The sequence below is a fragment of the Corvus kubaryi genome, unplaced genomic scaffold, assembly GCF_017639235.1.
Source record: "Corvus kubaryi isolate FWS band 111438036 unplaced genomic scaffold, C.kubaryi_AGA036_p1.0 37302, whole genome shotgun sequence".
NCBI classification, from domain to species: domain Eukaryota; kingdom Metazoa; phylum Chordata; class Aves; order Passeriformes; family Corvidae; genus Corvus; species Corvus kubaryi.
In genome coordinates, this window is record NW_024581095.1 from 3,244,306 (window position 1) to 3,316,394 (window position 72,089).

Below are 72,089 nucleotides of genomic sequence, written 5' to 3' on the forward strand. Positions count from 1 at the left end.
CCCTAAGTGTGTGCTGCCAACAGCATCGTAATTACTTTTCATAAGTTAATGGCACAGTTTTTAATTTAGGAACAAACACTGGTCAAAGAGTTATCACAACAGCAGTAAATAACTAGACTAAAAAAATTCTTTGCCACAGAAAGTAGGTGATATAAAAAATTGACCTTAAAGAAATGCATACAGATCAGAAGTTTAAAGGAGTCTTTTTTAGACTAGATTCAATATGTTTACTACAGCATTTCTTGGTTAGTCCTGCTTTACAACACAGAATACCACTCAGAAACGATGTTAGATTTAGTAGCATTCCTAAACTGTTGGTTCCTTTGCTCTTTTTTTTCTAGTAGATTTCTACCAGCAGAACACTGACTACCACAGAGATATCTGAATATGTCCCCTGAAAAAGAACTATTTAATTCCAAAAATTTTTATTACCTCACAATCAGTTAAAAGGACTCTAAATGTCTTTAATGAAAAGGTCAAAAGCTTGCCTGAAAATGTGGAGTGTCAGTGGTATCATGCTATGTTTGCTACATGACTCATGTCACCTTTTGTTTGGGATTCATATTACAATTTTTTTTAAAGAGTTGGAATGTTGGTAATTATTTTTTTTTTTATTGTCAGTTTGTATATTCTTCTTTACACTACATTTTAAATCATTTTGATTCAGAGATTGTTAGGCTTTCAGGAGCCCTCATTAGGAAAATTGTTGAACACTAAACCTTGAAATAAGGCTCACAGACTTCTGTGTGCTTACAGAATTATTTGTGTAATACAATCGACCTGTTAAAATACAATTAAACTAAAGTTGTTCGCAAGTGGCCTCTGACTTTAGGACAACTGGCACATAATATCTGATGTGCATAGTAGCAAAATCCTCCAAGCTTTCAGTGCAGGGGGACTGTGTGCAAATATCCAGGAATGGGTCCTGGATTATGCAAACTCTTGAAGAGTAGCCTCAAATTCCTGTAAGTATGCTGACTAGTAAAGTAAAACATCTGCCATCCTAGCAGTTTAAAAGTATAAGCACATTGGTTTTGGTACCTGCAGATGTTCTCTGCCATTGTTCTGTTTGAGAGGATTGATGTCAATGTAGCAAAGAGAATGGAATGTTGCTCTGCTCTCCAACGAGTTTCTCTCAAGTGCCAAAAAAAACCATAGAGAAAGAATGAGAATATCCATTGATGTTAAATTGAAACACAAGGATGAAGGAGCATTTATACTGGACAAACCAAGTTGGTTTAATTCTGATTATTATCCAACATGTTAAAAGCATATTTTATCCATATCAAAACTGGTGGGGATAGGGGTTGCTGTTGCTGCTGTTGTTATTTTTATTGTTATTGTTATTATTATTTTGAGATAGAAGAGACGTCAAAACTGGTGATAAGATTTTAAACATTTTCATTTCTACACATATGTATTTTGCAACAAAAAACCAAATATATAATTTAAAACAAATCTCATCCAACATAGTGGTATTCAGAGGGAAAGAGGAAAGTGAAATATAGTGTCATCCACTAAACAGTTTATGAACACTGAGAAAAGTGCCATAATTTAGTTATCACTATGCCAACAGGGTATAATGCATGCTGCTGTGTAATGTTTATGTGGAGAAATGTGTCAAGGGATTATGTCTGTAATATATAGCATTTGATCGAAGTTTCTCAAAATCTGTGTTAAATAAGAAAACAGCCACTCTAATTCTAAAATAGGAGCAAAAACATCCTATCCAGCGTGAGAGAGCATGCCAGTGGGCCCTAGAAACTCTCTTTAGTTAAAATAAGAAGCTGAGTGGCATTTCCCCATCCTCAGGCAAAAGAAATCCACCAACGTGTAATGGAGAAAAGAAGCTTTACAGACAGCAGCAAAACTCAGCATCAGTGTGTCACCGAACTGTCGGCCAGCACAAGAAATGAAGGGGCCAAGTCAAAGATTTGATTTACTGTCCCTGCTTCAGTGTTTCACTCTGACTGAAACCTGAGAAATGGTATGTTAAGCTCCCTCAAAAAAATGATAGTGTGAAAGAGAGAAGCATCTCAGCAATCAGTATAGGAAGTAGCAAAAATACCTTCAGCTTAGTGCTGTTTTGCAAACAAAAAAAAAAAGATATAAATGGTAGTTCTGAAATAACTGACAGCTCATATTCTCAATGTAACCTCCTTGTCAGCATGTTTACAAGGTTTTAGTGGAATTCTTTTACTCAATGCTGAATCTTTGTACTACCAGCTTTGTTACCAATCAGCTGTTTTCACAGCAGTAATTTCAATGTGATGAAAAGTAATTCAGGTGAGCTTCAGGGAATGACCTACACACCCTTAGCATAGGTTCCATAAAACTTAACTTTCAAGCCCTCTATCTTAAAGCAAAATCCATGATATTGTATTAAGTTTCTGCACCCTCTTTATAGTGCAAAAGACATCAACTGTCCCAAGATTAAATCCAAAATTGCAAACACTTTGTCTAGCATTTGCCAAACAAATGACGTCAATACATTGAAAAGTAACGAGTCTAAACAACTATCACATAAGAAAATGTGGACGCCAAAGTTTCCTAGATCTCAAATTTTCTAATTTCAGAATGTCTTCATCCACTATAAGCAAGCTGTTTTAAAAGAAGGTGCCTATCCCTGTTATTCAAAGAACTTTAAAAATCCTGTAGACACTGACATACTTTCGAATATTTTAGTGCTTGTGACACTCACAAGAACTTTAAGTATCAGAGTTTCTTATTAGAAGAAAGAAAGCTTCTTATATGATGACGAAATTACAGAGATTATACAAAAGGAGTCGCCAACACCATGATTTATTCTTTTGGTCATCTTTTAAAACACAGGCCTATTTATAAGCATAATGTCTGAGGAGTTGAATTTTGATAGAACGTACATACATTCTGTAGACCAAAATGTTTAATCCCACATTTGCCACCAAAAAGGAGAATTTCTCTTGGCTAGATGGGGGCATCCTCCAATGAAATTAAAAGCCAAAATCAGTAAGATTTTATTTTAAGGCATAGTTAAAGGTGTTTATAATTTTCTCCCATCTTCTCTTTGTTTCTGCAAAATTTGTACCTTTGTGGCACATTTGAATATGCAAATAGATAGTCAACTGCAACTGGAAATTATCTGCCTCAAGAGTATAAAGATTATTTTGTACCTACATGGATATATTTACCCACTAAAGCAGTCACTTTATGTCTTTATTTTTCTGTTAATTTAAATAAATATATGCACTAATTCATAACTTTGCATTCAGTGTTTTTCAGCGGTAAATCTCAAACTTCTGCACTTAGGTCCAATTACTTCTTTGTAAATGACACAATATTGCTACTGAAAAATTAGGAATCCTAGGGCAGAAGAAGCCACATATTCAGAGCCTGCATGGAGAACAAACCCCAGGCATCACTCTTGCTAACAGAAAACAATCTACAAAAGTTGAAAACCAACAATAAGTACACAGAAGGTGAAATAACATTAACTGGTTGCTGTTATTAACATCGGAGCTTTAAACAACTGTATGGAATATCTATTTAAAATGAATTGTTCAAGCTAAGCAACAAAGCAGAAATAGAAATTAAAACCAAGACATTATCTGTTATGATACTGCTGTGCATCATCAAGTAGCCCCCTCTCCCCTTGGAGTATATGCAATACAGATTGGAAATTATGTGGACTCACCTCTTGTTTTCACAAACTGCTTGTCTAGTGGAAAGTAACAGTAGGTAATTAGTTTGAATTCAGTCTCACTGGGCAAATCATTTCACTTTCCACAAACTTTCTTGTTAGATGCAACAAAGAGGATTATGTCTGCAATATCCCTGACATGTGGACTTGGACTAGTCAAGCTAAATTATGACAGTGAAATCCAGAGCCATTTTGAAGTGTAAAATTTGAAAGAATCCGTTAGGAAACACCCAGTATCACCTAAAAGGGCAAGCTGACAAAAACATACTTCATCTGTTGAAAGAACATTTTCATATGCGGCAAAATGCCAGTTGTACTGTCATCAAGGCATAGGTGCATACCACATGAGCAGGTGAAAGTATGTCTGTAAGGAGACTGGTGTTCACCCTGCAATCCTCATACATTCTTCTGGTGTAGAGTCTCTCATTGCAACTCTCTCACACACAGTAAAAACACTCTGAAATACATGTCTGGGTAAATTTAAAGTACTTTCCACTAAAACTGACAAATATTCACTATTTTTTCAACTTGTGTTAAGACAGTCACAAAAGCCACATGGATAATGCTACAGTAGTGGTTGGCAAATCACACACAGAAGCCTAATGGCAATATGGAATACAATGTACTTGCATGAAAGAGGTCTCTACTGAAACAGGCATTGTTATAAAATTTTCTTTCTTTCTCTTCCTTTCTTTTTTCTTTTTTCTTTTTTCTTTTTTCTTTTTTCTTTTTTCTTTTTTTCTTTCTTTCTTTTTTTCTTTCTTTCTTTTCTTTTTCTTTCTTTTCTTTCTATTTTCTTCTCTTTCTTCTCTTTCCACTTCTTTTCCTTTCCCTTTCCTCTTTTCCTTTTCCCCTTTTCCTATTCTTTTCCCCCTTTTCCTTTTCCCCTCTTCCTTTTCCTTTCTTTTCCTCTCTTTCTTTCTTCCCCACTTAAAGAAGCCTCAACTTTGAGACATCATGTGAAAATAAATCAATAGCTTAAATATTGATAAAGCCTACTTTTCCCAGAAAGATAATTATGGTAATTGCAGTGTGGTACACAGAACTTCAGTATACCCTATGTGAGAAATTTTTTTTAAAAGTTCTCTTTATCTTAGCATTTAGAATGCTTTTCTATTATATGGAAGATCCAGATTATTTCTCAGCTCCATTTGAAAGAGAATTCTGTTCTTGTATTTCCCAGCTTTCATCCCAATGTCTTCCTGGTATAAAGGGTGACAGTGCCACTGTCTTTGCTAATAGCTTAAAGTTTCTGTCTGCCTTAAAAATATCCAAAAAATTAGGCAATTATTTTCTTTCTGACACATTCAGAGATAATTTAAATCTGGATGAATTGGAAAACAGTAGGTGGCAGCTTCCAGTGCCATCACTCAATGAGGAAAACTACTATGTGTTGTTTGATCCAGCACCTATGTAATTAAGCGGACATCTACGTCCCTTTTCTGTGTTCATGTCTAAAACTAGAAGACACAAATGTGGCCAAAACAGTCTAGATGGAAGATCCTGGCCTGATTTAACTGCCACTCCCACAGTTCTTTAAATCAGACTAAAGTCCCCTGTGGTCAAAAGCCAGTGTACCAGGGTATGGCTCTGTGTCACATCAGCCAAAGATTGTTACGTTTTAATCTAAAACAAGTATTAAAATTCCCTAAAACTACAACAAAGAATTTCTTACACTTCCTTAACTTCCAAATATAGGTATGAATTTTTCAGGTTTACTTGATTAAACACAAGCTGAAGCATTCAACTAGATATGTTCTTCAGTTCTATTTACTCTAGGGAAACGCAGCCTCTGAAATGTAATGGCAGTGCACCAAAACATGATGAACTGAGGCAATTTCAGTTGTGTTGACCATTGCTCCAGGTCATTGTAATTTAATGAGTAGTAATCCTATTTAAAATATGTTACAGGCAGCAAGGTGCCTGCTGGGAGAAAGCTGCTACGCATGAACAGATCAATATGCACTGCGTGCATTCAACCATTCCATAATCGATTCACCCTTGTTATGAGAAAATAAATGCTAAAGTCCTAAAAGTTAATGTCTATAGAAATCATTTACAAGGCTATCAAATCATTAAAAGTTGTTATGGGATCTTATTTCTTCCTTTTTGTTTTTAAATCTTTGTGCAGTACAAGGTATATCTCACAGCAACACCCAGTTAGCACTAGTTATTTGACTCCCAGTTCCATCCTAGTCTTGAAGAATGAAGTTTTGATTCAAAGACTGCTATTACTTTGAGTGGGGAAACCTGGGGATGAAGTAAACTTTTTCCAGTTTAAAATATTTTAATGCAAACTGCTACAACTACCTTGCCAGAGTTTTTTGTTTGGTTTGGGTTTATTAATCAACATTTTTTGGTAAGACAGTTCTCTTTGGATCTGATTCTTAAAAACAAAAGAAATTGGTATTATATTTTTAAAGTTATCATCAGAGACTCAAAAAGTATCATTTTGATTTTGGGTCTTTTTTTTTTTCAATTATTATACAATTGTATGTTAGAAGAGTACCTGTTCAGTGCATTTGGATTCCTTGGCTCAACTCGACGGACACTGAGGCTGAATCTAAAGGCAAATTTGCTATCTACATTCAGTGATTCCTTGTTGCAGGGCTCTCCTGACTCTGTCTTCCTGTCAACCTTCCCAGTAATAAAAGTAAAAATTGTGAGGACATGCAATACAGAAATGGTCCCAAAACTTTTGTGCTCTGCATGTCTTACATAGGTTTCTGACAGTGCTTTGCAATGACCTTCATTAACACAAAAAATACGGACTGTGTCCATTTTTTTAACAGTGCAGGCATTGCTGCTACAAGAACAGAAAAATATTGTAGTCAGTATAGAGACAAACTTTAATGTTCACACCACACACTTCAATTTTAAAGGTGTTCACACTTTGAACACCTAATTTCAGGTTTTGTGCTACCACGGGTTTCAGGTTTCTGACAAAGACCAACATTTCACCTACAGCATCAGTCTATCTGAAATGCCCAGATCCAGCCTTTCACGTATTATTCATTTAAGTTTTAATAACCAAAATATTTTGTGATACTTATGCTAGCAAACACTTCCAAAAAGTGATGACTGAACTATCTCTTCGCATAGCATCATGGAAGTATTTGTAACAGATTTAATCTTTCACAGCCAAAATCACAAATATCAAACTGTCAATTTCACATGTCCCAGCTTATCCTTCCCACAACCAGTGGCTAACAGTGTTTTTATGGCTATATTGTAGTAGAATAATTCCCTTCCTAAATGGTTAATGTTACACTTTTAGTCTGAAGTGCTTTCTGAAGGCCCTCTCTGATAGCTTTACTCTCAGTCTGCTTCTCAGTGTGTATTTTCTCTCTCTCTTTCAGATGAAAGTGTTGTTGAAGTCTGTCAGGAAAACAACATAAACCTGCAAGTAGCAGAGATATTTCTGCTCTCTCATTTTGAATGTGGAAGAAGCCTTTCACATGCTTATAATTCTGTTCCCAGAGAAATGTGTGCCAGACATTCCCCAATTCTGACAGCCCATATACTGGGACAAACAAAGACTTACTTCAGTGACCTGTTACCAATCACTGCAAGACAGAACAGTGTTAAGACTTACTCTATTTTCTCTCCAGAGGATGAACCAAGTTCTCACTGTCTTTTCAATTGAAAGCAAATGTGGAATAAAGTCTATCACAAGTAAGATTTGGGCTTATATGGTGATGGCATATACTTTTAGAGTTTCCTGCTACCCTGTGACAAAACATTGATAGTATCCAAGAAAGTACTAATCACCATATAGCCCTTATTTTTTTTAGCCTTCTCTTCTGCTTAAAATTCCCTAATGTTCTACTCTAACATTATAAAAGTTGCATTCTGAATCCCAGCAGATAGGGAAAACAGCTGTTCTTTTCTAGCCTGTAATTCTACTGAAGTTAATTAAGTTCTTTCTCATAACTAAAACCTGTAGAGAGCTAAAATTAACAGCTACTTTAATTCTTCTGTGTATCATGTTTCATTGTAATTTGCCTTCTGGACAGACACTAGTCAGTGACTTCAGCCTAGAAGATCTCTTTTTTTTTTTGTGCTGACGTCAGTGTTACTTCTGTGCATGCAAAGGTCAAGACTCTCTTTTAAACCCTAAGGAGAGACTCCACTCGTTCTCACCAGACAGAGTGTCCAAATGCATTAATCAAATTGATCAACTGCTACAAACTTTTGGTCCTTAGCCATTCATAAGGCTCCACAAATCTGGGGAAACCTGAAGGCTTACAGATACATTTGGTAGATTGAAGCTTGAATCCTTAGTCTCCACTTAATGTGGTTAAAGGAGGCACTAGTTCCAGATATACATTCAAAACGCAGGAATTCACCCTAATGCACAAAACATTTGCAAGATTTAAGTCTAATTTCGAAGACTTGCGTAACATTTAAATGATAACTAGACCCCATGATGTCCCTGAACAGGAAGATAATTTCTAGTAAATGTTTGCTACATCCAAATGGTTACTCAATATGACAACAAGAGTGATCTTTTTTAAAATTTGCTTCCACACATGCAAATTAAGCAAACTAATGAAGCCATAGCAAAAAGAGATTATGCCAATGTTAACTGAAAAAAAAAGGTTTTAGTGCATCTATTTAACTGTATTTAATGCATTTTATTTAAGAAGGCACAGGATGAACTCCACCAGAAAATACAAGTTTCATTATTGTAAAATTAGAAAAGTCATAAATCTAAAAATCTTTTTCAGAATCATGTGGAATATTATGTTTTTATCCAGAAGCACATCTAGGAAGAATTTTAAAGTAATCTATACAAATCTGAGAAATGGTGAGTGAAAAAACCCCACTATTACCATAAAAAGTACTTTCCCATCTGTCCATGAATAAGGACCGTGTTTCATAGTGAGCCAGCAAATGCAGAAATACAGAACAGTAATCAGGAAGTTTAAAAAAAATTAAGAAATAACATGCATGAAGAAAGGGAAGATAATTTAAAAAATAGAAATTTTCTTCTCATAGACACAAATTTCACGCATCTTCTAGTCTTAAGGGCTTAAAAAAGCATCTGGTTTTTCAATAGAACAGGAGACAAAATAATAACAGCAAACTGGTGAATGTATGATCCTTTTTATACTTATCCCTCTGTAGCTTTTATTATGGATTTGGTCATTTGCTAATGACTATTTATGCTTAGGAACATTTTTTGTCGATTTCAGAAAGCAGAAATCTGAGGCACTACTCTTGGCAGACAAATTATAAGGTGTCATGTAGATATTTAGCATAACAGAAAATTAATTTAAACTAATAAATAATTAAATCCTCTACGTAGGTGATGCTGATGAGTAAGAGCCTGATGGAACAATATTATTTTCAAAGTTAAAGGCTTAGGCAGACTTGGGAGAATTTGGCACAATAATACACTACTGGAATTTTTGACTGAAGGAGTTTTCTCACACACCAGAGAACAGCACCATTTGACAAAACAAACCACCACCCCTCGTAAGTGATTGTGCTTCATCTAGAGAAGATCCACACATGAGAAAACCATTCAGCCTGTACAGCTTTAAGAAAGAAACACAGAAAGGTGAAGATATTTGTGGAGGTCTGTGGACATTGTTGTCTTCCTTTGTTAAAAAACACAACATGTAAATATCCTTATAATACAATTAACAAATTATCGATAACTAATATCAATATTTCTTCTGTGATTGTTTTTGCAAGACACTTGGGTCACATTTGAGGATGGGAAAAGCAGAAAAACTTCATGAGGACTTCGTCAAGAAGTTCATCCAGAAAGACAACTTCTGCAGATTAGGACTTCTGGAGTTCTGAATGAGATTGTCAGTAATGACAATGCATTTTAAATTAAATTATCACTGAATTTCTCGTGCAAATTAGAAATTTGCACTTCAAAGTCAAAGAAACTGAAGACTTCAGATAAAGATATTCTTACGGCTTACTAGATTGCAATTCTGATCATTGATATTTCTCTATATATTGATACAGTTTTCAGTATGACTGTAACTTCCATTGATTCAGCCATAAACTTTCTCAAGTTTTCTTCTCCAGTAGTTTATTTATAATTCATGGAAAGTACCTGGGCTTTAATAAGTATTTGTACAGAAAAGAACGGTTCCCTTTTTTTTTTTTGCTATTTTACTTCTACTTTTTTGCTTGAACAAGATGAAAATATCAGAGAAAATGTCTCATCTTCATTTCAGCACTGAATCCATCTCAGTAGCAGCAGCATTTAACTGCTTTTTGTACTATAAAACCAATTAGCAGTCAGGGTAGTTATTCTCCAGAGAATATAATGCTAGTGAACAAAATTTGTGTGTCCTCAGGTGTTTTTCTCTATCACATCTGGTACAAGCCACCAGTAAAAAAAAACCTGGTCTGTTCCCATACAAAAATTTCTGTGTGTTTAAGTTCCAGTTTGCTTTTTGAGATAACCAGTACAATTAGCTAATTCAGAGCTAAATTACGATTACTGTAGGCGGTGCAAAACTAGAAGAGAGACACAAGAGGTGTTGCCTCAAGGCTTTCAGTCTGCAGGAGGCTGCAGCAATAATAATGCCCTCAGGCACACTTGCAGGAAGGCAGGACTGCCTTGTGGTGCTCACTGCATTTTATTCCAAGCAGCATGCATTTGATCAGGCCTCCAAGGGCTGTTTGATAGACCATAGACAATTGAATGTGAGGTTTCTCAGATTCAGAGAGCATAATGGGCAGAAGAAATCCAAAATCTTCTTTTTAGATTCTGTGTAAACAAAGCAAGTAGAGAATAATACAAGTCTAGAAAGCTGTAGGAAAGTGGGAGAAGTGATAGTAGTTCCACCATTTCTAGTCATATACTGTCTCTGTGGATATTCATTAAGTAGCCTCATTTCACCTAGTCTAAAATCATAGCTTGAGATCAAATGCAATTATGGGTTCTATGATTTTTTGATGCTATAGGCTTCTTGCTACTTCACCAGAATTTATGAATATTTAATTTTCTTAGAATTTTGTTACCTGTTACTATGGATGAAAGGGATGTCTGATTTATCTGACAAGGATAAGAGATTCTTAAAACAGGATTCTTATCCTATCTCCTCAGCCTGCAGTGGCATTGGACTCTATTTAAACCACAGTAATTTTTAATTGACAAACATAAACACAGTGTTTAGTTTTGAAAATCTTCAATTTGACATTTCTTCCATTGTGGCTGCTGATCTATGCAAATGTATTTCAGTCTGAGGTTGATAACTTGATTTTACTTCTATAGTGTGATAGAAGAGATAAAGAAGGCCTTGAAATTGCCAGAATTTCACCAGATCTGAACACATGATTTCACAGAAAATGTCCTAGTTATTAGCTTCTTGTGTATAGAATTGATGAGTATATCTGAAGATACTGACATTCAAAAATATTTGTGTTTAATATAAATTTGTCTGGAATAGGTCTATCAACATCTAGTTGTAAGCATTTGATAAATTAAATTTGCATTGTTTTTATTGGACACGAGATGTGGTTTTCTGAGCATTCCAGTTATATCAACATTGCTCTGAAATTTAAGTTTCTGGAATCAATAATAGTATTTAAGATTTTGATTACTATGTGTTCTGACTATACCTTTCATATTAGAAGATGCAGAAAAATTAATGACATCTTAATTTTCTTTATATATACCTATTATTCACAGGTGCTAGCTGTATTTTCTATGCATAAATAGCTAAATTTGTAGGTAGTTTTTGAGCTGTTCACTCTTTGTAGTATTCATGCGGGTTAAGTATCTGTTCATTGGACCCCACAATTTTTTAGAAATAGAACTATCAACAATTAGCATGTCACAGAAATAAGTTTTCTGAAAATATCTAATAGTATTTGGCATTTGTAAATATTGTAGAGTCTTAACTAAAACATATGTGGGGACCAGTTGGGCATCGGTTAGTGCATGGTGAACAACTCTATTATGCATCACTTTTTTCTCTTGAGGTTTATTCCTCTCTCTTTTCCTTTATTAAGGAAAATAATAAATTTTTATTATTTAATAAAAACTATATAAATTATAAATATATATTGTTTCTGCTATTATTATAATATTTTACTTTATTTCAATTATTAGGTTGTTCTTATTTCAATCCCCAGGCTTTAGCTTTTTCTGATTCTTCTCCTCATCTGACCAGGGCTGGAGGAGAGAGGAGTTAAGAGCAGCTGCACAGAACTTAGTTGCTGTCTGGGATTAAACCATGCACTCTGTTAGAAAAGGCTACACATTTAAAATGCATAAATTGTGGGCTATGACAATATACCATGTAATTAATTTGTGGTGCTTGATACCTCCAGATATTACTGAAAATCGTATGATACAAAAATTACTTAACATTCATGAATAAAAATAGCATATACAGTTAGACTAAGTCAGCTAGAATAAAATTAAAACGGCAATCAATCTACATGCTTCAGTGTATAAAATAATTACTGGGTTTTTCTGGAGGAAATTTAATCCCCTATATAGATGCATCAAACAATAGGGGGTATAATGGATATATTACATTCTTCAGAAAAACCTTTATTGAACTTATAGAGGCAAAACACTAAGATAGGAAAGCTATTGCTTCTTTTCTATACAAAAAATGCATAAGAGTCTTAAAAAGTAGAAAAAAAAATTATGCAATTTCACTAAGTCTGGAATGCTTGAAAATTCTAGCCTGATATTTTTCCAGGATAAATCAATCTTTGCAGAAACAATACTCACTCAAATCTCCTCCTCCTCACCACTTCTCTTGGGGTGATTTTATGATAACACTGTATTTCCCTATCATCTGCTTTATGCCCAGAAATGGGTCCCATAGCTTTAAGCTGGGTCCAGGAGAGGGGGGAGAGAAGCCAGGCGAATTCTTCAGCACGGTTTGTATTCAAGGACTCACACACTCCCCCGCGCTCTCACCACTGCAGAGCCAAGGGAGCTCCTTCCTGCTTTTAGCCAGCCTGTTAGCTGAGGCAAGAAATTTTCCCAGGACTGCATACCTAAATCCTCCAGAACTCCCTCTTCTTCTGGAACTGTTTGGCCTAGCTGTGATCCAAGAACCAGATCATCAGACCCTGTGGACCAGCAGGGAGGCTGTGGGGATGCCGCATCCCAGCCTCAGACCTCGGGAGGGGCCAAGCCAGCTACAGAAAAGAACTCTGAATCCACCAGCTTTCTCTGCATCGAGGAGGTTTAATATTCTAACAGTTACTCATTTTTCCTGCGCCCTGCTGGTGCTTTGTTTTTTAAATAAATAGTTTTTTTCATTTTCATCCAAGAAATTCCTTTCGCATCATTGAAGGGAGGGAGTGCCGAAAACCTGTCTTTGGGGAAGGTGTTCATTCCAGATTGTTTTCCTCCCAAACTTGTCTCAAACCGAGACACCACTTTAACTTTTTGATGCATTTTGTTTAAATTTGTCCACAGACTAATGCTGTATCTTTTATGTAAAACTCTGAAGCAAAGCCACGATGGAGATCAAACAAGTCAGAACCAAAGCTTTCCCCATCCCAGCTGTGAAGCAGCTAGATCACCACTCTAGTACATTTGCAGAAAAAAGTGTGTAACATAGTCACTGCTCTTTGAAGTACCTAACTCCACCTTGTAAAGCACAAAGGTGTGTAGTTATTTTTAATTATAAGATATCTCTTTCTGTCACAGCAGCTTCACTCACCTAAAAATACAAGTATACAGATGGCAAGGGAGGAAGGAAGAGGAAGAATAGATCTAAAATGGAGAATCAAAATGTTGATAGTGTTCATCTACCAGAAACAAAAGACACATGATAAAGAGATTTTCACAACTTCTTAATGAGATCCCAAGGCAGTTTTCTTGAGCTGCAAACTGAAAATGTCAAATAGATTAATTCAAACTCATACAGCTCACTAAGAACTTTCTGGGCTGTTTTTTTCTATTATAAAGAAAATGCTAAACAAAATGTGGGGCAGCACTACAGCAATACTGGAGATCCATAGTAGCATAAATATTGTTACAGAGCAGCTTTGATTAGCAGCAACACAATAAATACCACAAGAGCATACAGTAATTCACCACTTACTTAAAAATTTATTTCTTTAGGAGTATTTCAGCATGTTCAACAAAATTAATCTTTTTTTTCTTGGAATACTAGTTATCAAATATTAATGAAGGAGGGGTTTTATGCATCAAACCATTCTGATTATAATCTTGCATACACAGTTTCTCACAGAAAATTAGTACAGTATGTGGCTTTTTTAAAGGTTAACCTAGTTGAGAAAATTGTTCCCATAAACTTCCTGGCAACCTTGCTTCTACTTGTAACTGGCAGCCCTTCTGCTTGTTCAGTTCTGCCAGGTCAAAGCCTGGCCTATGCTACAGAATGTGCTACTCCATCTTGGTCGATGATCAACAACATCACCCCACTCTGAAAATGTAAGGAAATAAAGATAGCATGCTTTCCTCTTTCTCCATCTCTTTCCCCGCAGGTCACAGAGATCAGACATATCAGTTTACTGAGAGATCAGGTTATTGCAAGCCTATAATGCAAGGCTGTATAATGCATCAGTTGTGAGCATTACAACAGGATGACACAGTCAAACGCAGTGTCAAAAAAAAAAAAAAAGTATAAATTTAGACTTCCCAACATGAAAAGTCAAGAGAATCAATATGATGTCCTATTTTGTCCTTTCACCCCTACTTTGGGGCAAAAGAAGTATGTCCATAAATTTCTACATACTATGATTCACAACTATCATCATCTACAGAAGGGATTTCTGGGGTTTAGGAGGTGATTTGATACACAATGATTTAGTTTAATAGTGACCTCTATTAAATGCAGTTTTGTGATTGCTCTGTATTCTGGTTTTTTAAGCTTTTAACATCCTTGTTTGCTCCCAACATGTTCTGTTTGACTTTACAGCTGTTTGATCTGCTTTATATCTCTTGGGTTTGGTTGGTTGTTTTTTTTTTCCCTGTGGTTCCTTCCAGTTCTTTTTTGATTTGTAGTTCTGAATGCCTTCCCATTACCCCCATATTCACAAGATTTTCAGGTTATTTCAAGGAAGGATGCTTTCAAATATATCCTGTTCTACTCTAAACACACCAAGAGGCAAATGTTCAGTAAAATACACAATCATTTAGATGCACAACACTTATTAACATTAATAGGACTCATGCAGCTAAATTCATTCACACCATGCTGAAAATAAAACCACAACTCTTCTCATCAGTGAAAATTTCACAAGGATGTTTTGCCCAGGAACTCAGTGGCCACACATAACTACTAAGAAAGCAACAGGGCTCAAGGCCCCTTATTGCTGGCTACACAACATGAAGAAGTCCATGACACTCTAAATGCTCTGTTCTACCATGTGCAGAATTAGAGCTTAGGAAAGATAATATATATCCTGTATTAAGATGCTTCGAAATACTACATGACTTCATAAAAATACAAATACCACAGAGAAACACCGTAACACAAGATTTTATATGTTTCAGGCCAATTTTCCTTACTTAAATCCTGAAGTACCAAAGTGATCTCATTGGTCAAACAATATCTGAACAATGCCCTTTATGCTGAGTGAACCCAGTATGAACACAGACTTCAGAATCAGTTTTGCCTGCCCTTAACCATGTCGCATTGGAATCTTCAAAATTTGGTTACTGAGCATTGAAAGAAAAGTGCCTTCCACCCACAACTTTTCCCTGATTATACTACATATCAGTTAACTTACATGACATTAAATAGCAGTTTTGAATTTAACTCCAGTTAATTAAGAAATTGCATTTTAGCCACGACTCTTTTTTTTTAAATTTTCAGGAAAGTATGTGTGTACCTAAAAGGCCACTTCTAATGAAGTTTTAAAAATATTTTAAGACATTTACTTTTCTTCAATGCCTTTATTTTTAAATCTATTTCAGTTAAACCAGTCAGGGTCTATAAGCATCTGTTACTCAGTCCTATTGCTACCCTCCTTCTAATTTCCATGCTAAAGCCCAAAAAAACTTCAGTTTCAGAAAGAAAATTTAATATTTAATATTAATTTTTTTTTATTTCCACACTAAATTTGATATAATTACTGCATCATATAGTGAGTTGCCTAGAATGCAATCTTTAGAGATACTGATCTTTATAAAAAGCCAAAAATAAAAAAGGAAACACAGATAAACACATTTAACAGAAGCATATCCATATGTAATTCATTACACACTACACATTTTCTGCAATAATGATTACTCCCACAGCTTCAGCTGATAGAAACAGGAATGCTTCTTTCCTGCTCAGAGTTCCATCGGACTTCTCTGTGCAGTGCAGAGGTAAACAAGAAACCGGACCCAATGTTTCCTGTTAGAAATAGCAGCACTTCAGAAGTACATAAAATATTAAAGCATAGGCATTATACATCCAGTTATGTTTTGCCAGCTGTTCCCCGTTCCTTATATGCTCAAAATTAAAGGACTAAGTAGCCACAGAAGTTGTCTCTGAAATTGTTAAGAATTTGCAACACTTCCCTGCCCATCCACATACCTATGTGTCTTAGAGTTATTTTGAAAAATCAATGAATAAACTGTTCCAACATCGTTGAGATGAATATACAGTAGTCCTGTTCATTGATATTAGTAAGGATTCATCTGTCCACTATAATTTGATTGGTTTGGTTTTTTTCTTAAATTTCTAATGTGATTTATGGACCCTTATAAGAGCCTTGATGAGAGCCGTTTTCATAAAGTATTTTCCACATTCAAACTTTGAAGTTTAAATAAATTATTAACCTCTTAGATTAATAATTTATATACTAGTCCCCTCGTCAAGTTCTAAAAACATGTGAGGCCCAGACTCATGTCTAGTATCATTTTTTCGAATGGACACAGCACAGTCCAGCTGCCTACATCTCTATAGTGAAAACCAGTAGTCCCAAATTTAACTTCTAACTAAATTATGCTTTGCAAGGTGATCAGACATTCCATATGATGCAACACTTTTACAATAAATGCAAATCTTTTTGTGTATGTGAAAAGTGGGCAGTCAGCACTTAATCTGAATTTTCGCTCATTCGAACTTGTTTTCAACTCTCTGCTTATATATTCCCAGTGCTGTGGCAGAAACACAGACAAGAGCAGTATATAACCCTATTTTCCGTTCTCTCACTACCCAGATTGAACTCAGGACAACTGAGTGTCCTGATAAAGTAAAAAAAAATGAATGTTTAAGTGCTTTACATAAGTCTCTGCAGGTATCTACCTGGAAATATTGTAGAAAGTTTGAAAAGCACAAGTCTAGCTGGCACTAGCACATATAATTTCAAATTCCAGAATCTGTAGGCAGAAAGGTGGCTAGGCAGAGGGCACCAGAGAGTGATTTGGAATTTCTGGTGCATATAAAAGTCTGGACCAAATCTGTGCCTCAAGTGATGCCATGATGATTTTTTGCCTTTTCTTTCATACCCCTTTTATATACCTTTTTATAGCTTCTGTATTCTTAGTGGTTTTTAGCCTACATTCTTGGACTTATTTTTCAAGCTAGGAGACTAAACATCTTAGAAGCCTCGTAATTAGGGATCAGAATGCCCCAGACACCAAGGTCCTCTCCGGAGCACATTTTGTAAACTAAGATAGAAGCATCCAGGGGGAAGGCTCCTCAGGGAGGGGGGCTCACTTGAGCCTCTCATTGGGGAATCTTTGACAGATATGTTAATTAGTAAGAGCTATAATGTTATACCTGATCTATTGTGTGTGTGCATTGCGGTGTGCATTTCAGCACGTTCCACCTGGACGTAGTGCACCTAAGGATCCTTAAAATAAATACAAAGGTAAAATCCCTTTTCCCCTTCTAACAGTGTTCAATTCTTGATTTTAAGACCAGGAAAAGGCATCACTGGAAATATGAGAAAAAAATGAGATCACAAATTGAGAAAGGAAGACCTTTATGGTACACTATGAGTAATGAAAAAATACAGATGACACACTATCCTTTTATTTCTACTTCCCATCCCCTTCCAACTCCCCCCACCAATATCCAGCTGAAAAACTCTACAGAACATTTAATGAACAAAGATGTGTGGAAAGACTGGAGTTTTCTATGTCTAAAAACACAAGAATAAAGACATTTGCCACTTTTTACACTTGTATGTGATGTGGGTCTCCTAAGAACCAGGAGTTTGCTATTCCATTATCTGGGCACAAGTTATAATCATATTAGCAGGTCTTAATAAGCTTAATTTTGCATTGTAATTTCAAGGATGACACTTTGCAAATAACTGTAATGTGGTTTGTGCCATAAGCTCAGTATCTGACCTTTTTTGACAACACGTGCCTTCGTGCCCTTAGAGTTCCAAAAGGAATATAGTCATTACCACTAAAACTGACAAATAGCTCAGTTGCTGTTCCTGCTACCTCTGAAATGATTCTAGAACCCTTTTTTTATAAAGACCGTCCTTGCTTTCTGCTGGAAGAAGCTCAGACAATATCAAGTATCATGCAATACCAAGGTAAAGAATACAGAGAGGGTGTTTTCATCTTAGCAGTTAGCTGCTGGTCTCCAGTCTTGCAAAAAGAATGATCAGGTTGTAATACCCATGAGAACGAGGTTTTATCAATAGTTGTTTTAAAAGAATGTTGCATACTCTGTTGCTACACATTTTCTCTGTCAAGTCACATGGACCTCATATCACTCATTGTGAGAATTTAGCTCAGTATATAAGACACATATTTCAACAATGAAACTGTAGATAAGTTACCATCCATGATTGTTTCTCCTAATGTTTTAAAATTGTTTATGTGACCCCTTCTGTGCCTGCCATTTCATCCTACCTCCTGAATGTCCTTGGTAGCCGCAAAATAAATGACAGAATGTCTAACATTTCAGAACTGAATATGGTACACATAACTTATTGATATTTAGCTGGTTCCTCTCTTACTACCCACTCTAAACTACTGAGGATTATTAGAAGAAAGATTTCAGGGGAAAGTGGGTGTTAAGGGGGAGCGTGTCATAGACTGGATTCAAGTTATTACCCCATTAGCAGTCACAAATATTTTCACATCTGAATCATTATTTCTTCTTTACTTTTATTTGCTTAGTCCTTCATCATAGGGGAAGGGAAATACTAGAATAAATGTGATTTGACAAATTCTGTCAAAATGCTTAATGCAAGGATCATGGATCTCAAGTTTCATGACTCAGGGCAATCATAAAAACAACTATGATGAAAGAAAGGTAGGATGTAGAAAATTAAAACCGAAACAGCAAGGATCTGGGCATAAAAGGTGATTGCTGTCAAAAAAGGAGGGTACAATTACCAGGAAGATATGAGTACTATATAAATGGTAATTGTAGGAATTATAAATAGTTTTTGAAAATGGACAAAAAGCAGTTAAAAGTTGCTGAGAAAGCTAGAAAATAGCTAATTCAGAGGTCTGTTGAACCTCAGCAAAATTTTGCAAGTACAGCACTTTGTGAGTCACACAGGCAAGGGCAGGGCTTCCTCTGCCGGTGAGGCCGAGGACAGCTTATAAGAGGCCTCTAGGAAACGCGGCGACCCGGAGCATGACAAACAGGAGCGGGCAAACAGGGACGTGGCACAGCAGTTTGCGCAGCAGTTCACGCAGGCAGGGCAAGCTGGCAGAGTTGCAGGTTTTTGGCCAGTAAGTTCAGATTGTTGTCTTTGTTAAAAATGGTTTCCATGAGATCAAAAACTGTGGTTTGTACAAGTGTGCGTAACCAAATCGAGCCCTCCAAAAAGGATGTGTCTGTACAGACCCCTTCCTGTGCAGAGTGTTTGAGCCTATCAGTAGTTCCTGGGGCCGTAGCAGAAGAAGCTTGCCTGAGATGTGAACAACTAAATAACCTCCTTTTGCTAGTGGCTGAGCTTAGGGGAGAAGTTGAAAGACTAAGGAGTATTAGGGATAGTGAAAGGGAAATAGATTGGTGGAGCTCCACCCTTACTTCCTTGAGGGAGGCCGACCAGGAGTCAGAAGACTCCCATGCCTCTTATTGCCAGGTAATAGGAAGGGACCTGGTAGATGAAGGGAAGTGGAAATGTGTCCCTGTTCAGGGAGGTAATAATGGAAATTCTTTACGACCCTCATCACCAACCCAAATACCACTTCAGAATAGGTATGAGACCCTGGATTTAGAGGGTGAGCCAGATGATTTAGAAGAAAATTATCTACCCAGTGAGCCTCCCAGTTATGTTTCATCTGCAGGATGAATCACCACCTCTAACATTAAAAAGAAAAGAAGGATAGTCATAGTAGGGGACTCACTTCTGAGGGGAACAGAGGGTCCCATATGCCGACCAGACCCAACCCACAGGGAGGTCTGCTGCTTCCCTGGGGGCTGGGTATGGGATATCACTGAGGGACTTCCTGGGCTGATTCAGCCCTCTGACTATTATCCATTGCTGATATTCCAGGCTGGCAGTGATGAGACTGAAAAGAGGAGTGTCAGAGCAATTAAAAGGGACTTTAGGGCACTGGGTCAGGTGATTGATAGTGTGGGAGCGCAAGTAGGTTTTTTCCTCAGTCCCTCTGGTAGCAGAAAAATACAGTGAAAGGAATAGGAGAGCCCACATTATCAACAAGTGGCTCAAGGGTTGGTGTCACGGGCAGAAATTCAGGTTCTTTGACCATGAGGCAACCTTTATGGCACCTGGCCTGCTGGAACTGGATGGGCTGCATCTCTCTGTTAAGGGCAGAAGAATTTTAGCTCATGAACTGGCAGAACTCGTTGAGAGGGCTTTAAATTAGGTTTGAAGGGGAAGGGGATGAAGCAGGGCTATCTGGAAGCAGCAAGGGTGGCAAGCCTGAGTTAGGGGTGAAATCAGTAGCCCAGCTGAGGTGCATGTATACTAATGCATGCAGCATGGGTAACAAACAAGAAGAGCTGGAGACGATGGTATTACAACAAAGCGATGATGTAATTGCCATCATGAAAACATGGTGGGATGAGTCAAATAGGTGGAGCTCTGCACTGGATGGCTACAAGGCCTTCAGAAGAGACAGAAAAGTGAGAATAGGTGGAGGGGTGGCCCTTTATGTTAGGGAGGTTTTGGATGTCGTAGATATTGACACTAATGATGATGAAGTTGAATGTTTATGGGTAAGAATTAAGGGGAAGGCCAACGAGGCTGACATCCTACTGGGGGTCTGTTATCGTCCACCCAACCAGGATGAAGAGGTGGACAACTTACTCTATAAGCAACTGGAGAATGTTTCAGGATCATCAGCCCTTGTTCTTTTAGGCAACTTCAACCTACCAGACATATGCTGGGAACTTCATACAGCAGAAAAAAGGCAGTCTAGAAAGTTTTTAGAGTGTGTGGAAGATATCTTTTTGTCACAACAGGTGGGCGAACCCACCAGGGGAGGGACTATGTTATAGACCTGTTGTTCACAAATAGAGATGGACTGGTGGGTGATGTGGAGGTTGGAGGCCGCTTGGGGCACAGTGATCATGAAATTACAGAATTCTCGATAACTGGTGAAATCAGGAGGAATATCAATAAGACCTTTACATTGGACTTCCGGAGGGCAGACTTTGGCCTGTTTAAGAGACTTGTTCAGAGCATTCCTTGGGAAACAGCCCTTGAAAACAAAGGAGTTCAGGAGAGATGGGCGTGCTTCAAAACAGAGATCTTGAGGGCACAGGAACAGACTGTCCCTGTGTGCTGAAAGATGAGTTGATGAGGCAAACGTCCAGCCTGGATGAGCAACGAGGATTTGAAGGAACTTAGAAATAAAAAGATGATGCATCATCTTTTGAAGGTGGGTCGGGTTTCTCAGGAAGTGTTTAAGGGGGCTGCTAGGGCATGTAGAAAAAAATTAGGGAGGCCAAAGCTCAGTTCGAATTTAAATTGGCAACTTCTGTCAAAAGTAATTTTAAAAGTTTTTACAAATATATTAATGGTAAAAGGAAGGGTAAGACCAACCTTTGTTCCTTATTGGATGAGGCAGGTAACTAAAGATGAGGAGAAGGTGGAAGTGCTTAATGTCTTCTTTGCCTCAGCCTTTAGTGAGAAGACAGCTTGTCCTCTAGACAGCTGCCCTCAGGGGTTGATAGATGGTGTCAGAGAGCAGAATGGTCCTCTTGTTACCCAAGAAGAGGCAGTCAGAGAACTGCTGAGACACTTGGATATTCATAAATCAATGGGACCAGATGGGATCCATTCCAGGGTGATGCGGGAGCTGGCAGATGAGCTGGCAAAACCACTCTCTATCACTTACCAAGAGTCGTGGCTCACTGGCAAGGTTCCAGATGACTGGAAGCTGGCTAATGTGACGCCTGTTTACAAAAAGGGTAGGAAGGAGGATCCTGGTAATTACAGACCAGTTAGCCTGACCTCAGTACCAGGTAAGGTAATGGAACAGTTTATACTGAGTGCTATCATGCAGCACTTACAGGATGGCCAGGGCATCAGACCCAGCCAGCATGGGTTTATGAAGGATAGGTCATGCCTGACCAACCTGATCTCCTTTTATGACCAGGTGACCCGCATGGTAGATGTGGGAAAGGCTGTGGACGTTGTCTGTTTGGACATCAGCAAGGCCTTTGACATTGTCTCCCATAGCACACTCCTGGAAAAGCTGGTAGCCCATGGCTTGGACAGGAGCACTCTTTGCTGGGTCAGGAACTGGCTGGATTGCCAGGGCCAGAGAGTGGTGGTGAATGGTGCTGCATCCAGCTGGCAGCCAGTCACCAGTGGTGTCCGTCAGGGATCTGTACTGGGACCAGTTCTGTTCAGTATTTTTACTGATGATATGGATGAGGGTATTGAGTCTTTCATTAGTAAATTTGCAGATGACACTAAGCTGGGAGCTTGTTTCAATCTATTGGAAGGAAGGAGGGCTCTGCAGAGAGACTTGGATTGATTGGATGGATGGGCAGAGTCCAACAGGATGAAGTTTAGTAAGTCTAAGTGCCAAGTTCTGCATTTTGGCCACAAAAATCCCCAACAGTGTTACAAGATGGGGACAGTGTGGCTGGACAGTGTCCGGGTGGAAAGGGACCTGGGGGTGCTGGTCAACAGCCAACTGAATATGGGCCAGCAGTGTGCCTTGGTGGCGAAGAAGGCCAATGGCATCCTGGCCTTCATTAGGAATTGTGTGGCCAGCAGGAGCAGGGAGGTCATTCTTCCCCTGTACTCAGCACTGGTAAGGCCACATCTTGAGTACTGTGTCCAGTTCTGGGCCCCTCAGTTTAGGAAGGACATTGAGATGCTTGACAGTGTCCAGAGGGGCTTGGAACAGTAGCCCTGTGAGGAACAATTGAGGGAACTGGGGTTGTTTAGCCTGGAGAAAAGGAGACTTAGAGGTGACCTTATCGCTCTCTACAACTTCCTGAAAGGAGGTTGTAGACAGGTGGGGGCTGATCTCTGCCACCAGGCAGCAACTGACAGAACAAGAGGACAACTGTCTCAAGCTGTGTCAAGAAAGGTATAGGTTGGATATTAGGAAAAAGTTTTTCACTGAAAGAATAATAAAGTACTGGAATGGTCTACCCAGGGAGGTGGTGGAGTCACCATCTCTGGATGTGTTTAAAAATAGACTGGACATGGCACTTGGTGCCATAGGCTAGTTGAGGTGTTAGGACACGGGTTGGACTGGAAGATCTTGGAGGTCTCTTCCAACCTCGTTATTCTGTGATTCTGTGATCATATTCAAGTCAGCCAGCAAAGGCAACCATGAGAGTACTAGAGAGTGGAATTCTGGTCTGGCGGGAGACAGAGCCAGAGAACCATGTAGGGTTTTTTCCATCTGAGTTTCTCCATGACTATACAGTACAACAGTTTAGATATTTAGAAAGCCAAGTAAAACTTAATTGAAGTTAAATCAGGCTTCATCCTAAGTTTCAGAAACACACAAATGAAATATATTTGCCAAAGTGATGTAATAAAAACTGTACTGTTTAACTTGGTTATTTAAGAGATTAATCTTTAATGCTAAACAGCTCTGATTACTCATTATTTTTCTTCTATGAGTCTATCATATTAATTAGTGTTTGTTGGTCTATTCACAGGCTTATAGTAAATAGATTTATGAGATTTAAACTTTTGAAACTTGAAGCAGATTTTTTGCTTCTCAGCAAAAGTCAATATTTCAGGCAAGTAAAACTAGGCATTTTAAATAGTATTTTCTTTTGTTCTCTGAAGGAGAGTGAGGATTGCCTATTAAGACTTTTATAGAACACACTTTTTGCATGGCATTTTCACTAATTCGTTTTCAAATCCATTCAATTTTTAAAACAGGAAAGAATAAATAATTAAACAACATATTTAACATTTACTACTAAACACTTGCCAGCAACTGAGTACTTTAAATAAAAATCACAGGAGAATGTACAGAAAGGCAACCTACCATGGATAGGAGAGAAAATTTTGTCATTGTATTTGTTTATATACATTCCTAACATTTAAAAACAGATGAGTAAACTAAAAATAATACAATACTCTCATTCTGTTTGAGTTCTGTCATTTTTAGTGTTTAAGAAAAAAAATTTATTATATTGAACACAAAATAAGCAAGGAGTGTTTCAGTGAAAAATGCAGCGTGTATCATATGAAATTTGGTATTACATAGAACATACTCAAAACTGACATTAATAATGAGGACAGACTAGAAGATGATCTATCACTTTGGTTTCATGTCTTGGGAGGTGGTTAAACAGCGGTAAAAAGGTTGTATGGATTAGACAGTGTACTAAATGAGGAAAGGAGTTCACTTGAGAGAACCGGGTTGGTCAATGAAAGAAAAAGGAAGAGAATACTGAAGAGGAAGGAAAGAATAATAAACAATAGGGATAGATGCAGAGAAGCTGAGGTTAAGTAAGATCTGTATCATATGAAACAAAAATAAATTACAACAGACATAGAGACATCTTATGAAAGGAAGAAAAGCCTTACAAATGGAAGCTATAAATTCAACTAGATCTCGAGTCCAAACACACAAGTGAAAAAAGAACTGAGGCAATCAATATTCTCTTCTTACTGGAAAGGGAAAAGACATATTATTTTTGTGTCCCTGGGAGAGTCTGCTTTTGGGAAGCATGTGAAGCCCTAGAGCTCTGCTTAGCAACCTGCTGAGCTAGCAGCAGTTCGAGTATTCTTTTGCAGTAAAAGGGATCCTTAATAGATAATTGTAGGCAAAAATTTCTTCTGCTTGAGGAAGTCTGGCTTGGAAGTGTAGCTTATTGCTTGGATAAGCAAGTTAGATACAGTGACATAATACAATTAAATGGAGTCTATGAAAAATGTAGTGGAAGCTGGTAATGAGCAGTGTTACTTATCTTCTTCACTTTGCAATACCTTTAGCAGCATAACTAAGCGAGGGCTTTCATTTATATAGCATGATATAAAGATTTTCTCAACATTGGTTTAGTCTGGCCACATTGCTCATACAGAAGACAGCTGTGAAGATGTTATATGAGTCACACCAAAAAAAAAAGAATGATAAGCTCTTACATAGCTTCATACAGGGGATAAAAAAAAGTATTTTTGAAGGGCCTTATTTCTTCTGCCTATTCTTTGCCTTCACAAGTGAACCCAAGAGCCCAAAATTATCATGATTTAGAGACCTCAAAAGGGCAAAACTTGTTTTAGAAACAGCTATAGAATTCCTTAAAGTAAGGATATCTATTCCAATATTCAATTGCTCATCCTGCATACTGAGCCATATGTTCCTCACTTCTAAGTTCCTAGTCTTGATTGCTGCCAAAATAGCAGGCTTTCAATCTCTCCATGCCTAAACATGTATCTCAGGCCACACAAAGATGTTAAAAAACTTCACAACATTAGAGTGTATGGCATTATATGGGAAAAAGTTGGAGTTTTTCTTACCAGCTTTGCAGACTATTTTTACAAGTTCAGATTTCTCTTTTATATTCCCGATATTCTTATTATTTAATCAACCAAGTGAAGGGAAAGAAAACACCTATTTTTGGATCTCCTGAAAAGTTAGAAACATCACATTATTTGAAACACATGCTGTCAATTTTATTTATATATACATATATATATATATCGCATAAAAATATATATCAATATCTATCATTGTACTTTTTTGTATTATTTATTTATTTATTTATTTATTCCAGTTAAGCACAGGCCCAAATGGAAAACATGAAATATTCTTCAAAAGACATTAACCAGGCCAGTTCTGGTCAAAATATAAGGGGGGGAAGGAGTTCATCTATTACTTTTTGATTATTTTTCTGATGATTGTTTATTAGATGGGATAAAAATACTGGGCTGATCTCTGATTTTTTTTTTACAAAAGATGATTTTTGAAAAACTGAGTATTTAAAAAAACAGAACTACTGATTCTCTATCTGTAACAGGAATATATCTCCAGAAAGATAATTTAAAGGAATTTGCAGTTTTGAGCATGTTACTGGTTTTATGAGGAAGCTGTTGTCACAGTAACTGTTAACACAAATCCTGACTTTGCACTGAATAAGTAAAACTAAAATGAAATAAAATGTAAAAGAAGGAGACAGAGAGAAAAAAATTGGGAGAAAAGGTCTACTCATACTTTTCTTAGATTAACAAACTCAACTTACTAAAATAATGTCATCAATTAAGACACTCTTCCTTCTATGTCAAAGAATATATAAAGCATGTGTCAGAGGGCTAGTATGCTAGCTACCCTTCTCCTGAAAGAGACAGCTGTGAAATCTGCTTTATGTTACAAGACATGCAGCAAATATTTACTATTAGACCCATGAGTATTTCAAAGTTGTGAAAGCCTTTTTGTCCAAATTTCAAATTGAGAAAAAAATACTCTCAGTTTTTTCCAACTAATCTGAAAAATATTTGGATTTTCCAAGCAAAAAAAAATTCACTTACTATAATCAAATGGAAAAAAAAATCCTTCTTCCATTGGTAACTCTGTTACCAATGCAGACTAAGATCCTGAAGTGGGTGGATGTGGAGGGAAATAACAAAGGGTCAACTCAGTACTTCAGAAAAAAGATCAGTGTATTTAAAAAAAACACAAACTTCATCAGCATTGACACTCTTCCACCTTTTTTTCAATGAAAATGCCCAAGCAACATAGTCAGAGCTTTCAATTAATGTAGAAAGTTGTTGATAATTCTATGCCAAGAACTGGCCTACACCATGTAACTATTCTTTTGCCAAAGCTCATTTTCCCAGACATCTTCTGGCCGGTAACACAGACTGAATGAAAGATTGCAGAGCTGTACACTATGTTTTATGTCCACACACTGCTGCTTCCTTTTAACTGTGGATGTATGAAATAAACGCATTCACATAAAAATAGTTTTAAACAGAAAACCTGATGTAGCATAACAGTAAGTATGTTTCTTGTAGGTATCTGGGGATGACTAACTACCTCTGAAAATAGAGCCACTAAAGCAGTGTTTATGTCCTCTGAAGGGATAGAAATAGTGTTTATGTTTTATGATACTGCAAAAGTAATTAAAATATCTGGACATACTTCACATTTGGTAGTAGGAAAGAATCAATCTGCTCCTAAAATGTAATAGGTTCCAGCCATCTGTTTCACACTGTTCTGGGGGAAAAGTAAATGGTGTGAACGACACCATTAAAACTGGGTTACTATGGCAAGCATCAGGCAGAAGTGATCAATGAATACATTGATATGTTATGATTTCTCCAGAAATCATCATCCTTTATTATTCAGATCATGTAAGGACTGAATAAGAAAGTACAGTATAGGATGTCAAGAAAATAGTAGAGATGAGTGATTGTGCATGCAGAGAGAAAATTTACTTTCTCACTTCTGTTACAGTGCCAGTGTGATACATGATGAGCCTTGTCAACTGCTGTGCAGCACATATCTCAAATATCAGCTACAGTTCTGTTTCTAATACAGAATCATTCTCTTGGTCCTCTCACCTCTTCTGTTGTCCCATCTTTCCTTACAATCTTTGAAGTTGGTCTTGTATCAAGGAGTTAAACTTGTCGCATCTTCAAAATCTGTTTTCACACGAAATTCATCTAAAGTAATAGTACATTTATTTCTTTAACTCTGTTCATATGTGAAGCTTCAACTGGCTACTAACTTGATACAGGTGTACTACAATGGTGTAATTAGGAATAGCATGCAATTATTTTGTAATACTAAGATGGTGTAACCAGACACAACCTCATATATATAACACATATTTAACAGTGTGATCAGCAATGAAGAAGAGGAAGATGATTGAAGTTGCAAACAGGCAGCATCCAAGGAAAAAAAGGTTACCAGACAGGAGAAACACAAGGAACTGCAAATTGGCAGGGCAGCTTCCCAAACGCACAGGACACATAAACAGCTAGAAAAAATTATATAAGGTGGGCAACATTAGGAGCAGAGGAGAACTCCCTTTATGGAAACAGTTTACCAGCATTAGAATCACAGTTTCAAGCAAGGAATAACTCAGAAGATGATAAACCCACTTCTCTCATGAAAGACTTGTGAGGGCTGACTAATTTGACATTTGCAACTAAGAAACCCTTGGGACCATAGTTGTCAGTACTAACTATATTGCAGCAGATCTGTGGTTTTGTATATCCGTAGCTCTTTTAGAATATGACTGCTTAAAGACTAATTGCTTTATATATGCACCAGTTATGTATGATTTGTAAGAACTGACCACTAGGATAAAGTATATTATTAATGAATGAATCTAATAAAGCATTAGTTTTAAAATGTGAAAATGCCCTGATTTTTCACTCATGTCATCATCAAAGTGATCTCTTTATAAATACAGGTTATTTTCAAGACAGACATTTCTATTTCACTCAATAGAAACATCCCTTGCTTTACATTTTAACAGTTAAACAAAAAAGGTATAAGCATGGAGATGATTTAAAAACATTTTCCTCCAAATGCCTGGCCAGAAGGATGAATATTGAACATCATGATTCAATATGCTGATACACAGGTTAGGAGATCATTTTTCAGGTCTTTTTCTAATGTAGCTGCACACCTTTGGCCCTTATATATTCTCCTTTTCTCCACACTTTATATAAAGTATCAGTTGCAGTTCAGTTCACTACCAATTGCTTGCTTTTATTGGATTTGACTGCTTTTCTTCTTGTGGTTCTTATTTTGTTGTACTTCAATTCTTCTTCCCAGTGGAGCAAGGATGCCAAAAAAAGTACCAATAAATACAAACAACATGAGCACTCTGTTGATTCCTCTGCTACTCAGAGCATGCCTGGACTGTTTCTTTCCCATTTTACAGTAAAAGTATTTACCTTGAGGAGAAAAAGAAGAATGAGCTTATATTACTCTTCAAAGCTTATGTATGCTTGAAGTGAGAAGACTCCAGCAGTGACAACAACATGGACCTTTAGAAAGTCACCAGCTGACCAGCAACAGCTGCAAAAGTCTTATCAAGATGTCTCTTGGATCTCTCTTGTGGAGATTTGGCAGTGCAAGTGATGATGGACTTGGCAGAGGAAATGACTCAGCAAGTCATTAAGAGGCCAAACTGCCCATCTTTTTCCCCATCTTCACATATTTCATTTTCAACTCGCTCAATGTTAATGTAGCAGAGAAATCAGTAATCTAGAGAGAGAGCAAGACAAAATATTGCATCTTGGAAATGAAAAATTGTTCTTTACCAGCATATTCAAATATTTACAAATGACTATGACATATATTTGGGCACATGTATTTTTTATCACCCCTCAAGCCTGTTACTGTTAAAGTAATATTATATTTTAAGCTATTATTGAATTAACCATAAAGGAATACTTGGAATCTAAGGGTATCTCCAATCTTCATAAGCATAGTATTTCAACACCCAGAGAATTGATAAAAACTGCTACCAACAAAAGTTACACAACTCCCAAATGCTCTGACCTCAATTAGATAGATTGCACTTCTCATAGAGTAAGACTCTGGGATCACTTTCTGTCTGGGATCACTTGTCCACAATGGCTAGATGGATTTTTCTTGAGAACCTTTAAAAAATTAGCCAAACTACTTCAAACATTCACAGCAAGATTTATGAAGCTAAACTGCCTTGTCAATATATTATTTTAACTCTTAATTTCCTATCTGCATTTGTCTCAGAACTCTCTAAGCATGGGATTCCAAATGACAACCCATGGAGTTCTTCGACCCTCCTTCATTCATAAAAGGTATCCCGGTCTGAAACACATAACTTATTGTGCCTTTGCTTAGGTTACTGTTCTGAGATGTGCAATAGGAATTTCACAGTGCAAGGAAGAAAATATCATCTCTGTCTAGTTTCAGATACAAGGCAAGAGTAGGAAGGTGTTAACAGAAGAACATTGAAATGTCTGAGCAACGAGATCAAAACAGCTCAACATACACAATGCAGAATGGGAACGTTTCCATTTGCTCGCTGTTGTGCTCTATACAAGTTCTGTCAGACCCAGCTGCAATCTGGACAGTCTCCAAAAAAGTACGGTTGTTTTGCGTACATCTTTGCTCAAAGTACTGAAGAAATTTTTCAGCAGTGAATTAGAGTTCTTGGCATTTATAGTCTTTGACTTCAAAGCAGTAGTTAAAAGTATGAGTTGTCCTTTTCTAGACAACACTAAGAAATTTTGCAGACAGTCTTAACAAGTGTGGTTACGAAAAATCTGTATTGGGGCAGTAAAAGGAGGGAGGCTATTTTGTCTCCTTTATGTCATTTCTTTTGTTGGTTTTTTTACCACTGAACTGCTTTTGTTTTTGGAAAACATAGAAAACACCCAAAAAAGTCCTTCTGCTCTTTAAAGCAGATTTCAAAGGAGAAGAAAAGGAGCTAAGCTACAGCATAAACTGAAAAACTTTGCAGTTAAATCTGTGATATTTCACTAATTCTGAGTATTACTATTGTAGCAAATATCTGTGTTTAGTCTCAAAGTTTAGTGGAAATGTAACTGATGAACATATATCCTCTCTCACTTTTTTCCTTCTGCAGGCAGCTCGTTGTTGAGGTCCCCCAAGCTCTGAAGTTCAAAAAATGCAAAACTGCAGCAAACAGGTCCAAACCTTAATTTTCTTACTTCTCTCTATCAAACATGTTTCATTATCTTTTTAAAAAAGCTAATCTCAGTTAGAGATCTTGGGAAAAGTTAAAAACAAATCTCCAAAGGTTTTTTTTAAAAAAGTAATTGCTAACTTTTCTGTCTCAAAATCCGTATTAGAATAACAGAAATTTATTCAGCCATTTGTGTAAATTTGTTAAATTAGCATGTATGTGAATAACATAAACCTGTAAATTTACATATCTCTTACATTTCCACCATTCTTCTCTGTACCACCATACATGGTTAAGGCAAAGACAATAATATGGAAACAAAAAATTGGGATCTATTATCACCTTTACCTATTTGTATCCTATCAGTCCTGTCAACACCCTACACCCTTTCTTTTATGGCACAGTGAATGTCCTTTTCCTTAGATCTGCACAACAACTAGAACTGCTAGGTCTCTGTGTCAGCACCATGTCAATAATACAACACTGTAAACCAATTTTGCGTGTTTAGAATTTCAAATCTCATCATCTGTGAAGAGTTAATCTTTACTACTATTTCTATATCAAGAGTCTTTTTCTCTTAGCAATTACTGTTAGGCCATGCACTGGCAATTCAAAAAGCTGGAAAGCACTGAAAGAGCACTTTCTCTAGACAACCTGCCATGGATCCATTCACAGCTGGTACTCCATCTGTTGATATAGAAACATGTTTCAATATTATGATTTGTCTCTCATCTAGCTAGCTGGTTTAACTACAACTATCACCAGGGCGTCAAAGAACTTGACAAAGAAAACAACATCAAAAATTCTGGGTTGAGTCAATCAAATCAGCAATAGCCTGAATACAATTGATCTTTTGCCTCTTGCAGTGCATCCCTTCCTACGCATTTAGATTTCTTCATGGTGCCACTCATCTATTAATTTCAATTCTCTTTTTAGATACCAAAAGAAAGCTGCAGCAGACAGATGGGGATGACATTTATTCTGAAAGGTGGTAAGATTAGCGGTCATTTTAATCTCTTGTGAAGATATCTCACTCTTGTTGATTACAAAATCTACTAAATGGGAGCATAGTCTCCCAGAGAAAGTGGTAGAACCTACATTGTTTAGAACTTGCAAAAGTAGGTTGAACAATGCACAAGAAAATGTGCTGTCAAAAACAAGCTACACTGGCAGAATGATAGACTATGTGAGTTAAGATTTGTTAGCTCTTTCTAACTTTTGTACATATCATGAACCCCACAGAATTTCCCATATGAACAAAGAGTAGGAGTTTACTTTGGAAAAGGAGAGAGCAGAGTGAAAGGGAAACAGAAGTCTGGGGAAATAAATACTGAAGACCACATCTTACCAATTTCCTTATGCAATTAATTTATCATGTCACTGAATATTTTAGATACTTCTAAATAGTGCATTATCAGCTGGAGAAACTAGACCTATATTGTTAAACACTAAGCAGAGCAAATGCAAAAGAATTCTGCCAATTATTTCCACAAAATGGAAAAGGGATTCCTTTGATCCCTCATCTTAGCTTAGTTCTGTATGGAATAAATTTACCTCATAAATATAGCCTAATGCCATTCTCTTTCAATGGCTAAAATATACCAAGTCTATTTCCACTACAAAATTAGTTCACTCTCCAGGCAGGACACTTGCAAAGTGCTATTAATCAAAATTAGCAAAATTTGTACAAAATTATTTTAAGAAAATTCTTTTATTTTTTCTTAGAATACAGTTCTAGAGGTTCACTGCTTTTCTTAGTGAGAACTAATTGGATTTTTCTTTTTATTGCTCAATAAAATGCCCTCAGCTCCAAATACACCAGATAGTCAGTTTCCTGCTATCTCTTTTTCTTTTCAGTTTACATACACCTATTGCTATGAGACTCATGTTTGGCATTATGCATTTCAAAGCTGCTTATTTGGTATCTTCTCAGGGAAGGTTTCTAAAGTATCTTTCTGGCAATATTAAAAAAGTTAAGCACAGAGCAGAGTAAATAATTTTATACTACAAATTCAACATGTCTACTTTTAGCAGGTGTGCACAGAAGTTCAACACCATGTTAGATGAGTCATTCTCACACTCTGCTATTATTTTCAATAAATAAAACAGCTCAACATGGCAAAGTAAAAAAATTCATTATCCAATTTCTACTTTAAAGCACACACAAACTTAAATAAAAGGAGTATCCTGCTGTCTCCAGTATCCATTCTTTTATTTTCTTGCTCCAGTTTTGCGTATATGCCTCTGGGCTTTCATCTGTAACTTTTTTTAAGTATTTCTGAGAAAACATATCAAAAGCATTTTTGAAAATTCATTATGACATTGCATCACTTTTATTTATTATTTTATTTACTCTTTCAAAGAGCAGCAAAAAAATAAGGAACAATTGCTCTTACACTAGTTTTATGTACTGTAACTATGTGATTTTAACTTTTATGTTATATTTTACTATTAATATTAATGATCTTGCAAGACTAATTTGTCGATCTGGCCTATTATTTCCAGATTAGTTTGGTTTGAACAATATTACTTCAGTTCACTTGTTACCTTTCTCTGTAAATTTGTAAATTAAAAAAGCAAAAGAATTTAAAATCAGTAGCCCTGAACTTGTCAGCTGTTCATGCTTGAAATCAGATTAATACCTAACAAGCTTATGCTGAACATCTACCTGGTTCCATTCATAAACTTTTCTTCAACATAGAAGAAAAAATTCAGACATTTACCTACGTTTCATCAGCCCAGGTGCAATAGTACCAGTGTCTATGATCAGGGTGCTTCTTCAAAAGAATGCAACAGATGGCACAAGCAGCCTGCAGCCAAATTACCTGCTAGACCTTGCCTTTCTTTTCGCAGGGAACAAGACACCATATTGCAGGATGGCAAGGAGGCTGAACAGATACAGGACAGATCAAAGACATCTGATTGCCACTGACACAAGGCCTATAGAGGACCCTACTGAAATGGACAAAATTTGAAAGGCTAACACTCAGGGGTAAGGAAGCTGTGAGTACTAATGTGACAAATTGGTTAATCTGTCTCTGTTTCAGCAAGCACAACTTGGAAACACAGCCCTCAAAACTATCTTTTTTTCTAGACCTCAAAAGCTCTTTCTACAGTCCTTGGTAACAACGACCTGTATAACATGTAAAAATTAACCTTGGACATGAAACTAAAGAAAAAAGATGTACTTCCATAGAGAATTCATCTTTGGTTTTGGAGATACATTCATGAAAGTAGAAAGAAAATCCTCGGGTTTGATGTTGTGTTTTGTCAGAGTTTTTCTTTAAGCAAACAAACAGAACACATAGGAACATATAGAAATTCCTGAAAATGAAAATTTCATGGACAAACTCTTGAAAGAAGAGTGAAACTCACATGAAATACTTCTAAAGCCCTATATAATCTGTTCCATTTTATATTTGACTAAATGTTGCTTAGGATACAGAAACCATTAGCGTCTCTAATGTGGCATTCTGAATTGGATTCTACACAAACTGATTCTACACAGGAGGCAGAACCACTAGATGTCTGCTTCCTCACCTGACTTAACTAAGTCATTCTAACTTGTCTTGAATGTGGAAACTGCTGTTGCTCATGAGACCAGTAATATCAAGGTCTTCAAATAACCTGTAGTAATCTATTCAGAAAACCACAAGGCAGCAACAAATTTATATTCAACATTCTTGAAGATTTTGTGCTAGCAACAATCAGTGATGCAATTAGACTAGTGAGCAAGTTATTGTGCTCTCTTACTAACATAGCAAAGCTTGTATTTTGAAGTATGACTTGTCCAATATAAATTAGGCTAGTATGATACAAGGCATGATTCAAATCAAAGGGATAAAAACTGCAGTAGAAAGAGATACAACTGATTTGAATTACACCATGTAGTCCTGAGATATTAACCCCATTTAGCTAAACCTGTGAGTCAAAGGGAAACATCTGCTCACAACTGGCTAAGTGAGTAAATGAATTGTACTACATGGGTTTGCATTTCTTTATGTGCATTGTACGTGTTAAAAATACATCTAGCTGATAGCATCTCCAGCATACTTTTCAAGAAACAAGAGATAATGGCATCATAAAAGAGAAACACATAGGGAGAGATTGTTCCCAGAGATATCATTTGGCAGCCACAATCTCTTATGACCAAGAAGAGTTGCTTAAGATTACTAACAAGGTGGGTCTGACATGAGGTATAGTGGAAAAAACTGCAGAGATGAGATACAACAGGTTCCATTATATGCATATAAATTGTTCAGAAAAGACATAGCTTGAGAAGAATTAAATTAATGGGAATCCCTCTGTAGGGATTCAAAAGGAGTCCAAAATTCAAGGATAGTATTAGTGTGTAAAGTAGAGGACAACGAAGGACTATTACTTCAAAAAATTTCCTAAAAGCTTTGTAGTAATGATTATGCACAGTATGGGTGTAAAATGGCCGAACCTCAACAGCATTCAAAAGAAATTTTCTGTACTTGGAGAATTTTATTTGATTTCCGAAAGGTATAGGATATAACTTTATTTGTCTTTGCAGGTCATTACATTATAGAGTTTTAAAATTAAAGTGTTTGTGGGCTGTCAAGCAATAAGAAACCAAACACAATGAGAAAATAATATGCTTCTAATGCACTGAGAGTCATCCTTTCTTTCCCATTTTCCTCTGTCTCCTTGGAACTGCACCTTTTAATGTTTTATTTTATGTTCCTCTTGAGATCTTGAAGCGTGTGTCACTTTTGACTCTTCTTCAGGGAGGCCAGGATTTCAGTATACAGAAATCCATGATAGCGTGTAATGTTTTCTGCAAAGGATTTAATGTTTTCAAATGACAAATCAATTACAAGACATACACGTAAACTGGACTCACTTTTTTGTACACTGACTTTGTATCATGTAATATGAAAACCTACAGGCGTGTATTTTAGGCATCATACAATGTGAGAGGCAGTCAACAACCTTCCAGACCCACTAGGAATACTAGGAATCATTTCTGTTTTGATAATCCTTGAACTTTTACAAATTCTCTGCAGCACAGCCAAGAATTTCTCACTAGCACAATCTTAGCAATAGTAGACTCCACCTGAACTCCTGTTCAAGTTAACAAGTAGAGTGCATCTAGTACCTAAGTATGGACGTTGAAAGAAGAAAAGGGTTTACTGTTCTTCTGTTCTGTATTTCTGTGAGAGCGGGCCTTAACAGCAGCTCCTTTTTTCCCTCTGAAGCTCTTTTTGTTTTGTAAAAAATAAGACCATCCTATATACTATTGTATACATCTCCATCTCAAACATGTAAATTGCAAGAATGGAAGCTGACTAGTATGTTATCATTGAAACATCTCAGCCTGAAGTAGTCAATAAAATGCAGTAAAACACTCTTTGCAGCTTTTGCCTTGGTTGCAAAATTAAAGCAAGGTCTATTTGCAGAAAATTTTCCTACCTATATACATATTCTGCTAACTCTGTCTTCTGTATAATTATAGTTTTTCATAGCTAACACAACTGTATCCTGAATTGTTTTAAATCTACAAATGAAAAACAAAGCATTCAACAAAAAGGAACCATGCAGAATTGTACAGCAAATATTCAAGCTTTCTGTTTTGAATTTAAAACAACTCTGTCCAGTTTATCACAATCTTGTAAATTATCCAACTCACACAGGATTTTGATACAAAAGGCTATGCAAATATTTATTTGACCTATTAATAATTGCTCCACCCCCATAGAGATCACACTTTGCATTTCAGAAGAGTGGATCATTATCATAAATACACAATGACAAAGAGAAGGAGCCAAGAACTGAAACTTGGAGGACTCCAATAGGTCAACAAATGTTCTTTGAACAGTTTTCGGTAAGCACTTATATCATGTGTTAAGATCGAGTCTATAAAAATATTTTCCTTGGATTTCTTTCCATCTTCTTATACTTACCACTAAATAAATTTCTCACAGATTGTATAACTTCCACTGGTTTTTCATTAGACACAAAGGACAGACACCCCACTTCCAGCTTTTGTCTTTTGATGAAGTCAAAACAAAAAGTTCAGAATACACAGCTACTTCTACTCTCTGACGACTTCTCAGAAGTCACTCAGTCACTCAGTCCCTACATTTACCTCCAAAGTTCTGAAGCCATTAGGTGTTAAAGAGCTCCTAACTTGCATTCTCTCCTTTACCATTATAGGCATCTATTGTCATTTCAAAAAACAAATTTCAGCCTCCAGATCAAAGTCTTTATTTCTCCCAGTGATGTTTTGACTTTTAGCAACTGAACACTTAGGTCCAGGAAGTCACTGCTGTAACTGAGAAGATGGGGCCTAAGAATAGCATACCTGTGGTCATATTTACAGAAATTCTAAAACTGAGAATGAAGAGAGAATAAAAATAAATGTTCAGTAGAACTACTGCCAAGCATAAGCAAACTCAAGAAGGTAATAACTTGTAAGTTCCAGTACTGGAACCAGGTAACATTGGCTGTCTATTGTAGTATATCTTTATGAAAATCTTCACAGCTGGGATTTTTAAAGTATTGCAGAAAGAATTACCTCATAATTTCATGACTTTCAGAGAGTAAGCAGTGCAGGAAATTTCATCACAGTAAGGAAATACAAACAAAAATCCTAATTTCTATTAAGCTACAGCTACATATGTTAAAAAAAACCCCAAAACCAGAATACTTGCACATTTTTACAAGATAAGTAGCCATTGGGGGTTTATTGATTCTTTTGGTCCCTTTCTAAATTCTCTTCAGAGATAGCTGCCTGCCTAAAAACCATAAAAGTTTTGTCAGTCTTGGTTTGAAATCTAAGTGCAGTGGTTTCTTTTCCCATCAAGACTTCCCTTCTACCTTCCTGGGGACTGAGAACAGCCTCTAAGATACTGAGTCTTCAGTGTGGCATATTAGTCCACTATTTAATATTTAATAATTTATTTCAGAGGGGTTTGACTGTTTGCAGCTATTTTATAATACCTTAATTGTAAAGGGAGTTCATAAGGGTAGGACTGTGACGTACAATTCACTTTGCTTCCTATTTTTAAATCTTCATCACCCTTCATTCACACAACTTACAAAACAGAATGTTGCTCAAAAGGCTTTTAGAAATCCTGTTTCAGGGTGGTACCAGCCGAGGTACAGGTACCAGACTGCAAGGCATTTTAAGTTGCCAGATAGAATGTTCATCAGGAGATTATGGGAAAGCAAGTTCACTGCAGAATTTAAAAGCTATAGAAATACTCAAAACCGCTGACAACCAACAAGGTTTCACCTACAGCAGTTACAGGTAGTCCCAGATTCTACCTCCTTGAATTATTATGATTATAGCAATATGATATTTTAGTTCCCAGGTAGCTGAGCATTCAAGCACATAAAACCACAAGTGCCAAAACTTGCTGAAGCACTAAAATGATTGTTAAAAATTCTAAAAACCTCATAAGACTTTACTCACCTTAAAAGGATTGATAAATCAGTATGAAAAATATATGTTTCAAAAAAACCTCTTCAACTGCTATTCTCCATCAGCTGTTCATCAGTTGTGCATGAGAAAGAATCAGAATATTCAGAGTATGATCAGAGACACTTGCACATTTCAAGAGCTTAGTAGCATTTAGAAAACATCAGAAAGATAAAAATAACCCCACAAAAATATATGAGATGCATTCTCTGATAAGCACAGTTGAATAATTTAACGTTATTGATGCTAGACTGCTTATATATTAACGCATTTGTTCCTGTACAGGAAAGCTTAAAATCCTACAAAGAAAACACCTTTGAGATTCAAAATTTTATCTCTGCCTAATGTTATGCTGTGTGATGAAGCAAACTGATTTTGTACCTTGGATGTCTCTGTATCACATAGTATTTCAAATTATGAATATATCCATCATTTTATGCTGAAGCAAACACTAGGATTAACAACAGCATACATGTGCTCACCCAGGTAGTTTTTCTGTGCTAGTGTACATCAATGGATCAACTTGTTTGGAATCTTACCATGCCCACATATCCATTTTAGCGTACCCTTCATCTGCACAGGAACTAATAAAAAGGACATTTTTGGAAATGTGTATGACAAACACACAAGCTTCACAGGTAAAATAAATACACTGTAGTAACCCAGCATAGGACTATAACAGATCCGTAAAGCACAGAAAAGTTAAATTTCATCAGGTGATATGGAGCAAAGTTTTCTTAAAAGCCTTAGGAAAAAACACTACTAGATGTATGTAAATGGGAGGGATTCGCCTATTCTTCAGGCAGTTATTTCTCTAGGTTTGTAAAATGATGGCTTTACAAGAACAGTCCCAGTGTCAGACTGAAGGCCAAATCTCAGCATCATATTTCTTACCCAGAGTATGCCCCCAAAGGGAGACCTGGTCTGAAGTAGTCACATATCAGAAGGATGTGTTCTCCATGCCATGTCACTGCTCTGTGGATTATTTCCAGCATCCTCCATGTAATTTTTACTCTTACAGCAAAAGCTAGCATTTCCACTCATAGACTTCTTTTAACTGAAACAGATGCCCATGTTCTGTAAGATATGCAGGTTCACAGCACAACTGCATCAGATATGCTCAGCCTTACTGTCAATCTTTGATTCAATACACTGACATGTCAAAAAGATTTTGAAAGTACATACTCTCCTTCCCCCAAGCAGACACCGTGCAACACTAAAAAAAACAAGCAATTACAGTTTTGATTCCCCTTCAGGAAAAGAAAGGAAGGTTATACTTGATACTTCAATAGTGACTTTAGAAAGGCATAATGTAATTATTGCAGTTGGAATCTAACCAAGGCCAATAGAATGCATAAACCTGTTCTTGCAAAATGTACCATGAAATGGACAATAGTTATCATGAACATAGTTTTATTACTCAGCTGAAAGGTAGAAAGCACCCTGCAATTCTAAGCTAGAGTACTTGAGTCAGTATTAAGTAATTGAGAAGTATATCATCCTCTGCACCACAAATCTACAAACCTTTCCACCTTTCTATTCATTGAAGGACTCTCATACAATACTAACATATGTAATTTTAAAGAAATAACCCAAAACATTTAAAATGGCCTCAGCGATTTTTAGGATTTCACTATAAAAGGGTTAGAGAGAGATATACCCTAAAATTATGCGATTCCATGAGTGTAGTTCACGTTTCCATTTTTAATCTTCTTATAGTTCCCAACAAGCACTCAAAAGTTTGTAAGTTTACATACGAACTTGTGTGTTTACACACAAATTTTCTGGAAAAAATAGATGTTAAATCCATTTTTGGATTACAGTTACAGGATTGTTATTTTCTTCACTTTCTGGTACACAGAAAGAGCATTACTTTAAAAATTATTTTTTACATTTAGGTTTATTAATTGCTAGTTAGCCATATTAGAAAATAATAACTTCTATCTTTGACCGAGGTCATCATAGAGAGGCAACATAATCACAAACCTGTAAATTGTTTAATACTGAAGGTAGACTGTTATATCTTTAAACAAAGGCAGAGAGTGAAATACACAGAAAATAATTTTGACCAAGTAACAATGGGTATTCTCTGGATTTTGAAGACTGACAGCACCACTGTTGTTAAGCTGGAAGCCATATATTTTCCCTATCAGCTGTTTAATACTTTTTAATTTTTTTGTGGGCCATAGTTGCATAATAAATTCAGTGGAAGAATTTACCACCAATATCAGACCACAAGCCATCTCAGAAGAGACTGTTTCTTATACTAGTTAATTGCAGTTATTCTATGACTTTATGGAAATTTTAGTTTCTAAAAACAATCACAAGGAAGTTCTGAATTAAAATATTCATTCTGTTTAGTAATATTAAGCAAAATAGGAAGATTAAGCATTTCCTTACCAAGGCAGTACGTAACCTTGAAGCAATGAAATAAGAACTAAAATGATTAAGCATGTTCTGTTTCCTTGCTAGGGCTCTATTGCTCAGTCCCTTTATACTGTACCACATGTATTTATTTGATCTTACTTCATCCAGTCCCGGGTATACAAAATTTTATTAAAATTTTAAGCTTTATGTTGTCTTCTAGTGCTCTGGAGCAAGAATGTGCTGATGACACTGATCTGTCACCTGGCCTTCTCATACACCAGAGGCTCCTTTACAAAGTAGTACTCGTAATATCACCACAGTTATAGGATAAGAAATGCATTTCTCTTACCATTGCACAAGGAGTCATGGGAAAATTGTTATGTATTTATTTCGCCTTTATACTATTAGACACAAAGCTACATTTTCAGGGAAATAAGCCAGAAACACAAAGGTTAATATGGGGTTTGTGGGAGTTTTTTAATTGCAGGAGAGATGGGATCCTCACATTATACAGTGAATATGAGCCAATTACACTAGTGAGATTAGGTACTGACAGAATTCTTGGAGATGCCATACTAAGCTTTTTCTATAAATTAGTCTCTTGGAACTGTAAAACAACAATCTCAGTTTAATATTTATTTATTTTTAAATTGGATTTTTCCTCTGTTTCTCAGGTTTTCCAAGAAAAGCTAATAAATAACAATAATAAAAAACATAACCAGCAAGAAAACATTTTTTGGGTTTACAATTTCTAAATCAATTGCACTGTTTCAGGCAACCAACTCCACTCATGATTTTTGGGAGTATTTGGAATGAGTTATTTGTGGTTCACTTCTTTGATAACACTGGCAGCTTTTGACTGGTGTATAAAGCACTGTTACTGAAACAGGAGGCAAAATGGAAGTTTTAAAAAATTAAATATATCCACATTTTTATGCATACAGCTAGTACATATCAAAATTTGTTTTTAGTTTATTCAGGAATTGGCTCTTCATTACTGCCAGTGCCTAATTTAAATGGAAAATTGAGTTTGTAGATGGTACCACCTGTGCTTAGCTAAGTGCTGACTAATTTCTTTGCTAAGTCATTTCTGCCTCCTTGCCCTTTATGACTCAATGTTACTGGGATGAAAAAAATTCACAAGATATTTTATGATGAGTGATACCTGCATCCTCTAAACAGAATATTTCAGACCACCAGAAATGCCTTACAGTAATGCACAGTAGTAATTAACTTAAATTGGTTAAGACCTACAGCATGGAAGACAAAATGAAAACATTTTGCCCTAAAAAAAGAACAGTGACTTCTAATTGAGATTTTTTTTTTTTCAGTGAGCATAACATGATAACAGAGCAGTATGAGCTAAGCTATGTGAATTAATCAATCACATGAAGTGAAACTATATTTCATTTTACAGGAAGCATTCGTTTCCCCTTGATCAAATCAGGTCTTTTGCCCAGCTTCAGCAGAACCCTGAAAAACAATTAACACTGCCTCCTTCTGGCACTTAGGTGTTTTTCTTTACATATTCCCCCAGTCTGCAAGATAATACCCTACATAATAATGATAAACAGTGAGAATGGAAAATTGGTTAGGAATATTTGGTTTGCATTTAATTTCTTGGCACTTCAGGAAATTCAGTACTCTGAGAAATTGTATTTGGCTCTGAGAACACCATATGAAATCCTTTTATTTCAATTTTATAGTCATACTTCAGCTTCATGCTCTCTCTGACTCATTGTTTAAATCCTATAACTGAAGAAATGTGAGAACAGTTATTGTCTCCAAATTCCCTTAACATTTTCATGTCAGCTCTAGTCAGCTGACTTATTTTTTAATCTCTTCAAGAACAAATTTAAGAGTTTTCTTTTTACATCAAGATAATGTAAGGAGATAAAGAGTGTATGTTTTCATCCCCTGGTTTTTCACATTTTCAGAAATAATAAAATACAATATTAATTTTTTTCTGAGTTTTATCCCTTACAGATTCTCATTATAATCTCCCTCAGGGCTTGATGCAAAGGACTACATTTTATACAAGAAAACAGTAATTATATCTTTTCCAAAGATTATTCAAGTGTGTAATTTGCCACAAATATTGTACAAGGATACATTTAAATAGGCTTAAATGTTTTTTTACTTCTATTAAATACCAATAGGCTATCTACCAGATCCTGATCTAGCAATACCTAGATCTAACATTAGTTTTCATTTAATTTTATAGGAATGCAAAGGAATGCAATTGCTAAAAATACATATTCTCTTGCACTTTTACAATGCTAAGTATTTAACATATTTGCAATTAAGCTTGTTTATCTGAATTTGCAAAGCATAGTACTGCAGAAGGGAGCACTTTATTTATATTTCTCATGAGCAAAATTTTAAGAGCTGTATTCACTAGTCACCAGAATTGAATTCCTAGTCTGCATGAGTCTAAGAAATAGCTGGGTTCCTTGTTGGTGTGACCCAGCCCACTGTGGGGCTGGGGCAGTCTGATTCCAATCAATCCCAGCCCCTCCCCTGGATCGAGTTTCCCAAAGAGGCAGACTCAGAGGGTGGGTCAATGGGCAGCTCAGAAGCCTAAGCTGCACCCCCTGGGCGGTGCCCAGGTACAAGCCACCTCCCCCGGTTCGGGAAAATTCTCGGTTACTCGGTTGTTCACTGATTCTTTGTTATCACTCCCACCTCTCGGTTTCCCCCGGTGGTTCTTGTTAATTTGTATCCTGCCCCTGGCTTGTAACTCATTGGTTGTTTTCCCCTTCCACCCCAGTTTTCAAATTGCCTATAAAACTCAGGACAAGCCTCAGGGAAAGATTCCCATCGCATTCCATCCCTTCCGAGCTTGTTTGGGTTGCGAAACTTCTAACAATAAACCTGTTAGGAGCCAGACCAGAACAGCCTCTCTCTTCCTCTGTCTCCGAGCTAATGTGAGCCGATACCATCAGCTCCTGCTGTGTTCCCTCTGCAAAGAAGCCAGCTAGCTAGCTCAGCCAGCAGCTCTTTTCCTGATGCCGAAGTCGTTTCAGGGACACGCAGAAGTAACGCAGCTGGACTCTGACCTGGGGCACGCCAGAGCTCGTGCCTTGAGCACCAAGAACTGCATTAGTTCCTGAAGCAATTTCTGTTCATGTCAGCTCTGCAGGCTACAGATTCAAACTCAGTGAAAGGTCGTTTGGCCTCCCAGCAACTTCTGGACCTTGAGCTTTACTGACACCTCCTGGGTTTTTTTCAAGGTAAATCTTGTGGTGATCTCCACCCACAGTCTAGCAAAACATTTCCATGCTGCAGTAAGACACCTGTCAAAGAAACCTGTTCCCATCAAAATACAAGAATTCCCATCTTATATTGAAGGTAAAAAGGTTTTATGTATTTTACCTTCAAAAACTTCCTAGCAAAATAGTATTAAAACCAGATCTTTTCACATTGTGAAAAGAGACAGAAAAGATAAAAATACGAAAAGTCACCAGAATATTTTTTTTTAATCTGATTGAAATTTGAGATTTAAATCTGATAAAATTTGACAAGCTGCAGTTCTTTTACATTGACCCATTGTAACTTAAAAAGAGTCTTTAAATATCTTATCTTGGAAGTTGTACTCAACCTAATTATACTCTGAATATTGCTCTTTGTCACTAGGCTGCTGTTTACCCATTATAGCCCTCATTTTCATGATGAATCACAATTGGTCAAAACAGTAATATAAGTGCAATGTATGTTTTACCCTCCCTCTTTATGATTAATTCTACTAGTGGTATAAATTTGCATGAATGAATGTCAGAGTGCTTTCTGCCCTGAACATTTCCTGCTGGCTTCAATTCAGCCCCACTGACATTTATTACAAATAATAGCTAAATATTCTTAATGGCTGTGGTGGCCCCACATCTGAAGGTGATGCCTGTAATAAAAGCAGGCAAGACTAGCTTATAAAAAATACTAATCAGATTGTGTTTGCACATACAGTGGAGAGGACCACAGACATAGCAGCAAAATGGAATGACAGCTTTTAAGTGCAGCTGCTGAAAGTCAAGGGTTCAAGAACATATCACATGCATTATTTTTTGTCGCTCTCCATTCTTTTACCATCTCTCTGAAGCACCTGTGACAACAATAAGAACATAGTCAAGTCAAAAGGGTCAAAGTTTCCATTTTGACCCTCTTTCCACAAATAGCAATAAATACCATAAATCACAGTGTAGTCACACCTACTGTCATTGTTAATTCTTCTACCAAAAAAGCATGAGAAATTAGAGGGACTTGTCACAACTGAGTCAGAGCTACATCTTCAGAGTCACATTTATCTTAGGTTAATATGAATCATATTAAAAACCTCAATTCTCCCCACCATGTCCCCCAAATGCAAAAATGTTCTAGTCCTTATACAGGGGAAAAAAATATGTTGCTCACCAGAAGTACAGAGCAGACAAGAAAACAGCTGAAGAAGTTTTGCAAGATGTTCACATATGCATCATATAGAAAGACTGGAGAAAACATAAAAAGAAGGAATACTATACAGGTTTCCTATTGAGGACACAAAGCATTCTCCCCTTGACCTATGAATGAGCAGCTGCTATGCAGCAGGGATGAGAAAGGTTAACAGGGTCATTTTAGGTTTTAATCAAGCAGTGCTACCATGTTCTCCAGAATATTCTAGAAATGATCCTAGAGCATCCAAATTAAAATCCGTAAGGACACTGCCTGTAAGGCTCTGATGGGGGTCGTGGGGAAATAAATCATACTAATCATGTTGTTGAGAGGTGCCTCACAGCACTATATCTTTGCTTCCACTTAGTATTATCACCATGCAAATGGTTTAAGAAATTTTCTTCATCACCTTCTCAAGGACTGGAGGTGCAGGACTGGCCAGTAGCTCTTCTGGACTTATCCTCTCCAAGGATGTATCCCATGGGATTCTTCCAAGCATATCCCTGAAGAGGCCAACACAGAGCTGTTGTTTGGCTTTGTGCCTTTCTTCCCCTTTTAAGATTATGAACCCACAACCTTATGGTCCTTGTAGCCAAGGCTGCCCCTGAGTTTCACATCCATGACCAGTTCTTCCTTGTTCATAAGAGCAGGACCAGCAGAGCACCCTGCCTTCTTGGATCCTTAATCACCCATCATTCACATGCTCTAGAAAATCTCCAAGACCGATTGAACCTTTTTGTTTTGTCCCTCCAAAAGATATCAGGGTGGTTGAAGTCCCCCACAATGACCAGGGCCTGTAAATGTGATGTTTCTTCCAGTCATCTGAAGAAGGCCTCAGCTACTACTTCCTCCTGCTAAGGAGATCTGTAGCAGATACCCACTGCAGCAGCAGCCACACTGGTCTACCTGCTGACCTTCATCCAGCCACAAGCTCCCAACTGGCTCCTTACCCATTCCTGGACCCAGCTCCATGCACTCCAACTGCTCTCTCACATAAAGTGCAAATCATTCTCAATTTCCTCATCTCATTCCTAAGGAGCCTGTATCCCTCCTGAAACAACAACCCTCTTTGCTCATTTTTCTAGAGCCACATCAATGACACTCCTTAACCTTTTAATGAGACTACTCCCTTCTACTAATTACATAAAATATTTTTTTTACAGAAAAATCCATACCCAGGTTATTGTCCTGTCATATTTTGGGTATCAATAACAAAATGTTTATCACCATTTATCAGTAACAAACAGAACTTACAAGAAAGTGTATCTTTACAACAAATTGACAAAAAACTGAATGGTTTTGTTTAAAAGCTCCTTTTTTCCTTTCATTTTATAATGAGGACATTTAAAAATCTATAAGCATCTATTTCTATAAGCATAAATAACACAAATCTATGCATATGTAGAATATTTTTATATACATACAACTAATGTATGGATGTATGTACATGTACAACATCTAGTACTACCTAACAGCTTTTTCTCATCTACTGTTCATGTCAAAATAGTGTCCTGTATCCTGTTTTTCTCTTCCCTTACCAACTTGTGAATTCACAGCACTACTTTGTTCTTAATTCCTTTACCAGGAAAGACTTGTGCATCAATAATTCCTCTTGCAGATAAGAACTTCTAGGAGCAGGGCTTGTTTTATCTATATTTATCTCCTGTCTAATGCAACTCTGTTTTGACTTTTCTGACAGGCACCAAATAAGGAATGTCCACATCCGAGATTTTAATTACTTGAAATCTTTTTTTCTATTGATCACAGGCAGCAAAGCAGCTCTTGTGTTAACCTTTCAAAATGTCAATTTAAGTTATGAATACAGTAATCTTTTTTAGCTCTATTGCTCCAGATGATACATATTGAATTATATTACTGTTACAAAGTGTTTTAATTGTATACCAAAAATCTGCTTAGGAATTGCCTTTATGAGAAAAGCTGCTTGACTGCAGCTAAGGCTAAGCAGATCGGGACATAGGCTTAGACATTTTGCTGGGGCAATGCATATTGTATTTGTTCAGATTTTTATGCCAGCCCCTCTCACTCAGATTCTGCAGGGACCTCACATTTTTATGTAGCAGAGGCCAGAATGAAGGACAGTGGCTGCATATAAAAACAGCAGCATTTAGACAGAATACAAGCACCTCACTGTGGCGATCTATTCACCCATTGCTTTTCCTATTGCTCCCCCACTTTTCCTTGCCCCTAGTCCTGGCCACTCCCTCAAGCTCTCTCTATTGGTTCCTGTACCCCAACTCCGCCCAGGGACCACCCCGAGCCCCTGACAAAACCCCCCCACGCCCAGACCACCCGGTCTCTCTGCCTCTGGGGATCGCGGGGACAAGATGTGATTCAAGTCATCTCAAACCCCTATGGGAGACCCTTCTTGACTCCTTTGCCATCACTGGTTGTAGTGCTGCTAGCTGTCAGAGCATGATCGTGGGGCCATCCGAAATGGACTATGGGAGGGCAGCCAGAATCGCACTTCCCTAAGCATCTCTGCTGAGCTCTCAGGAAGCTACAGCCTGCTAAGCTAAATCTAGCACTACAACACCTCACATGGGTAACATGAAATGTAACAAAAATTTACCTTCAGGAAGATACTAGCAGAGTTCTATTACCTCTGTAAATGGCTTCACATCATTCCCACCTCATCAGGGAAGTGTGACCTGTACCTCACTGGACATGCAGTAGTTTGACATTACATAATTTCTTTACATGACATAGTAAAGAGGAAGCAGAGATTGTGAATTTTTATATCGTCGGAGTTTTGATAGCTCACAGTCAGTGACTGCTAATAAGAAGCTTCAGACCATATATTCGTTGATACAAGGTGCATACAACCTTTCTCTCAGGATTTACAAAAATAAAGATTCTGGTGGATTCATGACAACATTCTGGAACATTTCTACAGAAAGCAGTGCTGCTGATGCGCTCGCTTAGTTCATAAGAGCTGGCAAATGAAAAAAATGGCAATTTGACATGTTGGTGGTTTTTTATTGTTCAAGCAACATACATTTTCCAGATTCTAAATAAAGTTCAAATCAAAGGAGAGAAAGATTACCTTCTGGCTACTGGCCCAGTGACCTATCCTGAACACCATTTTTCCTCCTCTGTGTTTCATCATCAAAAGCAGAACAGATTGGGTTTATTCTCCATGGAATTTCCATGATAAACAATCAAATTTGTAATAATTTGGATGACCTGTGATATTATTCATGTTCTTAAGACTTTGTGGGACTACAGCTTAATTCCATATTCCTTCGAGGTTATATAAGGTCCTTAACTAATTTCATTAGAACTTTAATGAAGGGTTTCATATTTTATTCTCTCTTTTCTATTTTTTTCTTATATTTTGCAGAACATTTCTGCAACTGTGCAATTGAGATCTGAAAGAAACACTTCTACAGAAGTCTTCAGAAAGTCAAAGTCAAATAAAGAATACTAAATTCTTTAGCAAAATCCACAAAGGAAAAGAAAAATCAAAACCAAAAAATGCCAACATTTTCTTTAAACAAAAATATTGACATTGTTATTTAAACTAAACACAAGTGCACATTAAGAACATTTTCTATTTATTCTTGGACTGGAAATTAAATGTCTACATCCTTCCTCATAACATTGCCAAAGGCAAATCAGTTACTAACAAACAAAACCTTGTGATGTGTTCTTAAACAGCTTGTCATTGCATCTATTTTTATATTAGGTACAACATAATGCCTGTGTGCTCCTTAAGTCCACATTTTACAATATGACACATGTTATTTCTCTCCAAAAACCTGCAAGCCAGGTGGGAAAAGTCAATAGCTTTCATGACATTGAGCATTCCTACCACAATATGCCAGCTTTGTGTCTTGCATTGTCTGCCTATTGTGCAGAAAATCAAATTGCCAAAACATCCTTTTGCTTAAAGCTGTAAACACATAGAAGATCATAGTAAACACTAGCTCTGTCTAGCTAGTTACTGTCTCTCTACTAGCATCACACCAGTGATGCTCATGTAGCAGGTGTCTACAAATGTCTTCTTAAGATTTTTATTTTGAAAGGTCCTTCAAATAAAAACAGTCATGTATATAAATTAGAGTCATTGCTTGCCAAGGTCTGCAAATGTATGCCACTCCTGACGGAATAAGACTTTTTCCCATTGTGCTGACTGTGTCTAGTTCTTCTCTGATATATTTCAGACCATTTGCCTAAAAAAATTATGGAAGTAGTGGAAAGGAGGGCACTTCTTCCAACTCATTTGCTCAATTTAAGTATCAGAGTATGTAAAATTTGCAACACAGATCACAGTTCAAAATTTCTGCAAATATCTCTACCAGACCAGGTCCAGAAGGGCTGGTACTACTGAATCTAAATGAATCAATTATCTGTAATACATCTGAAGGTGGCAAACTTGAGCATAAGGAAAGACTTGGAAATAAGCTAACTGGTGTAACTAGAGAGCATCAGTCAAGCATTTAATTACAAGAAAATATTTCCTAGTGAAATTCTGAAAGCCTAAAGATGAGAAAAGCTCTATGAGATCATTTTTTCAAGGTTTCCCAGTCTACATGTTTAAAAGTAATACCAGGAAAAGTTTTTTCTGTTGAGACTGACAATTTTGAAGGATAAAAATATCACAGCAAGAATTGACTCTCCATCACTATTTCCACCTTTGAAATCAGAAGTCACAGAAGGTTATTTTTAAACCAGTGGATGGAGGGAAGAGACGAATTAGAGAACTGGCATTTAAAATATACATTCTAGAATAAAGCTTGTGTTTTCATCTCAGCAAGGTGGTGTCAGATGTGCAGTAAGGTGTGTCAGTTTTTACACAATAAAATTCTCTGAGACCAAAAGTGTATGAAGAGAGAAAAATGTATCATTCTTGAAAGCTGATTCTACTTCAAATGCATTGAATACAGAAACCACAACTGTGATATCACATATGCACACACAATTTCAGGTTAGTGAGTTCACTATTGGTCTCTATTTGACAGAGTAAAAGCCATCATTCTCAGGAAGGAGTATTTCCAGTCTTGATCTTCATTGTTAATATCAGTAGCAATGAAATTCTCTTCAGTCATTTTTATTTATATTTAACATTATTGGTACAAAGACTGGTAATTCTTTTTCAAGTTAGTGCCACATTAGCCTAGTGTTACCTCAGTCCATGGATCAACAGCTATACACCAGCCAACAGCTATGCAACACAATTTCCTTGCCAGCAAAACCAGTGAAAGTTCAAATGTGTGACGGGTCCCACTTTAATAGCATAAGTAGAATTAAGCAGATATAAATCACAAACTTTCTGTTAACTTCCTATTAATAAAGAAACGGCTACAATATCACAATAAACTACACTGCAAATCACTCTAAATGTCCTTGGACAAATTCTCCAATAATGCCATTAGCTGTTGAGAGCCACTCAAAACAACTCTGAAATAAGAAACAAGATTCCCAGAAATCCTAAATACAATTCCCCTCTAATATCTCTTCATGAGGGCCACTTCGGTCATTTTTTAAAATGCTTTAGAAAGCAGAGCAGATAAGCAAAAACTCCTTCAAAAGCAAAGCTCTATCATGCAAAGCCATGTTAACAGAAATTTTCCTGTAAATCTAGATGGAGGTTCTCTCAGATGAAACAATTCCATTTCTCTGGAGCTCCAACAGCTAAATAAGAAACATATTCACAGAAAACATAGACAATAAAATATACCTGCACCTAACAATCAGCTGATTTTTAGCTGATAGATAGAATCTAATGCTTAATTGACACAGCCTGCTGTGTCAGTAAGGGAATCAGTGCTGCGTCTTCCCCGAGCGTCCTTGAGGGATCCGGCACTCTCGGAGAGGCTGATCCTCATTGGAGGCACCCAGGAGGGGCTCTGGAGCTGCCAAGCAAACACCCACAACTACCGGTGTGGTTAAGAGCACGTCGCACACACAGGCACCCCAAAGTCGTTGACCGCGGATGAAGGAGCTGAAAGGGTTCTTTCATATAGTTATCCACAGGTTTATTGTGGAAGGTATCTTTCAGCTTTTTACCAGCTAGGCTAGTGGTTTAATGCCTTAGAAAGCCTCGAGCAGCGTAGAGAGGTAGCACGGGCGATCTAGCACTTTAGTAGCTCTAAAATCGGTACCTGAATCAGCTGCAGAGCAAATACCATCAGCAGAAGCAAAGAGGGAGAAATATAGCTCCCTGCTCACTCAATTTCCTGCAGTTAGAAGCTTTCAAAACAAACAGACAACAAGAGATGTTCACAGGAGGGTAGCTGAACCAAGAGAGGACGGGGCCTCCCTCGATTGTCCCTTTTATTAGGAGAAGGGGAAAGGGGAGGACTGGGGGCGGACCCGGGGTGAGTGGCCAATCAGGCACTGCTAAAGAGTCTGAGTTACATTTGGCTTTGCCCGCGCTTGGAACAAAGGAGCTCGGAGCACATGGCAGGAGCAAGTGTCTTTGGGAGGGGGAGGGGAAGCTCAGAACAGGCAGCAACAGTTTATGCCCAGAAGGGTCCAGGGATGAAAGACCAGGATAGCACAGGGTCCAGGGGATGAACATTTTATAGGGGGATGAACAACCAATCAGGAGAGGGCCCAGGGGCAGAGACGGCACATAAACCAATGGGCTGGGAGAGGGGAGGGAAAAAGGAGAATGAGACCAATGGGGCATTGAGGAACAGGGAACATTCTAGAACATATACATATTAAACAAGGAACTTACATATTAAAACATCCATAAAACAGGGTGGACTGCCAACAGGCCAACCAGAAACCATTGATCTACATGGGGAAACAAAGGTTTGTGGGACCTCGCAGTAAGCAGGAGGGAGATGTTAAACCTCTGAGCTGGCCCACCACAAGTTCAAGCTTGTGCTTGGGCCTTGTGGCTCTCCAGCCACTCCAGCAGCAGCCACAACTGCCGCACCACTTAATGAATGCAAAGTTCCCAGTTCAGTGTTCCAGTGGCTAAACTGCATAGACTATTTCACAATAAAAAGCATGTCATGTCTTTTGGTGATCAGGCTTCCACTTTAAAGCTAAGTAGCTGTAATAAGAAGCTGATAAGGACTCAAAGAATGAGGACACTGAAGACTGAGAGGCTAAGTGTTTTTTCTGCTTTCTTCCTTTTACCATCTTCATATATTACCTTTTGAGGCATTTTTCCTGAATGAGCATGCAACCCATATACAGAATTTTGGGAAAATGGAGTAAACGGAATACCTATAACTGTTTTCTTTCACCACTGTGGCACAATAACTTAATGTTATTGCATTGAATTGCTGTATATATTCAATGGTATTAGTGGCTCTAAAAATACTGCAACAGTTAATGAAAATATTATCCTTATTCAAGCGGATTATAGTAAGGTTAGTAGTTTTCTAAAATCTGGATGAATCCTCACATTCTATACATTAAACTCCACTGGGAGGGTTTGGTGTTGATGACTTATCCTAATACAGTTATTTATTTCCATAGCAGCTTTTTAGAAATTAACATGCTGTACAGTTCAGCCAATATTTTAGGAAATAACATTTTTCTATGACAACACATTGTACACGAATCATTCCATCTCCCACATTTGCAGCATTTGTGATCGGTCTATTTTGCACCAATTAGCTCAATTCAAAAATGTTCAGCAACAGGTTGATTGTACCTTTAAGTCAGTCAAAAGAACTTACTGGTTTTCCTCACTAAATGACAAATCCAGTTCCATTATTAGTTTACTTACAGTCAGTCTTCAACATATATTGACAGTTTCTTGGCCTTATCAGCAGCATCCAATTAACATGGCAGCATACATTAATACAATTTTAAATCACCAAATTATTATCAGTTAAGTAAGTGGTGGCAAAATATAGCTATTGTAGAATTTTGTGCCATTAGATAATGTCTGTTTACAGAGGGCTGTGTACCTAATAAATCATCCATTATGTGGGAATTTGTGATGCAGCATATTATTAAGAATAGCCGCTCTACTCCCCAACACAATTTTTAATTCACTTCAGCTGACAAAATTAGAATTCCAAAATGTCTAAGCTCCTTGTTTAGCATGGGTACCACTGTCAAGCTTAACGACTAACTCCAGCAGCTAATATTTGCAGAAAACCAACCATGACCCAGGTAATGGCAAGGTAATAACAAGACAGAGACAGCCTAAGTCCTTTGGTTAAGAATGACATAATGTTTGCTGTCTTGTTCTCACTCTCTCTGTCCTTTCCATCCACCACATCTTCAAATGAATTGAAACATCATCACCTATAAATCTGAGTATCACTCCATTGCTTTCAAACACTGAATGGGCAATAATGGTAAACACTCACAGGTGTGATATGCTTCTCTTTCCATCTTTGAGCAGCACAAAAAGACTGAATCCAGAATTCTCAGTCCAGCCTCACTTACCATTCCATATCCTTGAAACTACATTGGTATTGATTATCATATTATATATTCTTTTTCAAAACCCTTCTAAGTTTAATGTCCTTTTGATTAGTCATTCCTGAAAAAAATGACATTCAAATATACCTCCATTGTGCTAGGCCAATTTACCTCAGGTCAAATTCTGCACTATTTATACTCAGCTCACATATACGTTTTAATTGTAGTTCTGTTGGGGAAAAAAAGGAAGAAAAGAAGAAAATAGGCAGGTTTTAAAGATACTGCAAATTGTTAGATACTACCCAACATTCTTCACTCAGAGCATATAAAGCATAAGTCTTTTTTAACAGAAATATTTCAAATTCCTTCTTTGAAGAGGTGTTTTCTGTCATCCTTACAGGAATGCAGTTTACAGTACTTACAGGTAGAAAAGAAGCATTTTCTTTCATAAGGAGGAAAAAATATGGCATAAGGCACAGTAGTTCATACGGCTCCTGGACACCACATGGTACCATTTTCCACCAAGAACTGAACACATGAAAAAGCAAATCATGTGTCAGAGGCTTTGACAACTTTTATTTGAACTGATCATAGAATGATCTGACATAGATTTATGCAGTGTGCTACACTTACAGTATGTTAAAGTTCAGGAGAAAAAGGTGGTGATGCAACTTCAAGAATTGACCTGAGGCATTTTTACCTTTTATTTCTTAGCAGTAACAACATAAGGACCGATGTCTACAAACCAGTTTTATCATTGCAGAAGTGGTTAACACACAGTCCAAGAGCAGAAGCTAAGCACAAGGAGGTTAGCTAATCAAGAAACTGTTTCCATCCATACCTTTGATTCTTCCAGTATGAGAGATACGCAGTCTTGCATTGTCTGAGAAGTCACCAGGCAGTTTCGTAGTGATGGTTTTCTAAGAAGCAGGTGAGAATATCCTTGAGAGACTTGCACACTGTGGGAGAACAGCTTGCACTTGGCCAGCTGCACAAATAAGAACAAGTGGAACAGAAAAGTGAAGATTTATTCTGGTGTGATAGGTTGGTTACTCTAAAATCCTTAGTTATATTCAGTACTAAAGGCTGAAGTTAATATCTTAAGAAAAATGTCAATTTTCATTACATGTGTAATTTTCATTACCTGTTGCAGTGAGCCACGGTTCCTACCAGGGTGTACTGGACCCTATCAGGCAAAAGGTCCAATGGTTTGACCCCTCAGGGACCCAGGAACCATAAAATGGCCGCCCATCCCAACATGGCTTCCCCGAGATAGCTTGGCAGGAAAAGTCATTGGCCTCGGCGGGAAAGACACGCCATCCCGCTTGCAGGCAATGGCCTCCACACTCTTCTCTCTTTTCTCATGCAAACAGTTTGGATTGGCCCACTTTCACCCTCCCCACGTACCTCCCTCCCCACTGGTTATGATGTGCTGTTTTCCACCTCTGTACCACCCCTTGACTGTTATGTAATTGGTTACTAGATGTCTGCTCCGCCCTGGCTGTCAGGGTATAAAACCCCCTGCCAGAGGCTTTTCTGTGCTCTTCTTGGCCCTTCTCCCTGCTGCCAATAAACCTGCTTCTGTTCTGCCAAGAAGAGTCCCTCGCCTCTTCCTTCTCCCTGTGCGCCTTATTCACCGGTGGTCGAGGCGAGCCCTGCTAGGGATCTTGCCCGTCCTCCCACGTCTGATTGGCCTCCATCCTCTCCTCCAGCCGTGAGCGAAGATCGCCCAGTGCTCAGGTCTAGCCAAGCTAGCCCTAGGCGAGCACCGCGGCAGCTACCCAGATACACACACACACAAAAAAAGACCATTACATCCTACAACAGGCATAAACAGCAAGGTTTTGGTACTGGTGAGCAGTTGTACTGCAGAGGTAGGTAGCCTCTGTGAGAAGAGGCTGGGGCTGCTCTGTACTGGACACAGCCAATTCCAGCCGGCTGCAATAGACTTACTGCAGGGACAAGATGGTTGTGCCTCTGTGAAAGTGTATTTAATACACAGGAAAAAGATCATGGACAGGTAGAGGGAGGAAAACGCTAGAAACAGCATGTAAGAGAAGAAAAGGGAGGAGATACTCCATCACAGAGATGAGATTTTCCCACAGCTGATGAAGCAGACAATGGTAGAATAGATTTGCAGTAACCCACCCTGGAGCAGGAGAAACGTATGAGGAGCAGCAGCAGAAAGAAACTGCCAAGTACAGAATACAGCCCCATTCTCATCCTCAACTCCCTCTCTTGTGCCATGAGAGGGGATGAGTAGAGACCCCCTCTCCTGTGCCATGAGAGGTGTTGGAAGTGAAGGAGTGAAGTTGCATGTGCGAAAACAGGGATGCAATACATTAAAATTTGTCTTCTTGTTTCCCACTACCTGAATCTATTTAATTGTGAGTACACTAAAGTAATTCTTTCCAAGTCAAGCCTGGTTTGCCTGTGCCAATAATTGTTAAATGATCTCTTTGTCTTATCTCAGTTTGCAATTTTTCTCATCCTAGTTTCTCCTCCCATCTCACAGAGGGGAAAGTGAGAGAGAGGTTGGGTGCATAGCCCTTAGCCAGAGCTAATGCTCCACATATCCATAGACTGAAACACAGGCTGAGGTTTGGGCTCTTGTCATGTGTCTGAGACAGTAAGTCTGGGCAAAGACCTATTAGAAACTGGTGCTTGACTGAAAGACAATGAATTATTAGTTGCATTTTAAGCTAACCTTGAAAAAGAAGCCTGTGAGTCTTTCTTTGTTGGTAATCCTAATAATTTCTAGATTTTTAGTTATTTATTATGACAGCATTAGCACTTACCCTCTTGATAGTTCCAATATATGTGTGCATAATGGTGGCATTTTTCCTTTATTTGTCTGTCTTTGCTAAATTCATTAACAGTGCACTAGCATAGATCCACTTTATTGACAGACACACAGTCAAAACACATTTCCACCAGGCACACTCTTGCACTTTACCTTATCCTCACTACTGCAATTCAAGGTATTAATAAGAATATGTTTACAATATTAAGGGTTGAGGGAACAAAGCCAAGAAGAGGGGAGAAGAATTGAGAGTCAGGAGAATATACTTCTGACATACTCAGGAGAAGCATTCTTTGAATTAATTTCTTGCTGTCGTAGTTTCCTTCTACTAACAGTGGCTGGCAATTTCCATGTGCTTTTCAAACTACCTTCACAGCCAGAAAGTATCTCACCATGTTAGAGATACATCTTACATCTCTCTGACTCCAAGTACACTGACCCCCAAAATTTGTTGTTTCAGAAAGGGTACATGAGCAGGATACACTAACATGGCTAGGATTCAATAAGATATGACAATTTTTGCATTGCAAATAAATTTATGACATTTGTTAATGGCTCACTGAACTTCCAGGGTTTTCTCTTTCTTTTTGTTTAATTCCCTGAATTTGGAATGTTCCTGAGAAGTCTAAGAAGTTCAGGATGGACATTCTGGTGATTATCAGAAAGAATGCCATCCTCTTCCCTATGATATAAATATTGATATTGAAGAGTCCAGAGGTGGGAAAAGTCTCACTTGTGACAGGTAACAAAATGACTGCAGTAAAAATGACAACATGTCAAGTTGAGATGAAAATATTCATACACTGAACAAAAGCCATTTTCATGATGGCAAGTTGCAATAAAGTAACAGAAATTCAGCACATGTGGTGTTTTACCCTAGAGCAACCGACCTTGAGCACCTTCAATAAACACAAGACAACAAGAAAACTAAATACATAGATGCATCGCACCAGACATTTTCAAGGCAATCAAACCACATACTTATCTGAAAGCCTGCATGACCTTCCCTACTACTTTAACAAAAAAAAGAGTCTAATATAATTCCTAAAGCGACGTCTGTATAACTCCTTCAGGAATTAATGGCTCTGAAGGTTCACAGGTTTTGAAAGAGAAGAATTTTCACTGCCAAAACCAAGTATCTGGAGGTGACAATAAAATTCTCAAAGTTGGTTTGTCATTTTATCTTTGGGCATGCTTTCAAATATACTACATATAATTGATTATATCAGCTAAAAGGAATGTTTCCTTGTATTTCATCACAGCTTCTTGCTGAAGAATTCCAAGTGAACCAACAATACAGCTGACAGATAAGCTGAAAGAGGTATGGAGAATGCAAGTAGGAGAGGATTTCACTACTCATTGTTCGCTTCATCACGGATCATAGTAGGGGAAAATAAGTAATTGCCATTTGCATCAGTGAATACTCCACTCAAAATTACAATATTAAGACCACATTAACACAGGATATCCCATAACTTCATCATTGTTGCATCTTTCTATCTGATCCTTGTTAGAAAAAAAATTCCCATTTTTAAGTCTTCTAATAAAGTCTTAATTCCTGCTGTTCAATCTTATCAAAAAGAAGAATACATTAACTCCTTGGCAGGAGCCTTTGCAGTAGTTGAAGACTGTCAGCCCATATTCACCACTCTACTCATCTCTAAGCTAAACATCTTCAAGCTGTTTGGTCTTTTCCTGATAGTCAAGGTTTCTTCTTGACCCCTTGAGGGAAGAATTCAGTTTTTCAGAATGACTTTGAATTTTACTTCATATTCCAGTGTGCTTGTAGCCACTCCTAAACTAGTGACATTGGCAAATTCAGTAGATACACTCTTCATCATCTTTTAGAACAGTTTGCAGATTTATCTCCTAACCCCTGTATTGGGATTCAATTCTGTTTGTATACTCCTGAAATAAATAAGACTTCTTGTCTTTGAGAATACAAGTGGGGCTCCAAAGACTAAATATGACAAATATTTATAGGAAACAGCTAAGTAGCAATGGATAGCTCCCTAGAAATTGTAATTTTACTTGGAACGTACACAGATGTTAGGTAAAAAGTGAATAGGTGGCCCCATAAACTCATTTGCTAGATTTATAAGTGTATATTCACATATTAAGCTTCCTAAATTATTTTTTGGGTGAAATAAAAATCAGTATTACCATCTATTAAATATGTAAAGAAATCTGGCCAGGATATTAATACCCATTCCCTGATTTTTAATATATAAAAACTGCCAGGACTTAATCATAAAATCATAAAATTGGGTTGAAAGGAACCTTTAAGATCTAGTCCCAATCTCCCAGCCACTAGAGCAGGATGCTCAAAGCGCCATCCAACCCGGCCCAGAACACTTCCAGGGAGGGGGTATCCACAGTTTCTCTGGGCAGCCTGTTACAGGGCCTCACCATCCTTAGTCATCTTAACCTCATTACTTCTATTCCATGTTAAACACTATCACAACTCTTTTCTTTAATGTAATTATTCAGCTATTTGTTAGCTTAAGCACTGATCCTCATTTTCAGTTGTATTACCTATGAAACTTACGTCTTTATCATTAATGAAGTCAAGTAATACAATTGTCTTAATTAATCTATTGCTTTATCTAAATATGGTCACAACTTTAAAAATCACTGATTTATGGATTTATACAGTTTGGGCTGTTGATGGAAAAAATTACTGGTTTTTAAATCACTGGGGATCCAAATTAAGCAGGCTAGTACAAATATGCATGTGGAAAGTTTCACTAGACATTGTTTGCTCAATAAGTATTACCTACTGTGAACAAAATTAAATTCACAGAGAAAAGTAAAGCCCTGTCTACTGTCAGCTAGAATATCATTTCAATGTTAATAATTAATTTTACACTTCATATTTAATGATAGCGGGACAATCCCCTCCCCTGCCTGGTTGGAGATGCTGTGCCTGATGCACCCCAGGACAGAGATGGCCCTCCTGGATGCCAGGGCACTGCTGACTCAAATTCAGCTTGCCTTTGACTGGGACCCCTAGGTCCCTTTCTGTGGCGCTGCTTTCCAGCATCTCATTCCCCACGCTGTCCATACATCCAGGGTTACCCCATCCCAGGTACAGAATGAGGAACTTTCCCATGTTAAACTTCATACACTTAGTGATTGCCCAGTCCCCTGATTTGTTAAGGTGTCTCTGCAGGATCTCTCTGCCCTTCAGAGTGTCAATAGCTCCTCTCAATATAGTATCATCAGCAAACTTACTTACTGTCTTTTAATGTCATAACTGTTATGAAATGAATGCCATTTCATTTCCATTTGCAACATTCAGTGACATTTTTTTAAAGACCTACTACTTTAAGTCTCTGATCAACAGTGCTGTTAAAGTCTCTGTATTACCATTAGGACCATGCAAGATAAAAGAAAATAACATTGACTCAATCTACTAAGAAGTTTCCTTAGCAATATTTCTTCCTTTGAAGAAACTAAAGGAAGAGTGTGTACTTTTTAAATAGAAAAAAAAAAAGGTTGGCAATTTGTTCTATGTTACTGTGAATCAAAAAACCTGCAGGCTGTTTGATTGTCTTTTGATCCAGATCTACTCTGCAGACAAGAAAAAATTACACAAGATAGAAGTCCTTCTTTTTCTTTGCCTCAGAGCTCTTTTGGGTTGGATTCATACTTCATTTCATCAGTTTTCTGGAGTCCAGCAATAAGCTATGATTCTGCATCTCGCCATCACTCCCCCTTCAGTGTACAATCTGCTTCTGACTTGCCTGTCTCAAACATAACACTGTAACCCCTCCCAATAAACTGTTTAAAGAAACCATGTCAAATAAATGTCAAAAAACTATGTCAAATAGTCTGTCTCTGACCTCCCAGCAGCACATTTATCTATGTTGCATTAGTGGCAAACTACTGCCCTGACATCTATAAGCCCCTACACAATAGAGGAAATACAACCAACTTAACCAACAAAGAACCACAAAAGAACTTGAAGTGGTAGGTACAAGGGACAGACACCACTACCCCAATGCCACAATGGTCATCACAGTCTGCAGCACCCTGCAAAGTTACAATGACTTTGGGTGAGTTCTTCTACCAGAAACATAAACAAGAGCCCAGAGACCCTTACAATGCAGTCCAGCAGTGAGCTTGGCTTCTAAGACAGAAAAAGAACAAGGAACCCAGACCTTAGAGCTGTAAATTGTACAAAGAAAGAATGGTTGCTGGTCACTAGGACCTACTAGTGTGGAACAGCCCACACCTACACTCCTGAACTTCCTCGCTCTCAAAACAACAAATCCAGTTGGAAATACCCTATGATAAATACTCAGTCTTTTTACTCAGTAGAAATCAAGCTGGAAATTAAGCCCCATGCAGCCACTCCCCTTCCCCTGCCCCCTCAGTGACACAAAGGCCAGAATTTATGGGTTAACAACTTACCGCAAACAGCAAACAGAAAAGAAAATAAACAGTAGCATCAACAATACTACTAACAACAATATATAAAAGAGAGTGATCACATGCAAAATGCTCACTGAGTCTCAGCCAATGTGACAGGACCACAGCTGAGACCTCCGCACCACTCTATTCATCATTTGCTCCCCTAGAAAAGAAACAAATTGCCCCCAGACCTGCTGTGCAGCACCTTTTTCTGCCACTTAAAGCCATGCCCCCTTCTTCTCAGAAGAGAGACTCCTCTTCCACTTGCTATTTCCAGACCTAATAGATGATGTAAGTGGTACAGAAAAACAACCTAGACATACCACAGAGCTCCAGGCTCCAGCCCCTCTCAGCTGCAGTGAAAAATTAATCCTGTCCTTGGCTTAAACTAGGACACTCAGACACACATCTCTTCAGCACCACATATGTGTGAAACTCCCCATAGCTTTTCACAAAAGCCACACATCAGTATACATTACATGCAAATAATAATGTACCCTATACCATGCCTTATCAAGGTTTGTCACCTCTGTTGGGTACACAGTATCAAATACTGCTGCTATACATCAACAATGTAACTTTGCCAAGGCCTTCTTGCTCCCGATTTTCAACTCGGTGCCTTGTGTTCTCAAGCCTCCTTTACTATCCTCTCTAATAGGAAAAAACCCTTCATATCCAGCCAGGAGATGGGGCCCTCCTGTGGATGATTTCTTAAAGAAATTCTCTTATCTGATGCTGTCAACAATGCAAAAGTCCCTAAGGGAGTCTTATTTAAGGCTCTGTTAACAGCCTCTCCTCCCATAAATCACAATCCATAGTGTTGGCTGTTCCAGAAACTCAGATAGTGTCTCCATTGATCAGATCCCAAAATAGAACTCCTTAAGAGTAAAGAACACAATTTTTACTCTGAGTGAAAAAGACAGACTGTGCCACAAGGGTACATGACATTAATGATTAAAGCAGAAGAAAGGATAAGGCTCTCTCTCAGGTTCTATACCCTGGCCTGGCATAGTCCTCTGGAGGAGAAAACATCCTAAAACTATGCCCCATGGTAGGGTCTGGGAATGTCTCCCACTTGAAAATCCCAACCACTCAAAAAGGTGCAAGCATATGTGTACCTTGCCCTTACTTAGTGTGTGGAAGTGTCTGATCATCACTCTTGAAAAGGAGTCAAGCCAGTCTTGGCATAGGCAGTGATGAATGAAGAAGAAAGATCTAGCCAGACCTGAACTCCATTTCTCACTCAGTTTCTTGCAGACTGTAAAGAGGGTGGTCATCTCCCAGCCTCCTCAGTACTACGACTCTGCTTTTTGCTTTCCGACAGTGAAAAATCTCCAAATTACATCACAACCCTTCATAAGAATGGCATTTGTAGAGCGTGACAATTTGTAGAGCCAAAGGTGCATCTGGCAGGCCCTGGGGAATGGGAGAAGGCCTGCTGGGATGATTGTAGAGCCATGCCAGAAGGAGCATGACAAAGCAGCACAGCCTTATCTATTCTAGTAATTGAGAGCATTTTAACTGCCAAATCATACCCAGGGAGGGCACTGGGGAGGGCTTTGGATGGCACAGACCAAATTCATGCCCAGAAGCATTCTGCTTCTGTACTAGTCTGGATAACGTGAGCCAGCACCAGGAAACATTAATGGCACACTCAGAGCCACTTGCATAGACACAGCCACAACACACAAATAACTCCACCTACACCCATCCATCTTGTCTTGTATCCTCATTTAAACTCACAGGCTTCATGTTGCAGACTTTCTCTCCAGGCTCTTATTTCTTTGGTTCATTACACACAAAGATCCCAGAATTTTTACTGATAACATTTATCTAATTACACTACTTACCTAAGACTTATCTTCTTCGTGACTTTTGTACATTGATTTCTGCTGGTAGAGACTCTGAGTTTGCAAGTCTTATTCTGATCTAAGGATGTATGTAACATTTCTATTTTTTCTCCCAGTGTAGGAACAGATTTTTTTAAAAATTGAAGATACAAATACATGTTTCTGTTCATTTTTTTTTGAAAGTGAAGTCAAAGGTGCAGATGGAAGGAGTAGGTAATTGATTGTCTTTGCAAATTACAGTAATGGCCTAGAATTTCTCCTGTAATGCAATTTTACTTGTTTAGAAGTAAAAGAAAACCCACATCACGAAAATCAGTGTTTTGTAATTCCAAGCAAATGCATGATAGGTAATTCACAAATTGCTCAGGTTTTACCAGAAAGCTGACAAAAACTTTGAATTCCTCATACCTCTCAGAATCTGAAGCCTTGTCAATCCTATCTCCAATGATTAAAAACTGTTCTCTTAGGTTAATTTAATGGCCAGTTTATAATTTGCTTTCTCAAATTCCAACACACAATTCCAAGGTTTAAAATTATAAAAAAGTCAGTACTCCTACATAACTTTTGTTGGGTTTTTTAACTCCTGAAAAGACTTCAGGGAAACTAATACAATCTGTTTGGACACTGATTTGTATACTGTAAAGGTCAACAAAGTTGGTAAACCTGTTATTTAGTGTAAAGAATTTCAACCCTATTCCCATGAATGGTACCTGAATTCAGACTAACTCTGTTTTTATCTACAACTAATTTATTTAAAGAAACAACAAAAGATACTGAAATTCTTAGTACCTCTATGTTATTTAACTTTATAGATTCATATAGCAACACAGAGGTTACCAAAAATTCAAAGTGACTAGTAACATAGCTCTAAAACTGTAAAATAAAAGCTGGACTTTTGAGATTAGTGACTGTGAATAAATCAATGATACATTCAAATACTAGAGGTCTTATTCTAGGTGGCAGAAAATAATGTTTTTCTGGCACTTGAATGCATTACAGTATTTTCTTTTGTATGCACCCATTAGATCTGAGACCTTTTAATTAGCCAGAAAGAGCCATTTCATTCACTTTTAAAAGTGCCTAAAATGCATATATAGCTGATAGAACATAATGAGGCTTTTTTCCCCCCTCCAACCATCGTACTATCCAGAGTAAACATGTATTTTCAAAACAGGATCTAAATCCTTATTTACCCAGTTGACCACCAAGTAGTCCTATCCGTTCAACAGTTTTTTTCTGGTTTTCCAAGTGACCATTAGTACAATGCTTTCCAAGTAAAAGAAAACTCAAAAATAAGAAATCATGCCTACAGTACGTGAGGTAGAAAAAAACCAGTCTGTTATTTACAGGTTTTGGGTTGGGGTTTTTTCAGTCCTTAGGCTGAAGTGTAATGTTAGAATGTCACTCCTAATGTCATACATGTACTCTTTTTTCTTTTTTGAACTTCTTCACATTCAGAGTTACATACAAAGTTCCCATGCTACATTTTATATCACTGTCAAAGCAGCCTAGAATTTTTAGTGGTATTTCATGAAATTCTACCAACATCCTCAGATCCTCCTGTCACTTAACCTCTGCACCACAATCACAGAGTTTGTGGTTTTGCTTTTTCCTTGTTCTTATGCACAGTTCTATCTAACTGTTCTTTCCTTTAAACTGCACAAACTTCTTATTTACACTTGTAAAGATGGGAACCTATAGTATTATCTGGGACTTTATTGAGTTTTTGCATATGTCGTGCATTGTCTACTACCATATTTTGCTATTTGTTTTCAGGCACAAATGGTGTAGAAAGAAAGGCAAACGTTTAGAAATATGACTTATCACCAGTGGAAAAATATACCCAGGAAAAAATCTTCAAGTTTCAAGTTAAGTGTGAAAGCCAGACTGGTTATTCTTGTCCTAACATACTTAGCAAGCATGCGTCAAAAAGCTCAGTAACTCATGTTTTTGCAGTAACTGCAATCATCCACTAGGGTATTTTCTTCTTCTGTTTTTAGCACAAACCAACTTGAAATGTCCCAGAATCATTCACAATAACATAATGAAAAACACAGGGAATTGCAAAAACATAGAAGGGTCTACATGTCCCTGTCTGTGAATTTCAGGAATTACTGGTAACAGTTAAAGGCATTCTCAAAATCCATGCCACTTCACACTTGATCTTGCACCTCTGAGTATTTCCTCAGCTCTTGGACCATTGTCTTCAAGGCTACCAGTCCATTTTCCTCTTCTACCTGGGCTGCAATTATTCACAATAACTAAATCTTTTCAGAGCAAAAGGTTTGTTATACTGAGAAGCTAACAGGGCCCATTATAAATGATTTCCATAAATGCACAAGCCTCTCACAGGCCCAGCATTCATAATTATTACTTTCATTCATACTACCACAAAGGAGCACTCTGAAGATGCCCCTGGAAGTGGAACTTACTTTCTCAGAGGCGTGGAATTAATATTAAGCCTTTCCTTCCCCACTAAGCATAAAAAACTGATCATTCCAATTAAAGTACACATCTATAAAAAAATAACGAACACAAAAACTAATACAAACACATCCATTATTTTTCTGTCCAGGAAAATTGCAAGTTAACAAGAATTCTATTCTCTTTTATCATCAGAGTTTGTAATTCCATAGACCTGGAATATTTTACCCTATGTTTTAGTTGTACTTACCTTTCATCGCATGGTACTAGTATTTCAAAATTCCTTAGTTATTGTACTAGTTTACATGTGTGAATGAAGAAGTTCATCTACATTGCGGTGTCTCTTTCAGAATAATTCTGTCTAGGCACATTCTACTCCAAGTTCTCATTTCTGCCCTTGCTAACACATCTGTTACCTCAGTCTTCACTTTGTGTAAAAGAAAGAAAAAAAATCCTCTAAGATGCACTACTGTCTTTAACTAAGATGGAAGATAAATATGTGTCCCCATTCATATAAAGGTGAGAAACCAAAACCCTCTACAAAGAAGACAGCAGAAGTGAACTTCAGTTTTCAATGACTGACTGGAGATATAAAATGAAGATAATAAAGCACATCACATAAAAACATGAAAGTTGTGTAAAATGACTTGTCTTATTACACTACTGCAATCTTCAATGTTCCTTTCATATTCTGGATATTGGTCACTGTTCAGAAAAACAAAATAGAGCTCACAATGCTCCTGGTTTGGTTTACAAGAGAGAACAGAGACGCTTTTATCTTCACCTCTTTCTTTTCCAAGGTCGTTTCAGCAATTAAGATGCATATTACACTCTAACAGTACTGTAGCTCTCCTCATCTATGACTTCAACCTCTTTTCTAAAGATCTTACTCCTTTTCATAGTACTGTGCAATCCTCTCAAATATCTCAAAAATCCTCATCTTTCAATGAATTTTAAACAAGGACTATAGTTGAAAAAAAAAAAAACTAAAACAAAAAGAAAACCAGCCCGAGATACATACAACATATTAGGCAAACCATCTAAAAATTTATTTGCAAGTATTATTTCTGCAAACACTAATGAAGATGCAAAATATATCTGCATTATTTACACTTACACTCCTAGTTTCACTTTTTAAATTAAACCACACCCACTACTGGGAGGAAAAACTTCAACTGCAAAAGCTATAGACAGCATGTTCAATACATAGATTTTCTTTACCTCATTTTCATTAGCCTCTCTGCTTTTGTATGTGAAATCTAGGCCTTCAGCTTGGCAGTTGGATTTAAGTTTCTCTTCTCGTTGGTGGATTGATAGAGGTTTTCTGAGGCGTGGAGTGGATTTCTACTGTATATGTTCAAGTAAGGAATTTACAGCAATGGTTAACGATGCCAGACATGGTACTAGCAGATGCTACACAAACTTCCCTTCAGAGCTCTGTGAACGCATTTCAGTCCTGATCTATAACACCCCTGCTATTCGATCTGGACCTCTCCTGTGCAGGGCCTGACAGAAGTTATCTGGTATTGTGGCTCTGTGATTCGGGCAAATAGCCACTAAGGACTAAATAGATATCCCAAAAGTCACCTTCACTTGTTTGATAAGCCAGTTTTATGATCAGATCTAGATTATGCAGAAGTTAATAGGCATTGTCATGAGTCAGTAAACACGAAATTGTTTTTCTGCATCTGACACAGCAAAGCAGTAAAAACAAGGTTACTCACAAAAACACAGGAAAAAAAAAATAAATCTGGAATTAAGGCATACAAAACCAGTATTTTTTTCCTAGAACTATACGGTGTCCTTTAATTCTACACATAAAATTCCCAATGGGGAATTTCAGCTTGTGCTTACAACTGACTGATCCTGAGGAGTCACTGTTGTACTAGTGCTGTTTACTCACTGTAAGATAGTTTAAAAAAAAAAAAAAAAAAAAAGAAGTTTGAAGTGCTAGAAGCTATACATAGTGGTTATTTAATGAGAAAGCATTTCTAAAAAAAGAATACTGCCAGGAGTGCTAGTTTGAAGTGAGCTGGAAGGCTTAGCATTTCCTCTCCATTCTCTGTGAGACTGTGGAATACATCAGGAAAAGTAGAGCAAACATGTAGAAACAGACCACCAGCATATCCTCACTACTACAAGCTTTCACAGATCTCTCAGTGCCAGAGATACGACAGTTTTCAGCTGCTGAGTATCTGTCCCTGGTGCAGTAAGAAAACCATAGAGCCAGTTAGGGGTAAAAAGAATGAATTCCAGATGCTTGTTTTGTAACTGCATGTTGGTATTATTTCTTGAAATGCAAGTTAAGCATTTTTAACGCTTTTTTTCTGTTATCTTTGTAATATGGCACAGTCCTGAATCTTAACATATAAAATTTTAATAATGATTCATCAGGTTTCAAAATCTTTAATGAACATATTGCCCTTTTTCTTGGGAAAAATATTCTATTACTACATTCAAGACAAGAATACTAAATTTCCTTAGATGTTGCATTAATGACTAACTTACAAACCTTTGAAAATAAAGTACTTGCTAAATAACAATATACTTACAGTTATATTAGTGTGAACAGTGTCACTGAAACACAAAATATGATTCTAAGTCCAATTGTTTCAAAACAAAGTAGAAAGCATTAAAGAGGTATCTGTAGCCAATACTCGTATGATGAACTGCTGGATGCTCCCATGGGCAATAAACAAGATTATCAGTTATCCATTATCCTACAACAGCACAGTCCATCAGTACCTAGTGTTCTTGGCTAATCAAAACAAATAGACCAAACATAGTGAACTGTAGTGAACAAGTGTGAGGAGGACAAGGCAGCAGAGAGGACCTGTTGTGGGCTGACCACAACCCCTGTTCCTTGAGAAGCTGGGAATGAAGCAGTGAATGCCATCTCTTATTAGCACGTTATTGACAGGACACAGGTAGAGTTAAAAAAGCTTTGAAAAACTTACCGTATTTCACATTGGTGAAGTGTCACAATCATAAGCCTGAGACAAACAGGGGTTAGGGAGCATTTTTTTATCTGTTTTTGTTTCTCACAATTCAACTCTATTTTAAATGGCAATAAAATAATTTTTCCTAAGTTGAGTCTGCTTTGTCCACGATGGTAATTGGTGAATGATCTCCCTGTCCTTATTTTGACTTGTGGGTTTCGCTATCTTGTTTTCTCCCACCAGCCTGGTGAGGAGGAGGACAACAAGAGTGGCTAGATGACTGTCTGGCTGCAAGCTGAGGTCAGCCCACCAAAACTTCCTTTATGGACTTGACCAGTTTTAAATGGTTCTCTGTACTTTCTTGGCTACACCTGGGCAGATATCGGAAACCTATTAGGAAGGGATATCTGTCTAGATTTCAGAAATTTTTAAAATGAATTTTAATGAACTGATGTGATTTTTATGACAGAAATATAATCATAATGGAGAAAGAATGCTATTAGGCTGAATTTGTCAAGGCCCCAAACTAGGGGAAGTGACATTAAATGCAGAAACACATTTATTCCCCTTAATTATGTTGTCATATTTTCTGTGAATATTGTGTTTTGCAACTCAGAAGAGACTTATTCCATTATATATATTGGATTGTAGCTATATTATTTTAAAAAATAAGTAAATATTTTTGTATTAGCATGTGATTTATATAATTTAAATAGAGTTCAGGTAGTTTTCAAAACTTACCATATGTGCCATTAAATCTACTGAAATGTTAGTTACAAAACTCTAACTTACACATTTCTTGACATCTCTGCAAGAGGTTTTGATATTTCAAGATTATAGCATTAAGAAAAAAAGCAAGAAATCTGCGGCACACATTTGTTAGGAACTATAATGCGTTCCACTGGACCTTTATGCAGAGGTAAAAGTATGTCTTCAGGGTAAGGTCCCTAGGTGACAGTCTCAAAAAGCATATTCATGTCAGCTTGGACTCTGTGAACAGCAGAGTGAATTGGCATTGTAAAACAATCAGTTTCTCCCAGCCCTGTGCTTGGAGGTGTGTCACACACAGTAACAGCAGTAAAGAGCCTTGCTTCTATCAAAGCCATCAGAGAGGCAAGAATCAGGAACTGTACAGGAAGATATAAATACAAAATCAATAACAGGAATACATAATTTGTCATCTACATGTAAATTAATTTTACTACCAGCATCTGCACGTCCAGAGAAAGCACAAATGTACCATACAGGAGACTTCAAGCTATTTTTCACTCAGTTTGTTAAATAAATTTATTACAAACATCTTCTTATTGAATTGATTACACAATTTACATCACTCTTCAAAATGATGCAGAACCTTTATTATCTTTATATGGGATTTACATTCTAAATATTTAAAGCTAGAAAAAGCACACTGCGTTCATTAACTTTAGACCTGTAAATGTTCTGTAAGACATATCTTTTGCATTTTTAATTTAGGGTGTTCTGAACCATAATCTGAGCCATTCAAAAGGCTATGAACTATTAGAAAAGCAACAATTAGATAACTGGCAAAAGATTATATTTCCCTGCCTAGCAGAAGCACCTATGCACATATTTAATTTTAAATAGTTGGTTCATTTCTGAACTACTTCTTAAATTTCTTCTTATTTTCACTAATTTTCATTATCTGTCAAGAAGGAAGTGTGCTACATTATCTGTGTATTCAATCTGAAACTGTCTCACTTCACTAAAAGCTAGATTAATGTGATGTTTTCTTTTACATTTCTTGACCTCAGAAGAGAAATTGTTACTTCACAATAGAAGATCTCCAATTGAAAAAAGATTTCCTAACAGCTTTGTGATACAGCATCTTTGAAACTGGTTTGCTTCTCCTTTTCTAACTTATTTTTGGATGTACAAAAAATCTCACTTTTTTTTTCTGAAAAAGAAAGCAAAACTCATGAGAACATGAAGCACACAGCTTATTAAAGTCAGAACATTAGGAGAAATTATCTATTAGTTTGTCTGAGAACCAAGTAAGTGTTTTCTTTCAAAGCCGAATTTCAGCCTTTGTGAAATACGCTGTAGGAAGCCCAGGAGACAAATCACCCACACAAACTGTTCAGATTACATACGTCTTGAGAAGCAGCAGTGAAAAATTTTCTACATATCCAAATTCTGTTCTGGTCAGAGTGAGATCTTGTTATTTTAAGACTCAGGATTTTGATGGAAGTGTAATAACATGAAGAAAACAACATGCTCAATAACTTCATGGAATACAGGTGATTAGAACTTTTAGATACAGGATGGTTACTAAACAATACATTCCTAATATTCACATAAAAAGCTAAACACTTGTAGTGGTTTGGTCCAAAATACTCATTATGGTTTATCTTCTGTGAGTAAGAATTAGGAGAAAACAAAGAATATAAAAGAATATATGAATATGAAAGAATATAAAGAAGTTTATTAACAGACCTAAAAGAGGGGAAAAAAAATTATACCATACCTTCAGAACTCTCCTCCTCGCCCCCCACCTTCCTCCCTTCTCCCACTGACAATGTAAAAAGACAACCCTTAAGATGTTCAGTCTGTTTATCACTTCCATAATAACCTTGTTCAGTCCATTTAGAAAGAGAAGTCTCTTCTTGCTCCTGCTATGAAAACATTATCACAACGAGACAGCCACCCGGCTTGGTTCTCTGCTCGCATGTGAGTCCCTTCCCCCTGACTTGCAGCTTTTCCCGCAACTGCTTTCGAGGGTCCACTCTTGAAGTTTTTTGGGGTACAATTTTAAGGTTGAGCCGTTCAGAAACAAAAACAGAGGCCCTTCTCCTTCCCTGGGAGCAAAGGGTCTTCCTCATCTTCATCATTAAGACTATCTCTGGGAGCGTCTCTAGGAACTGAGGTTTTCTCCTTTCCCATGTGGAGCAAAAGTCCTCATCTGGTTCATCTCTCCCTGTCCAAACTTCTCATGAAATTACAGCTGCGTCAGCATCTGCCTATCTCAGCGCAGGTGCTTTTGCCTACGAGCTGAACACTCCACCCCCCATATCTTCATGAAATTACAACGGGATACTCTGATATATCATAGCTTCACAACAGAATTTCAGCTTTAAGCATCTCCTCTCTCTCTTCCCTCAGGTTTTCAGCTCTTCACAGCAATAAAAGAGTTACTCTCACCTCGGCCTTGCAGCTGTGTGGCTTATCGCTGTTGGTCACCTGACAGAGGTGCCGCTTTGCTGAAATCTTGGCCGCAGTGGGGGGCGGTGCCGAGCCGCTCTGGCTGCCCACAGCAGGGCCTGGCCGGGCCCGCTGGCCCCCACTCGGGGCCCGCAGCCACCTGTCCCAGCACCGGAAACGAGAGAGAGCTTGGGGGGGAGTTTGTCTATTCTTAAGTGCGGATCACAGAGGTGGTCACAACTTTAAGCGGCTTAAAGAATTGTCCATATTCAAACTGGCCAGCTGATAGGTTCTGTCAGGTCCCAGAGGAAGCTGTAAGCACCCCTTAGCAAGGACGTCCCTTCCGGGACTGTGCTTGCTAACCTATGACAACACTTAAATGAAAAAAAGAAAAAATCCAAATGTCTTCACTATTGGTAAAACTACTCAAAGATGTCCACATTATAATAAACAGTGAAGAAGAAACCTCTGAAGACCTTCAGAGAAAAAGAGAAAACTCGAATGCCTGAGGATGCATGTAAGAAAACCCATATACATGATACTGTGTGAAGGATTGGTTACGTGAGAAAGGACATCTAGATTCTTTGCAGCTTACTGATCTGAGGAGCTGGCTATGTGAGAACGGGCACATAGACCCTTGCAGTTAGCTGAGCAAGGTCTCACAGAACACTGCACCACACATCCTATGTAACAACTGAAGTTGCAGAATATTACATGTATCTTGCTCAATAACTGAACCACCATTGAATCTTATTGCTGAGCTATGGGTTTATCTGCAGAGTTAGCAAGGATAGGTTTTGGCAGCAAAACAATAGACATCTGTGGTTAGAAGGCCAGAGAAAAAGGAGAACAGCTGACCACAGAAGGGGAACTAAAGGAGGGGTTAGAGATCAGCTTAGATGACGTGAACCACTTAGAATGTGCCTTTTACGAATATGCACGAGCCTATTATTGATAGTATATAAGAAGCTCTGGTACAATCAATAAACGAATTCCTGTTGATCACTCATATTGAGCATCCGGGTTTTCCCTCTATCGCGACAATACTGCAAAGCAGAAGGGCAAATATTTTAACACCTGTCACCCAAACTCCTCGTGTCAAGTTTTCCCTGGACTTTACTCTTTGTGCGTGATTTGCAGGAATTCTTTAACCAGAATTCTTTCTTACAGTGTCTAATGGGCACTGTAAGAAAATGTTGATTTGATAATACTAAGAAAAGCAGCACCCAGAGGCATTAGTAGGTGTGGAGTTAAAGCCCCAGTGGGCAACTAATTATCATGTA